General features: G+C 35.4%; 3 protein-coding genes across 3 annotated transcripts; all 3 read right to left on the bottom strand.

The window, feature by feature from the left end:
• Window positions 1–7,843: 7,843 nt before the first annotated feature.
• LOC126953111 (olfactory receptor 2B6-like) lies at window positions 7,844–8,788 on the bottom strand. The gene has a single exon (XM_050788481.1). The coding sequence runs from the start codon at window positions 8,786–8,788 to the stop codon at window positions 7,844–7,846; it is 945 nt and encodes a 314-aa protein (XP_050644438.1).
• A 24,787-nt stretch (window positions 8,789–33,575) lies between these two features.
• LOC126953345 (olfactory receptor 2G3-like) lies at window positions 33,576–34,511 on the bottom strand. The gene has a single exon (XM_050788830.1). It carries the CDS (start codon window positions 34,509–34,511, stop codon window positions 33,576–33,578), a length of 936 nt encoding a protein of 311 aa, XP_050644787.1.
• Window positions 34,512–43,267: 8,756 nt separating this feature from the next.
• LOC126953109 (olfactory receptor 10C1-like) lies at window positions 43,268–44,219 on the bottom strand. The gene has a single exon (XM_050788479.1). The coding sequence runs from the start codon at window positions 44,216–44,218 to the stop codon at window positions 43,268–43,270; it is 951 nt and encodes a 316-aa protein (XP_050644436.1). The 5' UTR covers window position 44,219.
• Window positions 44,220–72,089: the final 27,870 nt, after the last annotated feature.

Below are 72,089 nucleotides of genomic sequence, written 5' to 3'. Positions count from 1 at the left end.
TTATTTAACTGTTCTTAGTTAAGGAATGAGAAATTGTATACCTTATTTACAGTTATAATTTTGATGACTCGCATAGTCACTGGCACTAAGCAGATGCTACATAAATTCTGGATAAATTTCATAAAATTCGGAGAAGTTTTACTCACCAGAGTGGATTTCTTAGTAGAAACAAATCTCAGTTGATCCTGAGACTAAGCATCTTTGTTCTAGAATCAAGCTGTTATTTCAGTCCGTGAAATTTCCATGTAGGGAAAGGACTGAAATGCTTTTATATAGGACCAAACAGGATGTAACTGCCCAGGGACATTTAAATTTCCTATTAACTAAGTGGTATTTGAAATAAAGCCAGTGCTGTCCAGGCACTAGGGACAAACATCCTGTGCAGGGAAGTTGGTGTTTCAGATAAATACTATGAGTTCAAAGCAGGGGATTTCATGGACCTCTCCCTCAAGGAATTGCCTCAGTGGAAAGTAGTTAATTACTATCTTGGTTTAGCTAACTCTTGTAGTCGATGCATTTCAGGTTAAAAAATGAATATTATACATAATGTTTTCTGTAATGTAAGTTCACAGGTTTTTCTAGTAAAAACTATTTTTTCATTAATTAACAATTTCAGTTTAACTGGTCACCAATAAAATCATGCATGATTGCACTGGCCTTATTTAAAAAAAAAAAAAAGGAATACTTAGTAATTGTTTATTTACATAAACCCATACATAATAGTAGAATCAAATAATCTCAGAATAAAACCAATACTTAGAGAGCTAAACTTTCTTCAAACATGGTGTCTTTTCTAAAATAACTTGAAACTTATAATCCAGTCCTCATTTTAACAATCCCCTAGATGAATATGAATAATTTTTACTCAAAAGTGAATGAATTCCATTCTTAAATATGTGTGATTATGGAAAAGGCATTTTTAAATCGTGATAAGGACACAACATAAAATCTACCTTCTTAGCATTGAAAGAAATTTTTTAAAAACTTTTAGTATGAAAAATTTAATATATTATATATTTTACTTGGCAAACATTTAAAAATAGCTCTAAGTTTCCCTGTATACATATGTGTGTATATATATAATTTATATTATGTATATTATATACATATGAATTATATATATAAATATAAGAAACTGAATTGTAAATGTTGCAGACCAATAAACTTTATTTTGATCTCCAGTGGCAAATATAGTACCACATTAAGCACCACAATATGACAATACAGTGTCTCAATAAGGATCACACGTTCTCATAAGGTTGTTTATGAACAATAAGAAAGACAATTAATGAATGATCAAAAAAATACTCTGAGGTTCTTTTCATTTTGAGGAAAGAATTTTCTATTTTAACATAGACTTTGATTGTGATCTGATCAATATTTTCGTAAAAGCTTTGGATACAGATAGTAGGTGGATTCAATATTATACATGGTGGTTAGTAGACAAATAGTACAAAAATTTCAACATACAACAATAATGGATGATTTAGAGAAAATTGTGTGATAGTTCAAATAGGATAAACTTTAATAAAATACTTTCCATATATAAAGTCACATTAAAGTTTGAGAGATGTGTGTTTTTCTTTGCTTTTTTTTTTTTAAAGATTGGTTAAAACTAATTAATACATGCTAAGAGCATCCAATGACAATCAAAGTAAACAGTTAAAAAAAAAAACCCTAAGTAATATATCAATTGATGAGTAATATTTTCACTTTACTCTCTTCAGTAGACCGAAACTGAATGAGTCGTTTCAGAATTAAATACGTTAAGAAAATTGTAGACAAATGGATGTGTTAGTAAACAAAAGCGATTGTCATTCATTCCAATTACTAGAAAGCTCAGGGTGACCTATATTTTCAATATTAAAAATGTTTGTCTTTTAAAAATAAATTTAAATGTATCTATGTTCCTAGACTCAATCTAGTATTAATGGTTATTAGTTATATTCAGATGGTTGTTTTCTCAACATAAACAATAATTTTCAAAACCTGCTCCTGATGAAACAGTAAACACATTGGTATTAAGAAATATTTATTTATTTATTTATTTATTTTTAAAGCAAGGGTTTGAATCCCTTACAAAAGTTCTGTGTAGACCTTTTTGAATTCAGTGAAAAAATCTAATTTCGATATTGTCATAAAATTCTTTCTTTTTTTTTTCCATCTACACTTTCAATTTCCAACTCCTGTGTCTACACCTTTAATATTCTGACTCCTAATTCAAGCCATGAAGATGTGTTTCCACAACTCCTCCAGGATAAAAGAAAGCCCGTATTAATTTATGTTAGTAATAATAACATTGGACAGTCTGAAGCTGCTTATGTGGCTTATATAAAAGGTGTTTTCCACTAGAAGTTTACCTCAGGCAGGGCGAGGTGGCTCATGCCTGCAATCCCAACACTTTGAGAGGCCAAGGCAGGTAGATCACTACAGCTCATGAGTTCAAGACCAGCCTGGGCAACATGGTGAGACCCTGTCTCCACAAAAAATACAAAAATTAATTTATCTATTATTTTATTAATTTCTATTATTAAATATTTTCTTTATTATTTCCTGGCTTCTACTGACATGGATTTATTTTTTTTTTTCCTTAGCTTTTCAAAATCTTCTATCCAGACCACAAAAAATTTTCTCCATATCAACAATAAGACTGTTTTGCTATCTTATTTATGTGGTTACCGGAGTAGTGCATTTACATTTTTTTCTATAACTTTTCTTTGCATTCACAACTTGGCTAACTGGTGCAAAAGCCCGAGATTCTGGCCTGTCTTGGTTTTGACAGGCCTTCTTCACTAAGCTTAATCATTCCTAGCTTTTGATTTAAATAAGAGACATGTGACTCTTCCTTTCACTTGAATACTTAAAGGCCATTGTAGGATTATCAATTGGTCTCATTTCAATATTGTTGTGTCTTACAAAATAGAAAGGCCTGAAGAGAGGGAGAGATGAGTGGGTGGAGCAATCAAAATGTACATCATTTATCAATTAAGGTCACTGACTTATATGGGCAGTTTGTGGTTCCCTAAAACAATTACAATAGTAACATCAAAGATCACTGATCACACATCATCGTAACAGATACATAATAATGAAAAAGTTTGAAATATTGCGAGAATTACCAAAATGTCACATAGAGATATGAAGGGGGCACATGGCATTGGAAAAATGGTATTGATAGATTTGCTCATTGCAAGGTTGTCACAAACCTTCAGGTGCAATAAAGTGAAGCATAATAAAATGAGGTAGGCCTGTATTTGGTCGAACATCATTCTGGGTGTGTTTGCAGAGGTGGCTCCTCTCTGCAGGCAGGTCCCCATTGACTTCCCAACTCTAAGCAGAGAGGATAACTACTCTCTGCAGCTGGTCATCCCATCATCTCTCAGTTGTCCTCTACCATGCTATTGCTGATCCTGGGACTTTCATTGACCTCAGAGGGGAGGAAGTGCATGTGGATTGGTCCATCCGTGGCCATGGGTGGGCAGAAAAAGGCACCACAAGACCCCACTCCAGTCCACCGGTGTGGCAGCCTGACCCCCAGCCTTCAGACTCTTCCTGGCCTGAGGATGGGGCCTTACAGGGACCCGCTCCCTTCCACCGAGGAGCCCGTCTGCCTCCTGACGCCTTCCATGGTGCACAGGCTGCTTGTGCCAAGGGGCACCTGCAGGCCAACGCTTCCCCCTCATCCACTCTTGTCTGGCCCAACATCCAGAGGGGGCTGAGGTGGCAGGGCTCGATCATGCGTATACCTGGCAGGGTTATGACGGTGCCTGGGCTCAGCTCCACCTACTCCTAGGTTGGATCAGGTGCACAGAGTGGAGAGAGACCAGGCAGTAGGAGCAGGCACTTCCGAGCCTGCAATAGCAAAGGGGGCCTTCCGGGCTCTCAAGAGCACACAGAGGCCCAGGTCTACCGTCCGGATTTGGACAGCTGCAACTGTGCCCGGGGGTGTGGGGCTCCTGCCTGCTCCCAGCCCTCAAGAGCACACGGAGGCCCAATTCTACAACCCTGACGTCGGTGGCTGCAGCCGCGCCCAGGATGGGCAGGGCTCCTGCCTGCCCCCAGCGCACAGGAGACCCGGATATTCTGCACCGACTTTGGCGGCTGCAGCTGTGCCTAATAGGTAGGGACTTTCAGGGGCGCCCTGGATAGAGTAGAACGCAGGCCCTGGCTGTAGGGAGTGGCAGGCTCCGAGGTAACCCAAACGCCTGGCGGACCCCAGGGGACTGGCCCTGGGAGGCCTGCGCAGAGCCTCCTCCCGAGGCCCAGGAACTCCAGCATGCCAACTGCAGTCACGGAGCTTCCCAATGTTGAATGCACTATGGATTACATCCAGTGCTTTTAGGTACTACGTATATTTAAACGTTGTGGTTTTCGTCTCTAGAAGTTGGATTTTTTAAAGTATCTTCCACATCTATAAATTTCTGAACATATGGTAAACAGTATAATTGTTTTAATGCCATAACTTGAATCATTCTAACATATGTGTCAGTTCTGAGTCAGGTTTGATTTGTTGATTTTTTCCCTTACATCATATTTTCCTGCTTTTTTTCATGCTTAGTAAATTTTCATTGGAAAATTTTCTTTTACCGGGTATATTTGTAATCCTAGAAATATCCTTGAATTTCTTCTGGAGTAGTGCTACTAAATTACTTGGATACAGTTTGAAACTTTAGTTACTTCTTTCGAAGATTTGTTAGGTGCAACCAGAACAGTGTTTAGTTTAGAGCTAATTATTGAAACTCTTGAAGCAAGACACTTTTGATTGCTAAACTCAATGCCTCAGGAATTCTTAGGTTTTCATTCTGGCACATAAATAGCTTGAGAACCCACAAAATTCCCAGCCTTTGCATAAGCATTGGGCACTATTTACCTTAATCCATTAAGTAGTTCTTTCCTCATTCTTGGATAGCTTCCTCACACACATATGCAGATCAGCACTCAGCTAAACTCAAGCAGGGCCCTCTCTCTGTGTATTAGTCCATTTTCATACTGCTATAAGGAAATACCCAAGACTGGGTAATTTATAAAGGAAAGAGGTTTAACTGACTCACAGTTCCACATGGCTGGGGAGGCCTCAAGAAACTTACAATCATGGTGGAAGGTCAAGAGGAAGCAATGACCTTCTTCACGTGGTGGCAGGAAAGAGAAGTGCAAGCAGGGAAAATACCAGACGCTTATAAAACCATCAGATCTCATGAAAACTCACTCACTGTCACGAGACCAGAATAGGAGAAACCGCCCCCATGATCCAATCACCTCCCTCCCTCAACATATGGGGATTACAATTGAGATGAGATTTGGATGGGGACACCGAGCCAAATCATATCATTCTGCAAGTCGTGAAAGATTTTTCTATGTTTAGCATTATCTTTTCTGACGCTTTTTATGACAAATTCTGCCTTAGTCTGGTCGCTCAGTTCTGTCTCTTTTATTTCTGTTTTGTTCAAAAGTTGTACTCCTTGATATAAAGGTGAATATCTAATTTTATTTCAGCAACTTGTACATAGTTGCCATCAGAAAATATTTACCAAATAAAGGAATAAACATTTTCATCATAAGATAAACTTAATCATAGCAACAGCTCATTTAAATGATGCTGTTTTTGTTGTTTTATAACATATACCAAATGTTTTTATTTAATAATTTACTAATATTATTTTTAAGTTGTATTGGGTAGTTAATCCAAATCAACAATATGTAACTGTGATGAGAGTCAGAAAATTTCTATTGTTTCTAAAAGTATTGGGAATTATCCACTGCTCCAGAATAAATATGATAGTAGACTTGGTTCTGATATAAATATTTTTACCTTATTGAATATGTTTTCCTACTGTTCCTACAGCACAGGGCATGTTTCTATTTAATGGCTTGCTGGATATTTGCATAATTGATGTAATATTTGATAACTTTTAATATTTAATAACTTTAATGTTTTGGTAATACTTTCAGGAATACTTAAACTATTTCCTTATTAAATATGTTCAACATTGCCTTGTTTTGATTTGCTTGCCTGATAGTACAGGTACTATAATTTATTTAATGATATATTTAAATATATAGCCTTCCAAAATCTCAGGCAGCATACATGCAGAAACATTATACCTTTATAAAGTCAAAAATTTTAAATTATTTAAAGATAAAATTTTTCTCTGGCATAGCTGTAATAATGAAAGTGAATCAAAATGTATTTCGAGAGCTTTGGGGACATATCTTGAGCAGCCACCCACATCAGCAAAACATTTCTCCAAGAACCCGTATTTCTATTTAAAAATACATGCGATTTTCTCAACATAATATATCCATGTTTATTCCAATGCAGAATAGTAGTTTCAATGTTCAATTATTTTGAGTTCTATTTATACTTCTAAGTTAAACAAACAAAAACAAGAATATGTTAACATTTTTATTAAGTGACCCCAAAAACCCCACAACATTTAACCTCTGAGAAACATACTCCTTTAATAGAATAAATAAATAAATACAATAAGCATTTTTTTCATAATACATATTAGGATGTATTTTATTTCATGCCAATAGCAGACTCCATGTAAAAATGAGTCATGGGTTGGGAAAAATACTGTGATCCAAAAAATTCATAATGTCTAGGATCCTATTCCAGATTATACTAGAATTAAGGAAATGAACTCACTTTCTCTTATATAGCCACGGGCCTTCGAAAGTGTTCCCAAAAACCTTTTCTCTGTGTTCCAGCTTCTCATCTGTCTTAACACTGGGAACCACAGAAAGTGGACATGCTCACAGTACAGGAAATAGAGCTTTGCACTGTTCTTTTAATGACGTGGATTTTTTGGTGAACTCACTCTATTTTGTCGTGGTATCTTTGGCTCATAGGTTTGTGAGGCAGTTTATAGCAATAGGCTATAAAAGTTTTTTTTTTTTCTAAATAAAGATAATAGATCAACCAAAGTTTTGAATTCCACATGGTATTCTCAAACCCCCACACTGAAATAGGACTAACTTGCCCAGTCAGGTGATGAAGAAAGTTTCCTTGTCAAAACATGTAAATTCCCACTGAGTTTGTGTCCCTAAATTAGAACTTTTTTCCATCTCAGGTTTTCCCCTGCTGATCACTGTCCAAAGCATCTCACTGTTCATCTTTCCCCCCAGAGTAAGTTCTATGTGTATTGACCTAGGCCTCGTTGTTGTGTACCACGAGAGCATAAGACTGACTAAGGCAAAACATTTATGGCAAAAAAGAATTTTAAAAGAATTCATGGCAAAAAAATTATATTTAAAATCATCACCTCTAAATTTGTTCATTAATTTCACGTTCCATAATTTCATCTTAATGTTTTTGAACTAATTGTCTCTTGATTCTACTTGCCACTGAGACCTTAAAAAAGCATTTGAGGGTGATATAATTGGACATGGAATGTTAGAAGATGGCTAGATGGTGGCAATACATGTTGATCAAAATTAACTCACGATAGTACTGACATGTTTTTCTAGGAGTTGGGATCATTTCTAATTTAATTGGGATTCATTTATAAACAATTTATGCTAAATATATTTCCTAAACTTTCTAAATATCTTTTTCTCTGGATATTATACCATTTTCCCCTACTCTAACTAGATTAACTGGTCATTAGGAAAAGGGAGAAAAAAAGACTGACTTGATGGAATTCAATATTGTAAAGCAGGTATTCTCATAAGTGAAAAAATGCTACATAGATTTTACCAAGAGTTAACTGTTTTTTTCTTAGTCTTGTTCCACTTGTGAACTTTGTGTCACTTGATACTATTCCCTCATCAATTCCATGTCTGACATCTTTTTGAAAGTCAAACATATCTATCCTTGCTTCTTAGGACTTCTTTTCAGAGATCATCTTGTCTTAATCCAAAACTCTTTAGTCAGTGATCTTCTCAGGGCAGCTTTCACATCCTTGTTTCTCAATGTGTAGATGAATGGGTTGAGGGTGGGTGTGACAATGCCATAGAAGAGAGCCATGACCTTTCCCCGGTCACGAGAATAGCTAGAGGGAGGCTGTACATACATACTGATGGCTGTGAAGTAGAAGAGGGAGACCACCAGCAAATGTGAGGCACAGGTATTGAAAGCCTTCCAGCGACTTTCAGCAGAGCGGATTCTCATTACTGCCTGAGCAATGAACACATAAGTGCCCAGGATGAGGGTGAGTGGCACCAGGAGAAGCGAAGCGCCTAGTACATTGAGCTCAGTTTCATTCACACCAGTATCAATACAGGCTAGTTTCAAAAGGGCTGGAACTTCACAGAAGAAATGGTCCAACACCCTCTGTCCACATCTTGGGGCCACCACTGTGAGAGTGGACTGGACAACGGAGTTAGCAAAACCACTGATCCAAGTGCCAGCAGCCATGTGGATACAGCGTCTCTGGTTCATGATGACTGGGTAGCGAAGGGGCTTGCAAATGGCAGCGTAACGGTCAAAGGCCATGATGGCTAGAAGTATGGATTCAGTAGAACCCAGGGCCAAAAATATATAGAGTTGGGCAACACAACCCCCATAGCTAATGATCTTTTCTGCTCCCCGGAGGTTGACCAGCATCTCTGGGACAGTGCTGGTGGTATAGCAGAGGTCCAGAAAGGATAGATTGGAGACAAAAAAGTACATGGGACTGTCAAGCTGGGGATCCAGGCAGGAAACTAGGATAATGGAGATGTTTCCAAATAGGGAAAAGATGTAGGCCACCAGAAAGATTACAAAGAAGGGTGTCTCTAGCCAGGGACGGTCAGAAAATCCCAATAGGATAAAATCATGTAGCGAGCTTTGATTGTTGATCCACATGTCAGCACTGGTAGGTGAAATTCCAGGTGAGACCTTTAAATACCCACAGTTAGGGATATACATCAACAGTAAGAGGAAACCACTGAAAATTAGAGATCAGAGACGCTGAGATTAAATTTTCATTTTTGCTCTAATCTGCATCTGTATCTTCATGACAGTAAAATGTCATTTGCCTCTATATCCTGATTATGATAAATTGTGGAGACAACATCATCAATGTAATATTGAAAGATTACTAAGAAAAGAATAAATACCACACCAGCAACATAGTTGGGAATTTTGCTTCTTTAATATATGTCTTCTGGTTAGCTACTCACTTCATTTGAGTTTTCGTATTTTCTCTTCTAAACAGTTTTATTAGTACCACCATCAACTCTACATTCATGGATATTTAATGGTGGCAACAGAGTGTAGATTAAAACAGAAGGAAAAGGCAGAACTTCCCACAAACAGGTCAAACGAAGGCCAGCATGAAGGCTACAGGAGGATCTGCAGCCAGGGAGAGCAAAGGCATCTTGGCATGTTCATCCGCTTTGTACAGATCATGGTCAGAAAACACCGTAAGAACTGCAGCACTTCATAAGGTTTGCATGATAAAAGGATGGAGTGTCAGGACTCGTTTTACCCCTTTCAAGTTTTAATGCTAGTCTTACTCAGAAAATTTAAAAATAGGGAGAAAACAGCCAGAAAAATCAAACAAAATTACACACACACAAAAACAATCAGTCCTTAGAAATTTGTTTGCTGTGAAAATGCAACTTTAAAAGTATCTGGATAAATCTGATGAAACTTTAATCTCTGGAAGAAATCACCAGAAAGAGTTTTAAATATTTAAATCCTTGAAATTTGAGGATGTATATGAATTTCTAGTCCCTCAGGATCATTCTCAGCACATATGAACTTAATCATTTTCCCTCTCCCTTCTTTATTCACATATTTTCTAATTACTGATACTATTTTTTCCACTTAAATTGCCTCTATTCTGCTCTTTGCCCATCCAAATTATGCAATTCCTTTATCATATAATTTCTAAAGAATAACTCCAATTGCAAATTTTTCCATTCCCTACAATCCCAAATTTCTTGTTTTTGTTTGACTCTTATCTTTTAGTAAATTTGTCATATTTTTCTCTAGTTGTTTTATAAAAGACATTTATAAAAGACTGGGATTTCCTCCAAATCCCAGTCATTCCATTCATCAGCTGTGTGACTTTGGAGATGTCATTTAATCTTCATGTGCTTCAATTTTCTCATCTTTCAAATGAGCATAATTATACCCATCTCAGAACTGCTGTACAAATTAAGGAATAGAGTGTACATTGCAAACATAGCTCAGTTCTTGTCTTATACTAATAATTCAATGACTATTAATGATTATTATATACTTACCTAATTATGAATCCCCAGATATATTACAATTGTTTTATTTTTGTGCATTTATACACAGTTCATAATTATATTTGTAATAATAAATATTTATTAGAGGATAGTAAACAAAATGTGACTGCTCTGAAATCAGCTCAGGTCCTCTATTTACTTTTCTGATCCTCTCATTTGCCCTACGTCATATTCTTCTTGTGATCCTGACTTAGTAGGGTTCATGTACTTAGTTGGCCAGCTCTATTTTTCAAATTGTGTCATCTGAGTTATAGACTTAGACCATGTGAATGACCATGTGAGTGACAGTGAGAAATGATGGGGATAAAAACTTGTTTCACAGCTAAACGTAAGAATCACTAAATTCAAAACTGATTTTAGTATCCATTCATTAACACTTCTAATTTCTTCATTTGCTTACAGAATAACAATTCTTTTGGTATGCAGAGGTCATCCTTCTCTTTGAATTATAATTGCATACATGTCACGTAAGATGTCAGCTGGAGTCAGCTGGACTAATTTCTTCTTTACCATTGTCTCTCAAATCTATCCATTAAATCTGTATCTATCTGAAAACATTAAGGCAGACATATAGAAAATAGTTCAGTGTCCTCTGATCTCTAAGTTTCAAACTATTATTCTTACTTACAATTGTTCTCTCATCTTCAAAACAACCTAGCTGGTTTGGAGAACAGCCTTTCCATTGTTAAAATGTGGCCATGTACATTTCAGTTCAAAATTCTTCAGTGGCTCTCCATATTCTGACACATTATATTAAAATGCACCCTTGGACTCAGGCCTCATATAACAAGCACTTGAACCAATGCAGACATATTCACTGATGCACCCAAACTTGTGACCGTCCCCCTTGACTCCTTGTATTTAGGCTGATGCGAAATGCCATTGTTGTTTTGTATCCTGTAAGGATCATCTCAAATGCAAAAATGTCCTTAAGTATTTCCTGCTTTCCTTTCTTACTGGTCATCCAGAATGTTTTATTTGTAATTTCTTGATGATATACTCATTTATATATATGACACATATATATATATCATGTATATATGATTTGATAATTTTTTCATGATATACTCATACATATATACTCATATATAGATATATATCCATATATGAGAGAGATAGAGATTTTTTTTCTGTCTTTTTTGTACTTGACATGTTTTCCTGACTATATCGATTACATACTTTTTTGAAAGAGTCAGCATGTGACTTTTAGAAGTAAAAGCATATGTTAAATATAATAGATATTTACTATGTGTTAATCAGTTTGAATTTAGTTGAAACTAGCAATCATGAAGCTTTTTCCTTTGGTGCTCTGATATGTTATTCCTAGATTACATTAGCATTTTTATCGTTATTTTTCACCTATGACCTCAATCAGTTTCACTCATATTTCAGCACAACCAAACCCATATACATCATTTACTAATTCAGAGCCCAAGAGGTCAAAGCAGAGTCAAAATATGCCCTATTGGCAGTTTTAGGGTTTTATTGCTAATTCTCAAATTGATGTAACTGATTAACCAATAAATAAATACATTTATTTTACTTACTAAAAACTAATGGACTTTAAATATGTCACTTCATACCCTTGTGACCTGTTTTGTTCAACCAGATCAAGAGAATTAAAATACTTGCATATAAACTCCATAGTACTTCAATGACAATTAGATGTATATTTCCTTTGTAAATTAAAAAAAACCTATACAAGACCATATATAATACAAAAGCAGTAGCTGCAATATTAGTAGGACTACTCACATGGTAAAATTACATAGAAGTGATTTTAGAGGCCGGGCGCGGTGGCTCAAGCCTGTAATCCCAGCACTTTGGGAGGCCGAGACGGGTGGATCACGAGGTCAGGAGATCGAGACCATCCTGGCTAACACGGTGAAACCCCGTCTCTACTAAAAAAAATACAAAAAACTAGCCGGGCGAGGTGGCGGGCGCCTGTAGTCCCAGCTACTCGGGAGGCTGAGGCAGGAGAATGGCGTAAACCCGGGAGGCGGAGCTTGCAGTGAGCTGAGATCCGGCCACTGCATTCCAGCCTGGGCGACAGAGAGAGACTCCGTCTCCAAAAAAAAAAAATAAATAAAAAAAGAAGTGATTTTAGAAACTTCTGGGACTTCTCCTTTTTTAAGCCTTGTCATTTTGTATCTCTATAATGCCACTCTTCCTTCAAACTGGTGCTATCCAATTCCTTTCTTCTCCCATTTCTCACCTGGGACAGTGAGTCTTTAGGAATAGAGCCTTAAAAATATGATTACATTTTGTATTGTATCCCCAAAGAAATGGAACACATATCACTGTCAGTTGATTAGAAGATTATTATATAAATAAATTTTGATTCAATACTGAGAAATAATTTTATCTTTACATATATATTTCTGAATCCAATTTTGCCTTATCTATTATGGTCAAAGGAAGACTTCTTCTGTGTTGTAGGATTTCTTATAGAAGAATGCTTCTTAATCAGTATTCAAGTAATTCCTTGTCCAATTAAATTCCTAAAAAGACAGTTTTAGAATGCTACCTTCATTCTGTCTGGATTGTTTTCTTATTAGAGTCTCTTTCAGAATCTCATTTAGTTAGAACTCAGAAAATGTTCTAAATCTGAAGAAAGCTGTGTTTCTTTTCCTACATTTAAAAATTAGTAATAACATTTTCACAATCTTTATATTTTCCTACTGCTTCTCTTCCAGTAGGCACAGCTATTTGTTTCTATTAAGTGCTATTAAGTTTCTGGGATAAGTTTGGAAAGTTATGAATAAAATTAATTATATACTTTATCCGATGAAAACAGTAAAGTTATTAAAGAAGTATATGTAGCCTGTTCCCCTGGTGTTCCATATACTTCATTTGTGCCTAAATATTGAAAATATGTAGCAAATAGAGGTAAAGTGAGTAATAAGGAAATAATAGCAGTAGATAAACTCATAGAGTTAAGAGAGAAGAAAAATGGAAAGGAAAGAAAATAAGACAGAAAAAGAAGTACATAAAGATAGTAAATTTTTGTCTAATACATAATAATAGTCACATAAGTAACTGTCAAATATACAAATACAAAAAGAAATGGAAGAAAAATAGAAAATAAAAATGAAAGATCTAAGACTAAATTCAGTAATTCAGCTTAAATGTCTAGAAAGGACAGCAGGGAGTACTTGCCTTTCTGACTGTATAAGAATAAAACGGAAATAGGAGAGTTTAATTTGCCTAAATCAGAAGTTAAAAACATGCTGATGATCCCCATGAGGGTGAAAACCTGGAGATGGGAGACAGAAGAATCTATAGATCTCTGGCAAATGGGGTGCACAAAAGAACGAAGAGTGATCAGAGAAGTATCTGACCACATGGTTTAAGAACACATGAAGCCCATTATTTTAAATGTTTACATCCTAATACACTCTTCATTGACTTTCTAAGCATGGCTCTAATATAATACGTTAATAAACAAAACTGAAATAATATTTAGATTTTCATTCTACCTGACTTATTTTATATACTTCTTAAGAACTTTTGCTACAGGTTTAATTCCATGCTCTCTATCTATCAGATTCCCTTGTTCCAAATTGTCATAGATTTAAACAACGTTTTGTTGCTGTTGTTGTTTGTTTGTTTTTGGGTTTGATTTTGTTTTTGAGACAGAGTCTTGTTCTGCCACCCAGGCTGGAGTGCAGTGATGTGATCTCAGCTCACTGCAACCTCCACCTCCCAGGTTCAAGCGATTCTCCTGTCTCAGCCTCCAGAGCAACTAGAATTACAGATGTGCACCACCATGCCCAGCTAATGAATTTAAACAACCTTTGATTTATCTGAGTGGTAGGCCTTTTAGAGCTAAATTTTCTCAAAAATCAGTACCTTAATATCTACAATCTTTGTAATGGAAATAGCAGTTTCAATCCAGAAAAGTGGTTTAAAAAAGTACACCTAAAAATATTTAAATGAAAATATAAAGTTTCAAAGGTAAATAACGTGATTGGTAACACATATTTTTCCATCAGTCTCCTCATAATAAAATAGTATTTAACAAAGATTGGCAAACACCGGATAGTTCGTATCAAATTTTCTATCCATAAACTTAAATTTTTAAGTATATAATTGCTTTCATACCAGTATGTTCATTTTCTTCTTATAATATGCCTCTAAAGTAAGAATGTTTTTTTTACAATAGAAGAGAGGAAACTCAGGCACCAAGAGGTTATAGGACTTGCTCAAGCTTATAGATCTAGTAAATTCAGAAGAAAATATTTGAATAATACAATATTTTGAATCCTACATCAGTATACTTTTCATAAGCTTATTGTTATCTCAAACAAAAATGTATGTGGCTTGTAGAATAAACCCTTTACATTTTTTTAAATTTTTATAGTTCTACTCCTGAGTGCTCCCTTTAGCCTACTCCATGAAGCGATGACAACTTTGATTAATGTTCCCTCTCCAAATCCCTTCAGCATTTACCTGATGCTGGGTTGTAATCCATCAGTTTGTCTGGAGATGGGGAGTCCTGGAAGACTGACCTGGGGCCCAAACATGGTCCTCAGACCAGTTTGTTGTCTGAATTTCTTCTCAGCCCTCTTTAACATCAACCCAGTTCTCTCTGACCTACTGAAGGGTCAACCTCAATAAACCAACTTCAACTTATGGCCATCCATAGATGAAAGCTCTTCAGGGAGCTTTCATGCCATTACTACCTCACTCTCATACTTCTGTTTAAGCCTCCGAGATTCAAAATAATTAGCCTCTACTGCTGCCAACATGTCCAGGGGAAAATAACCAGAGGGACTAGAAAATGAGGACACCACAGAAGAAACCAAGAAAATGTTTCTAACGAAATACAAACTTTGGGCATGTGAATTTGGAGAGTCATCTAAGAAGAAAGAAAATTAGTTCAAGCAAGACTAAATCTCATGGTTGCCAAGATGATTTTTTTTTCATTATACTTTAAGTTCTGGGATACATGTGCAGAACGTGCAGGTTTGTTACATAGGTACACACATGCCGTGGTGGTTTGGTGCACCCATCAACCCATCATCTACATTAGGTGTTTCTTCTAACGTGCCGCACCCCCTAACAGGCCCCAATGTATGATGTTCCCCTCACTGTGTCCCTGTGTTCTCATTGTTCAACTCCCACTTATGAGTGAGAACAAGGAGTGTTCGGTTTGCTGTTCCTGCGTTAGTTTACTGAGAATGATGGTTTCCAGCTTCATCCATGTCCCTGCAAAGGACATGAACTCATTCTTTTTTATGGCAGCAGAGTATCCCATGGTGTATATGGGCCACATTTTCTTTATGCAGTCTATTATTGATGGATATTTGGGTTCCAAGTCTGCTATTGTAAATCGTGCTGCAATAAACATACGTGTGCATGTGCACGTAGAATGATTTATAATCCTTTGGGTATATGTCCAGTAATGGGATTTCTAGATCAAATGGTATTTCTGGTTCTAGATCCTTCAGGAATCACCACACTGTCTTCCACAATGGTTGAACTAATTTACATTCCCACCAACAGTGTGTAAAAGCACTCCTATTCCTCCACATCCTCTCCAGCCACTCTTGTTTCCTGACTTTTTAATGATCACCATTCTAACTGGCATGAGGTGGTATCTCATTGTGGTTTTGATTTGCATTTCTCTAATGACCAATGATGATGAACTTCATTTCATATGTTTGTTGACCACATAAATGCCTTCTTTTGAGAAGTGTCTGTTCATATCCTTCACCCACTTTTTAATGGGGTTATTTCTTGTAAACTTTTTAAGTTCTTTGTATATGCTGGATATTAGCCCTTTGTCAGATGGATAGATTGCAAAAATTTTCTTCCATTCTGTACGTTAACTGTTCACTCTGATGATAGTTTCTTTTGTTGTGCAGAAGTTCTTTAGTTTAATTAGATCCCATTTGTCCATTTTGGCTTTTGTTGATGTTGCTTTTGGTGTTTTAGTCATGACGTGTTTGCCCATACCTATGTCATGAATGGTATTGTCTATGTTATCTCTAGAGTTTTTGTGATATTGGGTCTTATGTTTAAGTCTTTAATCCATCTTGAGTTAATTTTTTATAAGGTGTAAGGAAGGGGTCCAGTTTCCGTTTTCTGCATATGGCTAGCCAGTTTTCTCAACAGCATTTATTAAATAGGAAATCTTTCCCCATTGCTTGTTTTTGTCAGGTTTGTCAAAGATCAGATGGCTGTAGATGTTTGGCATTATTTCTATGGCCTCTGTTCTGTTCTATTGGTCTATATATCTGTTTTGGTATCAGTACTATGCTGTTTTGGTATCAGTACCATGTTGTTTTTGTTACTGTAGCCTTATAGTATAGTTCGAAGTCAGGTAGCATGATGCCTCCAGCTTTGTTATTTTTGCTTATGATTGTCTTGGCTATGTGGGCTCTTTTTTGGTTTCATATGAAATTTAAAGTAGTTTTTTTCTAATTCTGTGAAAACGGTCAATGCTAACTTGATGGGAATAGCATTGAATCTACAAATTACTTTGGGCAGTATGTCCATTTTCACGATACTGATTATTCCTATCCATGAGCATGGGGTGTTTTTTCATTTGTTTGTGTCCTCTCTTATTTCCTTGAGCTGTGGTTTGTAGTTCTCCTTGAAGAGGTCCTTCACATTCCTTGTAAGTTGTATTCCTAGGTATTTTATTCTCTTTGTAGCAATTATGAATGGGAGTTCACTCATGATTTGGTTTTGTGTTTGTCTATTATCGGTGTATAGGAATGCTTGTGATTTTTGCAAATTGATTTTATATCCTAAGACTTTGCAGAAGTTGCTTATCAGCTTAAGGAGATTTGGGTCTGAGACAACGGGGTTTTCTAAATATACAGTCATGTCATCTGCAAACAGAGACAATTTGACTTCCTGCCTTCCTATTTGAATACCCTTTATTTTTTTCTCTTGCCTGATTGCCCTGACCAGAACTTTCAATACTATGTTGAATAGTAGTGGTGAGAGAGCGCATTCTTGTCTTGTGCTGATTTTCAAAGGAAATGCTTCCAGCTTTTGCCCATTCAGTATGATATTAGCCGTGGGTTTATCACAAATAGCTCTTATTATTTTCAGATATGTTCCATCAATACCTAGTTTATTGAGAGTTTTTAGCATGAAGAGTTGTTTAATTTTATTGAAGGCTTTTAAAATAAACAACCTGACATCACAATTAAAAGAACTAGAGAAGAAAGATCAAACAAATTCAAAAGCTAGCAGAAGACAAGAAATAACTAAGATCAGAGCACAAATGAAGGAGATAGAGACACAAGAAACCCTTCAAAAAATCAATGAATCCAGGAGCTGGTATTTTGAAAAGGTTAACAAAATAGATAGACAACTAACCAGACTAATAAAGAAGAAAAGAGAGAAGAGTCAAATAGACACAACAAAAAATGATAAGGGGGATGTCACCACTGATCTCACAGAAATGCAAACTACCATCAGAGGATACTATAAACACCTCTACACAAATAGACTAGAAAATCTAGAAGAAATTGATAAATTCCTGGGCACATACACCCTCCCAAGACTAAACCAGGAAGAAGTCTAATCCCTGAATAGACCAGTAACAAGTTCTGAAATTCAGGCAGTAATTAATAACCTACCAACCAAAAATAAGCCCAGGATCAGACAGATTCACAGTCGAATTCTACCAGAGGTACAAAAAGGAGCTGGTACTATTCTTTCTGAAACTATTCCAAACAATAGAAAAAGAGGGAATCCTCCCTAACTCATTTTGTGAGGCCAGCATCATCATGATATCAAAACCTGGCAGAGACACAACAAAAAAAGAAAATTTCAGGCCAATATCCCTGATGAACATCGATGTGAAAATCCTCAATAAAATACTGGCAAACTGAATCCAGCAGCCCATCAAAAAGCTTCTCCACCGTAATCAAATCGACTTCATCCCTGGGATGCAAGGCTTGTTCAACACACACAAATCAATAAATGTAATTCATCACTTAAACAGAACCAATGTCAAGATGATTTTTTTAAATATGGATTATGAAATAGGTGAATTTTTCCTTCACGTATACTTATTATTCTGATAAAGATATGACAACTTCATGCACTCGTGAAAATAATCTAAGTTTAAAATATGATTTTTATTTTTTTTCTATTTTTTCCTGTAGTGTTTCCTCATTCTCACTTAATGTATTGTATATGATACTTTACAAACATAAGACGTATTGATTCATTGGATAACATTGTCACTATGTAAATTAGGAAAATACATTTTCATTATTCATATTTAGCTGATGACAATTCCAAAACTCAGAACATCAAAGTTTCCCAAGATTACAGACAGGTAGACTAGGAACACAAACCAATGCTTTCAATTTGATCTAGTTTTTCCTCCTCCAAGTTATTGGGCATAACTAATCCAGGCCCCTCAGAGTGAAGGTTGAAATTGTAATTCAACATATATTCTGACCCACTATCTCCATTATATTAGCCTTTTTTTTCTGTTACAATCTTTTTGGAATAGTAGGAAAAATAGTAGACATGAAAATGCTAAGACTGTTTATAAATACTTAAGCAGTCTTCTTGGACAGATAAGCTTAAATACCAGACTTTGTATTTCTTTACTTTAAAAAGTATACTTGTCAGAACTACTAAGTCAACTTGATCTCAAATAATATGAAGCAAAGTTTTTGAGAGCATTTCATATCAGGCTTCAGAAATGAATTCAAATGTGTGTAGAGATTTACTTTATCATAAAGGAGTAATTTCATATCGTTAGGTAAAGGCAGAACGTTTCAATGGAGTGTATGTGTGCCAGTTGATTTAAAATCAGGAAAAAAATAAATAAATTCCTACTTTTAAATTAATTTCAAAACAAAAATTTAAATGTAGAAATATTAGGCAAAATACCTAAGATCACTAAAAGGCCTTCAATTATTGATATATTTGATACATAAAAGTATTCACACCACACAAATTTGCACATATTCATTCAGTAGTGGGTGTATAAAGACCTTTGTTGCAGTATTGTTTGCATTAGTAAAGAGCTACACATCTCATAAATGACTACCAGTCCTGAAGTTGTTAAACACATCTTCATAATGTAATATTACGCATTTATTAAAAATAGCGAGGCAAGTCTGTAGTTAGAGAATTGATATATTTAAGGAGAAAAAAGTTACAGGATCATATTTATAAGATGACACAAGATGTTATCTATCTACTAACCTATCAATATGCATATATAAATAAATGTATCTATTAAAATGCATGCACACATACAGAACTACCCCACATACACTAATATGTGTACAGAATACCTTCAGAAAAGTGAAAAATGGCAAATGGTGAGATGGAGTAAGGAGTGGAAGAGGGATTTGTTTGCCCCATAAATATCTTTATTGAGTATATTTCTTGTCTTATATTTTTTACATTTTTTGAATTTGTAAAATAATGAGCACAAAACAACAGCATTATGATGACCTTCCTGGGAAGTTTCCTGACGCGTGCATGTAGAGTTTAATTCTATTATGAAAAAAATGTGCTTGGAATCTGAAATGAAATAAACCAACGTTTTACCTAATCAAATTATCTTCATTACTCCTCTATTTTTAAAACTTCATGGTTTTAAATACAAATTTGTTTCTCAAAGTAACATATGTATGTAATTTAAAGTCAAATAGTTCTACGTGGATTTAAAAAAACAACAACTTGTGTTCCACTCCCTCTCCACATAAGCACTTTCAGCTTTTGCATTTTTATCTGGCAGTTTCTTAAATATTTCTAACTTAATCTGACATTTTCAAAAATTCAGTACTTTTGAGTTTCAGATACTGCTTTGTGCACTTGGAACACATCAGTAGATAAAAGAAATATCCCTGCCTCTTGTGGGTTAAAATTCTAAGGCATGTCAGCGGAGAAACCAAACTCTATAAAATTTTTCAAACACGTTAATTCTGAACCATTATAAGTAGTTGTGTGACACAGGGAAACACAAACCCAAGAAGCCTTGAGTAACTCGTGTCAAGGTTACAACCCTGCTTTATATATTTCTGGGAAGCAGAATTTACAGGCTAAGTCATAAATTAGTACATTTAGATGGAGGGGGCAGGTATCCATCTTTTAGGCACATTTTTTAATTGTTCTGATTTTAGCCTCATTCTGCATTTGCCTTATTAGAAACACAATGTTTATCCTTCTTAAGCCTCCAATGATACTGCAGGGTTCTGCAGTACAAATTCCCTTTATTCTTACTGCTGCTCCCACCCCAAATTCCTCTAAAAGCAGTTAGGTCTCATATTTTTGTTCATAAGTCACTTACTACCTTTCATCTATTTTCTATCTTACAAAAGCTTATTGACCTTTTCTCTGCTTTCAGCTCCTCTCTACTTCTATTTATTCTTTTAGATTTATAGTATTTTTATTTAGTATAATTTGTAGGGTGTTTATAACGGAATGGAAATAAACACTTCCGTTCCATGTACCACGCTTAATCAGAACTCTTTATTATTTGTCATACTATTTAGGTTACTGATTATGATAATGAGAAAAATTTGTGCTGAGTTTGAAAAACTGCACCTTAACATTTTATTCATTAAAAATTTGTACAGTTGTCTGGGCACGGTGGCTCATGCCTGTGATCCTAGCACTTTGAGAGGCCGAAACGGGAGGATCATCAGAGGTTAAGAGCTTGAGACCAGCCAGGCCAACATGGCCAAAACCCGTCTCTACTAAGCGTGAAAAAACAATCACCCAGGCGTGGGGGCACATGCCTGTAATCCCAGCTACTTGGGAGGCAGAGGCAGGAGAATCACTTGAACCCGGGGGGTGGAGGTTGCAGTGAGCTGAGATTGAGCTGCAGCACTCCAGCCTGGGAGACAGAACGAGACTCTGTCTCAGTTATATATATATATACAGTTATAGCTGTAAAAATGTAAGGTATCATATTGTTTTTACTCATGATGGATATCATTGGAAGCCAATGACCTGATTTCTATCTTCCAGAGATAATGACCTCTTATCCTTAGCACGTTCAGGATGTTTTCATCTGGAATGTAGTTTTCTTTACTCCACATATGTTTGCAGTTTTATTTCTTCTTTCAAAATAATACTCAGTGGTCAGTAGCAGATCTATTCTTTACTGTGAATTTCTCAAACACATAGACATTCAATATGCTTGCCTTCTTGTTTTATTTTGCATCTAGTAAAACCTTAAATTGCTTTTTAATTCTTTTATAAGTCATGAAATACCTTTTAGAGGAATATTGTATATTATTTGTGGACAGTACTAGCATCTTCTAATCACTCACAATGATAAACCTATAGTGGTACATAAACTATTACTGATTGAATCTCATCTATAAGTTGACACATCAGTTCTTAGTGCATATTTCTGTTTAAAGGGCAACTCTTAAAGGGTAGAGATCACAGTTCATTTTATGTCATATAAACTTATTATTGACTGAGTTTTTATGTAATTTATAAATGGTGTTTGTTTGTTTTTGAGACTGAGTCTCGCTGTGTAGCGCCATCTGGAGTGCAGTGGCATGATCTCGGCTCCCTGCAACCTCCACCTCCTGGGTTCCAGCGATTCTCCTGCCTCAGTCTCCCGAGTAGCTGGGATTATAGGCGCGCGCCACTGTTTTGTATTTTTAGTAGAGACGAGGTTCCACCATGTTAGCCAGGCTGGTCTTGAACTCCCGACCTCAGGTAATCTGCCCTCCATGGCTTCCCAAAGTGCTAGGATTACAGGCATGAGCCACCATGCCCAGCCAAGTATGTTGTAAAAATAAAAAAGGGTAACGAGATAATAGAGGGAAAGAGATGACTTATGGTTATAAATATTAAACATAAGAAAAAAACATTAAAATGAATAATTTATACAGGTGAGTAACAGCTCATGCTAGCACAGCTTTCAAGAGAACTTTGCCAATCAGGACTATCATAGATGAATCCAGCTTATAGGCTGGAAGGCAAACTAGATGACTAAACATGAAGTGTGCTGCATAATGCTTGCATAAGGATATCTTTGTTGAGAAATTGAGTTTTATGTCAAAGTGAGGAATACATCTACCCTTGTACTCTGGGAATGGGGAACAACAGAAATCAAAGCAAGAATCAAACACTATAATTGAGTGACAATCATTAGATCACAGTTGAGTCAAAATCATTACATAATAGTAGATTGATTATTATTGTCTTGTCTATGAAAAAGTGCATGTTTTCATAAAACAGTTAAACATATTTGGTCATATGTCAAAAGCAGAACTTGCTTGATTATTGCAAGTAAAGTTAGTGGAGTATTAACAATGACTAGTGACTATCCACACAATGTATGACTGGAAAACATCTGTATGTTTGCCATCAAGGCTACTCAATCTGATATGATTATTACTGAGAAAATCAACAGTTTATTAATCATAACTGATATTTACTGAGTCCTTGCTGTCTACCTTCTAATTATCTACTAAAGTACAATGAATTTTTGAGGTTGTCCTCATTTTAGAAATGTTCTCATTATAGAAACTGAGGCTGAGAGATATTAAATCATTTACCAGACTTATTCAGCTGATATATAAATGGTGGAGATAGGCTATACATTCTGGTGTCTCCAAGTTCAAATAATATTTTTTTACTACATCACTAGAGTATCTGTACTTCTGGAAATGACACCTTCAACTCTGCTGTCACCATTAAAGGTAAGCGTGTCACACTTCCATAACTTAGTAGAGAAAATAAATCATGTTTTTTTCCATATTATAAAGACAAAACAGGGTTTGACTTATTTTTCTTATATTTTCAGATCTTTGTTTTCCATTTGTATATAAACACAAGTCGGTAAATGATTATAGACTAGGTGAGAATTTTAATTGGATACAATTGAAAGCAATAAGCGTATATTAGATCAAAATATGAAGAATACTATGACTAAAGAAGTAGAAGATCAAAAGTATATTAGTTAATTTTTATTGATCATGTATTACTTGGTGCTTTATTTATATTTTAATAGTTTAATTAACAGAATAGTCAAGATCATTATTTTTTTACTCCTAAGTAAAATTAGCTCCAAAAATCCAATAAAATTTACAGAAACTCAAAAAGGGAGTTGTAGAGTTAAAATCCAAATTCTCTAGTCTAATCTCTCCACTATTCCCCACGAAGTAAATGCAAGCTTTTTATTGTGATAAATGAGAAACACATTTTAGAGCTAGTTGTTTTCAGGAATTGTTAGAATATTCATGGGAAGGGATGTAATATAGAAGCGCCAGGAAAAAATGACTGTAAAACACATCATACAAATGAGAAGAAAAGAAGAAATAAAAAAAGGAAAAGGAAGGAAGGGAAGGAAAAAAGCAAGAAAGGAAGGAAGGCTAAAGAAAAGCACAGGAAGGGAGGGAGAGCGAGAAACAGAAATGATGTGACTCATGGAGATTTAAAAGGTATGGGGGAATATTGCCTTACATGGGCTCAAAAGAAGTCTGGAAAGAGATTGGAGATGATAGACAGTTCTGAGGCCAAGTGAAATACAGTAATGCAGACGAAGAAGATTACATCTGTTCTTTTAGAGACAGTTAAAGTTCTGGAGTGAAGAATTATACATGATGATCTTTAAAGTTCCTTTGTGAAAAAATTTGAGTGCTTTGTACTCTGCTTCGTTTTTTATTTGCCTAAGTCTCTGTGAAATAATCTTCTCAGTGCTCCTTTCACGTCTTTATTCCACAGTGCGTAGACGAGGGGATTGAGGGTTGGGGTCACAACTGTATGAAGAGGGAGATAAACTTCCGTTGCCCCTCCTGGATATTAGAAACAATATTACTGGACACTCCCTGCAACATTGGGAGTAATATCATCCTCTTCCCCATGGATATCAGAAAAAATATCCCAGGGTGGCTGTACACTCTCTGCGGTATTGAGAGTAATATCATCCTCTCCTCCCTGGATATTAGAAACAATATCACAAAAGGAGTGTACACACTCTGCAATACTGGGGATAATATCCTCTCCCTGCTGTGAAATTGTTGCTAATATCCAGAGGGGGAGAGGATGATATTACTCCCAATATCAGAGCAGGTGCACAACTTTTCTGTAATACTGTTTTTAATATTCAGGGTTGGGAGAGGATGATCTTATTCCTAAAACTGCACGGGATATACACCCCTCCTGTGATTTGGTTTCCAATATCAAGGCAGGGAGAGGATGATATTGCTTCCACTATCACAGGGGCTGTACAGCCCCCTGTGAAATGGTTCCTAATATCCAGGAGAAGAGACGATGATATTACTCCCAATGTCACAGTTGGTGTAAACCGGACAGTAAGGACTCAGTAATGTGTAAATGCCCCTGTGATATTGTTCTTAATATCCAGTTTGGGAGAGGATGATATTACTCCCAATATCTCAAGGGGTATACACCCCCTTTGTGATATTGTTTCTAATATCTGGAGGGAAGAGGATGGCATTACTCTCAATATCGCAGAAGGTGTACACCCACAGTGTGATAGTATTCCTAATATTCAGGGAAGAAAAGGATGTTATTACACCCAACATCGCAGGGAGTGTACAACCCCCCTATGATATTGCTCCTAATATCCAGAAGGGGAGAGGATGATATTACTCTCAATATCGCAGGAAGTGTACACCCCCACTGTGATATTTTTCCAAATATCCAGAGGAGAGAGGATGATATTACTCTTATATCGCAGCAGGTGTACAACTTTTCTGTGATATTGTTTGTAATATCCAGGGAGGTAGAGGATGATATTACTCCCAATATCGCAGAGGGTGTACACCCCCGTACACTCCCCCTATAATATTGTTCCTAATATCCGGGGGAAGATGATATTCCCAATATCGCAGGTTTAGACAACGCCTGTGATATTTTTCCTAATTTCCAGTGAAGGAGAAGTTGATATTACTTTAAATATCACAGGGGGTGTTCATACCTCTGTGATACTGTTTCTAATATCCAGGAGGGGAGAGGATAATATCATTCTCAACAACGCATGGGCTTCACACCTCCTCCCCATGACATTGCTTCTATTACACAGGGAGAAAGAAAATGGTATTAAACTCAATATCGCAGGGGGTGAACACTCCCCCTGAAACATTCTTCCTAATACACGTGAGAAGAGAGGATAATATTGCTACCAATATCGCAGGGAGTGTACACCCTACTGTGATATTATTTTTAATATCCAGGTGGAAAGAGGATGATATTACTGGTAATGTCGCACAGGTGTACACACCCCCTGTCATATTATTTTCAATATACAAGAGGGGAGAGGATAACATTACATCCAATATCGTGGGAAGTTTACACCCCCTCCATGATATTGTTCCTAATACAAAGGGAGGAAGAGGATGATATTCCCTTCAATATCGCAGAAGGTGTACACGCCCCCTGTGATATTTTTCCCAATATCCGGGGGAGAGAGGATGATATTATTCCCAATATCGCAGGAGGTGTACACTCCCTCTGTGATATTGTTCCTAATACACGACAGGGGAGGGGCAGAGAATGATATGACTGCCAATATCGCAGGGGGTGTACACCCTCTCGGTGATATTGTTACTAATATTTAGGGGATGAGAGGATGATATTACTCCCAAAATCCTAGGGATTGTACACCCCACCTTGGGTATTGTTCCTAACATCCGGGGGAGGACAGGATGATATTACTGTCAGTATTGCAGGGAAAGTACACCCTGCTGTGATATTATTCCTACTATTTGGGTGGGGAGGAAGTGATATAACTCCCAATATCTCAGAGGGTGTACAATTTTCCCAGTGATATTGTTCCTAATATCTGGGGTGCGGAGAGGGTGATATGACTTATATTACTTCCAATATCGCAGGGGGTGTAGGCGATATCGTTTCCAATATCCAGGCGGGGAGAAAATGATGTTCCTCCCAATATCGCAGGGGTGTACACTCCCCCATGATGTTGTTCCTAATATCAAGGGAGAAAGAGGAAGATATTACTTTGAATATCATAGATCATAGTGTTTTTACACCCCCCCCCACTGTGATGTAACTCCTAATACCCAAGAAGGGAAGAGGATGATATTACTCCCAATATAGCAGGAGGTGTACAGCCCACCTGTGATATTGTTTCTAATATCCAGAAGGAAAGAGGGTGATATTACTTCCAATGTCGCAGGGAGTACACACTCCCACTGTGATATTGTTCCTAACATCCAGAAGGGAAGAGGATGTTATTACTCCTAATATCACAGGGGTATACACCCACTCTGTGATATTGTTCCTAATATCCAGGGGAAGGGGAAAGATAATATTACTCCCAATATTGCAGGGGTGTACACCCTCGCTGTGATATTGTGTTAAATATCTGGGGGGAGGGGGTAGAAGATGATATTACTCTCAATATGGCAGGGAGTGTACATGTACACCCCTCCTGTAATATTGTTTCTAATATCCAGGGAGAGAGAGGATGATATTACTTCCAATGTTACAAAGGGTGTACAACCTTTTTGTGATATTGTTCCTAATATCCAGAAGTGGGAGAGAATGCTATTACTCCAAATATCACAGGGGTTGTGATAAAATTGACAAATGGGATCTAATTAAACTTAAGAACTTCTGCACAGCAAAAGAAACTCAACAGAGTGAACAGACAACCTACAGAATGGGAGAAAATATTTGCAAATTATGCATCTGACAAAGGTCTAATAGCCAGTATCTATAAGGAAATTCAACAAATTTACAAAACAAAAAATATACAAAATATACAAAAAATATACAAAAAAACAAAAAAAACATACAACCCAATAAAAAAGTGGGAAAAGGACATGAACAGACACTTCTCAAAAGAAGACATACATGCGACTAACAAGCATATGAAAAAAAGCTCAACATCACTGATCATTAGGAAATGCAAGTCAAAAAGTAACAGATGCTGGCAAGGTTGTGGAGAAAAGGGAACACATATACACTCAGGTCTACCCTACCCTCACATGCATAGAAAATGTTCTCAATACTGTCCCTTCATGTGTCTTAACCAACGCCCTCCATCTCATCCACACGGACACTGCCCTTATTCATATCTGCTATCTTGCTTCCAATAAGGATTACAAACATGTGGCTTGGGCTGAAATGGGTTTACGGGCATGTTAAGTTTGGAAAGAAGAGTTTAGTGTAATGACTGTGAGTGCCCTCAGCTGTGTAATACACGCTCTGCCTTACCACCGACCTTCACCCCTGGCCCACCTAGAGCATATGGTTCACCTCCTAGCCTTCAGGCACTTAAAGTGTTGGTACCTATGACCAAATTTTTAAACTTTCCAAACTGTTCTTTTCATGTCTTATTTTTTTTCTTCATGATAACTTTGAATGTTCTACAATAATTAACTTTTCTCTATTACTATGATATTCTAATAGTAAATGACTCCTAGTTACAAATAAATTATAAAATCCCATAAAATCTGTTTCTCTACCATCTTGATTCAGTTTATCTCTTATTTTCCTCAGCATGCCCTCAATCACCCTACATTAAATTTATATTTAAATGCCCAGCAATTTCTGGATATTTTTTTCTTTCTATCAACCTTAAGTACTTTACGTCATATACACTGCTTAAAGTCAAACTTATTACTGACAATGGTTTCTTGTGCTTTCTTTTTTATTTTTTTGAACAATTTTACCAGCAATTTATGAATTGTACTAATTTCTTGCAAAAATGTATGTTTTACCTTATTCTCTCAGTTGTATGCTGTTTTTTATTTACTTTCTATTATGATTGTAATTTCCTTTCTTCTATTTTTGGGGAGTTTAGTTTGTCATTCTTATTACATATTCTTAAGAGTCTACTTTTTATATTGATTTTCTACCTTTCTTCCATAACATGTAGGTAAGGTTATATATTTCCCACTCTGCATCTTATAAGCTATGATGCATAGTATTTTATTATTATATTTTTATTATCATTTTAATGCATCTGGTTTATCGTGTGATTTCTTTTTTGATTCATGAATGCATATTTATTAATTTACAAACACATTTGGTTGTTCTAGTTATCTAGTAAATCTGATACCATCTAAAGAACATGTAAATTGAATTTTTTTGATAATAAAAAGTACTTCATGTAACACTATATGTTCTCCCAAGGAACAACTTATATTGGGGAAAGTACTTTAAATCCACTTGAGTGAAAACAGTAGGTGTAATGTAGTGATTGATGGGATAAAGACAAGAAAAGAAATAATAAAATTATAATAACAATAAAATAAAGGAGGAGAGTGCCCTTGTAGAAATCAATGACAGTTTTGCATGCATTATGAAACATGGGAGGCTACGACTTTAAATTCCATGCAAATTTAATTCTACTGTCCAAATATGTCAGAGAAGTTTTTTATTCTTTGGCAGTTATGGTTTAATTTATGAGTATCCAGGTTTTAGTAGTGATTGTCTATGGATGCAGTAGGTACAAGGAATGAAGTTTATTCTTTGATAAATTTTGTCTGTAGCTAAAATGAAAAACAGAGAAGAGTAGCTAAATGCAACTAAAGACTAAAAATATGTATGAGTTTAAGTATATAAGATATTTGAGTATTTTTATATCATCAGAGGAGAGACACAAATAGGAAAAGCTGAGACAAAAGAGAAAGGAGAAAAGAACAAATCTGAAGAATTTAGGTTCTTATGGAGGCAAGAAAAGATGGGAAGTAGAACACAGCTGTAAAGACACAGAGAAAAAGTGAAAATAAAGTAGACTGAAATGAAAGTGACCTAGCTCTTAAGGCTGTAGTTTCCATTTTAGTGAAATAAATGACCTTATACCTGTTTCCCATGATAGAATGAAAGTTCATTCTGGATTTCTTCCTATCAGCAAATCCTGTGTATTCTTTCTTAATAGTCTTAAATCACTTCCCACTTTCTTTACTTATCTCAATCACCATTCTATAAATGAGCATTTTTCAGACTTGTGTTACAGGACACATTCTCAGGTGTTCCTATATTCTAAAGCAAGAGAAATACTGGTTAGGAATATCACCATCTCTCATTCATATTATTATCATTGTGCTCTTTCTCCTAGGTGCCTTCTCGTCTTTACCATGCAATATTATTATTATATCACCATAAAAGTTTGTTGTATAGGATTCAGTTTCTGTTTCAGCTGAGTTCATGAAAGTCAACAGGAAACAGTAGTTGGCAAGAATTTCCAAATTCTAAACGAAGGTACTCACAAACTTAGGTAGGACTTTCAAAGATTCCATGGTTTAAAACAATAAATATTTGTTTCTCGCTGACAGCGTATGTCTGTTAAGTTTAGCAAGGAACTCTGACACGTCTTCCCTCTCAAGATCACAGCCTGACAGAGTTGCCAGCATCCTTAACATTACTCGTAGCTGTAAGAGAGAGACAACTTGGAGGATTTTGTTTTGGCAATTAAATGTTCTGGTCTGGAATTAACATGGGTTACTTTTGGTCACAACTAACCGATCAGAACTAGCCATTGGGTTCACCAGGTTTTTCAAAGAGTGTATCTGTCTGTCAGCTGCAGAGGACAGCCCTTAATATGTGCCAAGGCAGCTGAAAAAATCCACGGAAAACATCATGAGCACCCACTATGGTGGCCTTTAGTTGATTATTCCTACGCGGACTGGGAAGATTAGAGGTGTGACCTATAAGATGAAGGGTAGATTTGGTGAGGATCGTGTTGCACATTCTTGCTCCCCACCTCAAGTCTGGTAGGAGGAATTCAGTGGAATGACTTAGAGAATTTTGTAGGTATTGGTGGCTGTCTGGTGAACAAAGTGGGCAGATTTAATAATACATGTCTGAAAATACATAAATGTGAGAGACTGATTGAAGCAGTGTTGAGCTATAATACATAGTAAAGTAAACCCTGCTGCTTAACTTCCCCTTTCCCCATCTGCAGAGTTTTATCCTGGCAGGTTCAGAAACCACATTTATAAAGCTAAAGGCAGAGAGAAACATGTACGAGATGGAGAACTAGAGACACGGATAACCCTCATACGTCCCCATAGGAGCTCAGACTAGAACAGGTCTAAATTTGAGGGGTCTTAGTTGCAAATTAGTTATGAACTGAAGGCAGACATTTTAATTACTGATATGAGAATATTTTATTACTAAAGTTTGGCTTTTTTATCATTTGAAAGGGACCAGAAAAGTCACAAGACATTTTAAAGATGTAATCCAGGAACATGAAAAGAATCGCTACCATGGCATGGGCAGTATAGATAATAGGAAAATAATTTTTTTCTGTTTTAATAATACCTAATGAGTTCGTCTCATTGTGAACATATTAACAGGTAAATATGTATTGAGCTTTACTAGGTGCTGGGCACTCTGCAAAGCTTGTTATATGTATTGTCTCACTCCTCATCATCTTATGTATAAAATTTGCACTATTATTTCAGTCACTATAAATTTGGAAACTTTATCTTCTAGAGGTTAAATAACTTTCTGTGGGAGTGAAAACCTATTCTGGTGGGATTCTAGTGTCCAGAACCTTATATAATACATGATAGCCTCCTAGAACCCCACAGGACTGTCCAAGCTCCTTAGCATACAAGATCCTCCAGGATTTGGTACATCTTATTCTTCCAAGTGTATCTCCTATCATTTCTGATTATATTTTCTCTCCTCTAACTATAATAGAATACTTAAATCCCTCAGGAGGTATCTATTTCCCACATAGTTATTAATGTCATGAAAAATAATATGACACCGCAGAAGAGAAAGAGATTATGCTTGGGTGAATAGGACATATTTATGGACTACATGAATTTTAAGTTTGACTTTAAGCAGTGTCTATGACATAAAGCACATAAGATTGATAAAAAGAAAAAAATATCCAGAAACTGCTGGGCATTTAAATATAAACTTAATGTACGGTGATTGAGGGCATGCTGAGGAAAATAAGACATAAATTGAATCAAGATGGTAGAGAAACAGATTTTATGGAATTTTATAATTTATTTGTAACTAGGAGTTGTTTACTATTAGAATAGCATAGTCATAGAGAAAAGTTAATTATTGTAGAACATTCAAAGTTATCATGGAGAAAAAAATAAGACATGAAGAGAACAGTTTGGAAAGTTAAAAAATTTGGTCATAGGTACCAACAATTTAAGTGCCTCAAGGCTAGGAGTGACCCATATGTTCTCCGTGGGCCAGGGGTGAAGGTCTGTGGTAAGGCAGAGAGTGTATTACACAGCTGAGGGCACTCACAGTCATTACATTAAACTCTGCTTTCCAAACTTAACATGCCCATAAACCCATTTCAGCCTATGCCACATGTTTGCAGTCACTGGAAGCAAGATAGCAGATGTGAATAAGAGCAGTGTCGTGTGAATGAGATGGAGGACATTGGTTAAGACACATGAGGGGACAGTATTGAGAACACTTTTCTATGCATGTGAGGGCAGGGTAGACCTAAAGGTAACACAGGACCCATATTTAGAGTTTATGCTGAGTTAGATTCCTGAAAAGTGATTAAAGATAGACAGGAGATTATTAAATGGGTTAAGTCCATTAAGTTATTAGGTTTAGAATTACATAAGTGGTGTAGGTAGCTAACAGTTATTGGGTGGTTTCTATTAACATGACACAGGTTTTGGGCTAAACTCTACCTGGGTTATCAGATTTATGGATCACAACAGCCAAGTAATTTAGGAACTACTGTTACCACTCCTGTCCAGGTGAGGAACCTGTAACTTGACATAGCACAATGAGGTTCTTAAGTATTGCCCTAGTTAATTAGATTGATAGAATGGGGCTTGGAACACCAGCACTCTGACTCAGAGTCTCAAGCATGTTTTTTAGAGCACAAATTCCAAAGTGCAAATGGGCACATAAGAAGCGCAAATTGTGTTTACCCATGTAACAAACCTGAACTTAAAATAAAAGTTGGGAAAAAAAGAGCAACAAGAGCGAAACTCTGTCTCAAAATAAATAAATAAATATAAATGTCCCAACTTTATTAATTTATCATAGATTTCAGTGTTTTTGTCAGATAACTGAGTAAACAATAAAAACAGAAACTAGTAATAAAAACAACATAAACATTCAATCAACTGCTCGATACTTTAGTTAGAGTTTATTTACTATTAGAATAGCATAGTCATAGAGAAAAGTTAATTATTGTAGAATATTCAAAGTTATCATGGAGAAAAAAGTAAGACATGAAAGGAACAGTTTGAAAAGTTTAAAAATTTGGTCTTAAAATGTACTCCTGAACTTAAAATAAAAGTTGGGAAAAAAAGAAGTGCAAATTGGTGTTAATACAAAGAGGTGTGACGAGAGAATTTGGTTGGTCTTGATATTTCCAGTCAAGTAAAAAAAAAGTGATATCAAGTGCCATATAATATGAAACACAAAACAAATACAAAGAAACCAAGCATATGTTTAATATAATAGAGGAAGAACGTGAAGACTCGAGGTTTCTAAACACCAAACAGTTTTTGAAAAGTATTTTAATAATTCTAAAGATTTATTTAGCACTTACCAGTGCCATGATTAATTTTTCAGCATGTCACATGGATTAATTTATTTAACCCTCACTGCAAACCTACAAAGTGATTAAACTGAAAAATATACAGGTTGGGTAAAGAGCAGAGGGTTATACCCAGCTACTTAGTGGAACAAAATTTCAAACCAAGGCTGCCTTGGCCAAGAGTTCGTGTGTTTAAAGACGCTGAGTGAAGCAAGAGAGTGTCAAATAGGATAAAGTGCAAGGTTTGTTCAAGCAGGCCCTGAATCTCTCTGAAATTACATTAAAAATATTGGATATTTCATTAAATTATTCAATAATTATTTATAATACAATTATTTCTATTTGTATTAAAAAGAAATATTTCATTTTTTCTTAATAGTATTTTAAGTGAATTCAAAGATATGTTCCTTTACTACAAAGAAAATCACATACACATATATTTTCAAGTTTTGTTTTACTGTATTTCTTGAAAGAAAATGTATACTTAATGTTTTAAATAATATTACACTGTGAGTCTTTTACAAAGAAAATACTACAATTCTCTCCTTACAGTAATCAATACTTTAAAATTTTCTGTTTAAATATTATTTTAATTCCCTAATCCTATATGTAGGCACAATATAGTGGGTAGGTCATTACGAAATGTCCCAATGTTGGTATATGCTTCAGCCTTCAAAGATATTAAGAGAGAGTATTAAAATGTTTGTAAAACACACACACACACACACACACACACACACACACACACACACACACACGGTTCCATGAGCTAGGTAATTTGAATTTATATGCTTGCTTCTTTTTTCGAGACTATGTTAGCCATATTGTATGTAAAGAGAGCCAGAGAGACAAGCGACATTTGTAATATGTGCATACTTGGAAGTCATTTCATGTCATATTTATTATCTAAAATTCCAGCACAGAAAGTTACTGTTTCCTGATTTTTCCATTAGAAAGTTTGTTCCCTCCTCAGCAGTCTCCTCAGGGCTCCTCTTACATCCTTGTTCCTCAGAGTATATATGAGAGGATTGAGGGTAGGAGTCACAACGGTATAAAAAAGTGTGAGGAACTTGCCCTGGCTGCGGCCATAGGATCTCTTTGGTTGAATGTATATGGCCGAACTGGGCCCAAAGAAGAGGGACACCACTAACAGATGGGAACCACAGGTCCCTAGGGCCTTGCGCCAAGCCTTGACTGACTTAGTATTTATCACTGCTTGCACAATGAATCCATAGGAGACTAATATCAATGCCATAGGAAGAAGGAGGAGAACCAATGTGGCCACAAAAAGCTGGACTTCATTTGCATGAATGTCCACACACGCCAACTTGATCATGGCAGGCACCTCACACAGGAAGTGGTGGAGGTGGCGATTCCCACATCGAGGCAGCCGGAGGGTGATGGTGCCTTGGATGAGAGTGTTTCCTACTCCACTTAGCCAGGCTATTCCTGCTAAGGCCTTGCAAAGTGATGGGGCCATGACAGTAGTGTAATTGAGAGGTCTGCAGACAGCTACGTAGCGGTCGAATGCCATGACAGTAAGGAGTACACACTCAGTGGAACCCAAGGAGAGGGACACATAGAGTTGTATGGCACAGCCAGTGGGTGTGATGGTCTTGGCTGGTCCCTTCAGGTTCCACAATAGCTGGGGAACAATGCTGGTAGTGAAGCAAAGGTCAAGAAAGGAGAGATTTGTGAGAAAAAAATACATAGGCGTGTGGAGTTTGGAGTCCAGGCAGGAGATCACAATAATGGCTGTGTTGCCCACAAGGGTTAGAAGATATGATATCAAAACTACCACAAAAAGGATGACCTGCAACTGGGGCTGATCTGAGAATCCAAGCAAAATAAAATCTCCCCCAGATGTTTGATTGTTTCTTTCCATTAGTCGTCCAAGGTAAAGAGAAAAATAGGTATAGGGAATTCAATTTAGAGAAATATTGTTACTACTCACATACAATATTTGAAGTAAAATCTTAACTGAGGTTTTTAACTGGAGGGGTTTCTCTGAAAAGGAAAAAATAATAATTATTAAAAAGACATTCTTAAAAACAAAAACATTCTTTAGGTCATTATTTTTGGACTCAATAAACATTGGCCCATCCTCCTTATTTTTATTTATTTATTTATTTATTTATTTATTTATTGAGAGAGAGTCTTGCTCTGATGCCCAGTCTGGAGTGCAATGGCACCATCTCATTTCACCGCAACCTCCGCCTCCTGGGTTCAAGTGATTCTCCTGTCTCAGCCTCCTGAGTAGCTTGGATTACAGGCACACACCACCATGCCCGGCTAATTTTGTATTTTTAGTAGAGACAAGGTTTCACCATGTTGGCCAGGCTGATCTTGAACCCCTGACCTCAGATGATACACCTGCCTCAGCCTCCCAAAGTGTTGGGATTACAGGTGTGAGCCTTTTTTTATATGATCAGCTCTTTTCCCCATTTGTTGAAAATTATTACTAACTATAATCTACTCAAAGATGAAAGAAAGCTCCCAGTTCAGGTGACTATACAATTCTGTTAGTAGGAAATTCTGTTTGGAGGAAGAAACTTATCTGAATACTGAGACTATAAATACCCAGTAGTCAATTATTAGTGACAATTGATCATTCTAACAGAAATTGTAATGCAAAATAATACATAACAGTGAGGAAGTGGGTCAGAAAAATAAATTTAACATATTTTGTGTCCTTTCTGTCTTATAGACAAGGTTGGTTATGATAATATTTTGTATAACTAATTTTCTGATCAGAATGATACAGTGTCAGACACAGATGAATTTCAATATGGAAGGAAGCTATTGTCTTTATTTAACAACTTACATGACTACCACAAAATCCTTTATCTATTATAGTTGAAAAATAAAACATTTGTAACATATGCACATCAAAAGGCAAACTCACAAATTCAGAAGTGCACACATTTGTTCAGACTGATAGCCACAAAATGTTTTTGTTTAAAAATAAAGTTAAAAACTCATCTACTCTGACTCATTTAAAGACAAGGTGTTATTTCACATGATTATGAAGAGACAAAATATGTCTTTATCAGCTCATTTCACCATTGTTCTACATTAAAAAAAAAAACTGTCTGGATTATAATATACTCCATCATGCTTCACTTACTATTTTATTAATGGTATTATCCTCTATGCACCAAAATTGTCTGCCCTTCACATAGAATCTTACTGAATCTTTTATCTTTAGTAATAATGAAGGCTAAATTTATTATTTTGTTTAGATAATTTTATATTTCAGAAAGTAAAATGGTGATTTAAATGGGGTAAATAAAGTTTTAAATTTTTAAATTCTGAAACTAAATGTTTAAATTTATATGGATACTAAAGAATTCTACTTAAAAAAATGGAAAATCATGTTGCATAGATTCCCATATTCTGCTTATTCCCAATGCTTCTTAACATAGAATGCTAATTTATCCTAGATTGATGTGTTCTAGTGCTAGTCACTAAAAATCATATTTCAGTTATTTAATACATTAAATTCTTATGACTGTACTATTTATATGTCAGAATTATCAATGAAATCAAAATCATCTATTCCTCTAATATATTTTTATTATATTTGAATTTTATTTGAATGTTTGTATTATAAGGAATGGTTCTACAAGGGCCTTTCAACTTATTACTAACTTTCTATCTTGATCATATGAAATCGTACTCTCTCCAATTCACTGAGAACCAGCTTACAAATTGGAGGTGAGATGTGTAGCCATTTGCCTTCTCTATGGTTTAAATCTAAGACTTGTGACTTGAAGAAAGTCTCTTAACACGATCTGAGAAGGAGAGTTGTTTTTTATATATATTATATATACACACACTCACATATATACATACATATATATGAAGAGAAACTATATATTTTATACATTTTTTATGTAATTTTTCTATTTACTTTATTATTATAAAATTTATATATAAATTATAAAATACTTATGTGTATATATACATTTTAATCAGAAAATAGTATTCTGAAAAACTATCTTTCCAAATCTGAAAGACGAAGAAAGGCTATTAAGTGCTATTTGGGAAAGGAAGAATTATCTAGAGGAAAATCCATTTCCTCTTGGCAAGAAGATCAAGAACTTTGTTTTCCCAGTGCATTTTTCTAATTATTTTTGTGGTATGAACAATGACTACATTTGATATTAATACATAAAAGTCAGACCTTAGAAATGACTCCTAAAAGGAAATCTGTAGGAGACACAAAGTGAATCATTAAAAGAAGTAGCTAAGTCAGTCAAAGCTGACTAATGTGATTGGAGGCAACTCAAGAGGGAGAAAGGAATGGTGACATGAGGTATTAAGACAGGTTACTTACATTCTCTCATCATTCTCCTTCTCCCTTTCACCTCTGTCAGTGTGCAGACAATATCTCTGGTGACATGACTTAGGCATATTAGAGTTTCTCCCCTGAAGTGAATATCACTGCCCAATACCTACAAGTCTGGTGAAAGTAAATATTTCTTGGGCAATAGTCCCTGGAGAAAATCAGATTAGAAAAAAATTAGAAGTATGTAGGATATAAGTTCTCTCAACACCTTGGAGATCTGTATCTCCAAATTGCTAATTAGCCTGGAGTGTTTAGTGTCCAGGCAGGGCTTTCTCAAGGGAGAAACATGAAGTGAGGCATTTCTCAAGTGGACATTTGCTGTATCTGCAGTGAGACAATATCATGACAAATTATTTTACCCATGCTCAGGCCCCTCAAGTGTATACATCCTTATGTTCATCACTATGGTTGGAGAAAAAGGAAAGAAGCAATGTCTTTACTATTAGAAGCTAGCTACACACCAGGTAAATGAGACTTGTTTCTCTTTAATAACTGGTTATTTTCCTTAACAAATATAAACATTTTTCAACATCAGTTACCATTATGTATAATGTCCGTGCCTGAATAATGCTCCATTACAAGGATGTCCCAAATTACTTGAGTAAATGCCATATTATTGGTTACTAAATTTGTTATAATTTTACTTTATATTAAGAACTGCTGTGATAAAATATTTTTATAATTCAATATATGATTTATAATTAAATATGCACACATACTATGATGTATTTACTTAGAAATAATATATGAGTCAAAAATATGGCATTGTCATATCTAAAAGAATTTTAAAACATCCACCTATGTCTCTTAACACTTGTGCAAGAGAGCCTCCCCACCTCCCCCCTGCCAATTCCAATTCAATGATTATTTTTGTCTTATAATCTGTTAGGTAAAAAATCGCATATCATCATGACTTTTAATTTGATTTATAAAAAATTCCAAATCCCAAGTTTACGCAAGAATTTACATTTTCTCCCCATTCTTCAAGTAAGATTCACAGTTTGCAGTGAAATATTTATATATTTAATCCTTTAAATATTTAATATATTAGTTAAATCATTGAGTCAGTAATCTAATATCATCATTATTTTAGTGGGTCATCATTTGATCCATTAAGTAATTTATTATTTTGTCATTGATTTTAAATACCAGATTTATGACATTTTAAATTATTTCAGACAATTGCATTTTTATTGCAAAGTTTATGACTCTTCCAGTGATACATTTCCCAGAAATATATCCACTGATTGTACTGATTCATGAAAATTTTATAGTGCATTTATTACTGTTGTTCTGTTTTAATTTCACATGACTTTTAAAATGTATGTATGCCCATGTCTCAGAATTCTTATCCAGTTACAGTTCCAAAATTATACTAGGTAGTAAATATTTTTAAAAAGAGTAAATAATTGTGATAAATGCTGGCAATCTTTACTTTTCCCTGATATTAATGAGATTTCTCTAGTATTTCTCTAATTAACATGATAGTAGATTTAATTTTGAGTAAACATTTTTGTCTCATTAAATAATTTTCCTACTGTTCCCTACAATGTCACATGTCACCAAGCATTTTTAAAAATTGGTAAGATATTTTGAATTTTAATCAGTGTTATTTACTCATTATTTGGAACAGTAATCTATTGAAACACTCTTGAAGAATTTCTCAAATAAATTCCACTTGGCTATGGCATATCATTCTTTTAATTTATTCTTGAATTTCATATAAAATGCTTCCACTTGTGGTAATGGGATTTCTATTTTTGTAAACATCCTGTAACCAGTTGGAAAATACAATAGAAGAAAAGATATATCCACAGTAGTGCAAATAAACTAGAAAGCCTAGAAGAAATGGATAATTTCCTGGACACTTACACGCTCCCAAGAGTAAACCAGGAAGAAGTTGAATCCCTGAATAGACCAATAGCAGGCTCTGAAATTGAGGCAATAATTAATAGCTTACCAACCAAAAAAAGTCCAGGACCAGACGGATTCACAGCCGAATTCTACCAGAGGCACAAGGAGGAGCTGATACCATTCCTTCTGAAACTATTCCAATCAATAGAAAAAGAGGGAATCCTCCCTAACTCATTTTATGAGGCCAACATCATCCTGATACCAAAGCCTGGCAGAGACACAACAAAAAAAGAGAATTTTAGACCAATATCCCTGATGAACATCGATGCAAAAATCCTTAATAAAATACTGGCAAACCGAATCCAGCAGCACATCAAAAAGCTTATCCACCATGATCAAGTTGGCTTCATCCCTGGGATGCAAGGCTGGTTCAACATTCGCAAATCAATAAACGTAATCCAGCATATAAACAGAACCAAAGACAAAAACCACATGATTATCTCAATAGATAAAGAAAAGGCCTTTGACAAAATTCAACAGCCCTTCATGCTAAAAACTCAATAAATTCGGTACTGATGGAACGTATCTCAAAATAATAAGAGCTATTTATGACAAACCCACAGCCAATATCATACTGAATGGGCAAAAACTGGAAGTATTCCCTTTGAAAACTGGCACAAGACAGGGATGCCCTCTCTCACCACTCCTATTCAACATAGTGTTGGAAGTTCTGGCTAGGACAATCAGGCAAGAGAAAGAAATCAAGGGTATTCACTTAGGAAAAGAAGAAGTCAAATTGTCCCTGTTTACAGATGACATGATTGTATATTTAGAAAACCCTATTGTCTCAGCCCAAAATCTCCTTAAGCTGATAAGCAACTTCAGCAAAGTCTCAGGATACAAAATCAATGTGCAAAAATCACAAGCATTCTTATACACCAGTAACAGACAAACAGAGAGCCAAATCATGAATGAACTTCCATTCACAATTGCTTCAAAGAGAATAAAATACCTAGGAATCCAACTTACAAGGGATGTAAAGGACCTCTTCAAGGAGAACTACAAACCACTGCTCAGTGAAATAAAAGAGGACACAAACAAATGGAAGAACATACCATGCTCATGGATAGGAAGAATCAATATCGTGAAAATGGCCATACTGCCCAAGGTAATTTATAGATTCAATGCCATCCCCATCAAGCTACCAATGAGTTTCTTCACAGAATTGGAAAAAACTGCTTTAAAGTTCATATGGAACCAAAAGAGAGCCTGCATCTCCAAGACAATCCTAAGTCAAAAGAACAAAGCTGGAGGCATCACACTACCTGACTTCAAACTATACTACAAGGCTACAGTAACCAAAACAGCATGGTACTGGTACCAAAACAGAGATATAGACCAATGGAACAGAACAGAGTCCTCAGAAATAATACCACACATCTACAGCCATCTGATCTTTGACAAATCTGACAAAAACAAGAAATGGGGAAAGGATTCCCTATTTAATAAATGGTGCTGGGAAAATTGGCTAGCCGTAAGTAGAAAGCTGAAACTGGATCCTTTCCTTATTCCTTATATGAAAATTAATTCAAGACGGATTAGAGACTTAAATGTTAGACCTAATACCATAAAAATCCTAGAGGAAAACCTAGGTAGTACCATTCAGGACATAGGCATGGGCAAAGACTTCATGTCTAAAACACCAAAAGCAACGGCAGCAGAAGCCAAAATTGACAAATGGGATCTAATTAAACTAAAGAGCTTCTGCACAGCAAAAGAAATTACCATCAGAGTGAACAGGCAACCTACAGAATCGGAGAAAATTTTTGCAATCTACTCATCTGACAAAGGGCTAATATCCAGAACCTACAAAGAACTCAAACAAATTTATAAGAAAAAAACAAATAACCCCATCAAAAAGTGGGCAAAGGATATGAACAGACATTTCTCAAAAGAAGACATTCATACAGCCAACAGACACCTGAAAAAATGCTCATCATCACTGGCCATCAGAGAAATGCAAATCAAAACCACGATGAGATACCATCTCACACCAGTTAGAATGGCAATCATTAAAAAGTCAGGAAACAACAGGTGCTGGAGAGGATGTGGAGAAATAGGAACACTTTTACACTGTTGGTGGGACTGTAAACTAGTTCAACCATTATGGAAAACAGTATGGCGATTCCTCAAGGATCTAGAGCTAGATGTACCATATGACCCAGCCATCCCATTACTGGGTATATACCCAAAGGATTATAAATCATGCTGCTATAAGGACACATGCACATGTATGTTTATTGCGGCACTATTCACAATAGCAAAGACTTGGAATCAACCCAAATGTCCATCAGTGACAGACTGGATTAAGAAAATGTGGCACATATACACCCTGGAATACTATGCAGCCATAAAAAAGGATGAGTTTGTGTCCTTTGTAGGGACATGGATGCAGCTGGAAACCATCATTCTTAGCAAACTATCACAAGAACAGAAAACCAAACACCACATGTTCTCACTCATAGGTGGGAACTGAACAATGAGATCACTTGGACTCAGGAAGGGGAACATCACACACTGGGGCCTATCATGGGGAGGGCAGGGGGGAGGGATTGCATTGGGAGTTATACCTGATGTAAATGACGAGTTGATGGGTGCTGACGAGTTGATGGGTGCAGCACACCAACATGCCACAAGTATACATATGTAACAAACCTGCACGTTATGCACATGTACCCTAGAACTTAAAGTATTATAATAATAATAAAGAAAGAAAGAAAGAAAAAAATTAACTCAAATATTTACATTGATTATTGCTGGGTTGCAAGAATATAACTCAATTAGATTTTAATTTTTAGATTTTTGTGTATTTTATAAATTGTCCTGAAAAGCATGTATTACATTTGTTTTAAGAAAAACCTCAACAATTTGTAAGAAAAGGGAAGGAAAATATAAATAAATAAATAAATAAAAAAGAAAAAGGCTTTTAAAAAGAAGTCAACAATTTAATATTTTATATCTTTATTCACATGACATACATATTTATTGAAGATATTTCAGAAACAGAGAGAAGAAAAAAATTCACTGGTAATATAACTGCCTAAAGAAACTACTGTTGACATGTCATTTGGATCCACTCAAATTTATATATAAAGTTCTTGCAAAAACAAGAGGTCATACTATACAATTATTAAAACATGCTCCATTACTTAATAAATCACATTTACATTTCTTTCTAAACTTATAAACATACTTACAAATTATCTAATAACTAAATATAATTTCCGTTTTTAATTGTAGTCTGTGTTAACTAGTCAGTTATTCTTGCCTGTTCAGATTATTTACATTGTCAATTACTATCCACACAGTATAAATAAAAACCACAGTTTCACGTTTACATTAATAAGTCAGGTTTTCATAAAATTGGGATATCCAGCAAAACATACACCTTGGTCATTAGTGAGCGTTACCATTATTCCCCAATAGTAGAAATACCACATTCTGAGAGAAGATTACATCTCTCTATTTGGCAGATAACCTTAAGCAAGATCATGGAAGTATCACAATTCTCCACTGTTTCTTCTATTACAACTATTTTATGAGTAGTTATTAATTCCTCATAGATCAAATGTTAACAGAGCCCCTTTCTGAGAACTAGACGTTTAAATCCAAGGCAATGCCTCTGTAGGTGCCTAGAGCTACTGAATTGTGCTATAACCATGTTCAGTCCTCTGAAGAGCAAGTTTTTGGATGATCTCCAAATCTATTGCATCAGGATCCATCTGCACATATATACATTTTTAAATTACATTTTTAAAAGTTTATATTAATTTTAGTTCCATTTTCTTTCTCCATCTTTGCATTTTAATACTATTTCTCTTTTTAAAAACATTTTACCATGAGAACTCTCAGTAAAAATTGCCCATATTTTTCTTTCAATATTCTGTAACAAATGCTTCTGAAACTTAAGAGGGTGCTTTTTTTTAATGTTTACATATTTTATAGTTACATGCAAATCACAAAAATAATTATTTGACTCTATGTACCAATAATTAAAGTTGAATTTTAAGACATTTTTAGGGAAAGAAATAATAAACTTTCTAGAATTATTAGGTAATTAAGAATCATAGGGGACAGGCACCTTTAAGAACACACCCCCTTGTGACCAAAGCAAAAGTCAGATAGGCCCATCAGGGGCTAGAAAATGCCTAAGCGTGTAGTGTGAGAAAATTTACCTGGCTTCTGAGGTGTAAACTGGTAATTTTATACTCTAACTACAGAGATGACTCAAAAATTACCATCACTGTAACTAAAGAAGTTCCTTACAAGACATGTGGGAGAGTACACAGCTTTTTGTCTGTTTGTTAAATTTTAGGCTGTTTGTACATCTTTTCCAAGAAGCAAATTTTCAAAGTCCTCTGGTACCTAACTATGGGTCAAAATTTTTTCCTTGCCACGGTTCTCTGGAGAGCTGCCTTAACTTCCTTGTTCCGTAAGCTGTAGATGAATGGGTTCAGCATGGATGTCACCACTGTGTAGAAGAGAGCTAGGAGTTTATCTGTTCCTGGTGAATGGCTAGCCTTGGGCCTCAAGTAGGTGACAGATCCTGAGCCGTAGAAGAGTGTTACTACAAGCAGGTGGGAAGAACAGGTGGAGAGAGCTTTACGGCGGCCTTCAGGTGAGGGCATGACCAGCACTGCAGCTAGAATTCTGCCATAGGAAGCAATGATCAGTAAAAATGGGCTGGAAATGCAAAGGATTGCCACGACAAAGACTGCAGCTTCATTATAAGATGTGTCCCCACAGGCGAGTGCCAGGATAGGTGGGAGGTCACAGAAGAAGTGGTCTATTTCACAGGGGCCACAGAAGTCCAAGGAGAAAATATAGTTTGTCTGGCCCAGGCCCACCATGCATCCTACTCCCCAAGAAACTATTGCCAAGTGGGCACACACTCCACGATTCATTCGTGTTGCATAGTGCAGTGGGGAGCATATGGCCATGTAGCGGTCAAACGCCATGGCTGCCAAAAGGCAGCATTCACTGATAGCAAATAATGTAAAGAAAAACATCTGTGTGGCACAACCCTCCCGAGAGATTCCTCGGGCCTCGCTCACCAGGCTCCGCAGCATCTTGGGTATGACTGAGCAAGTGTAGCCGATCTCCAGGAGAGACAAGTTGGCCAGGAAAAAGTACATGGGGGTGTGGAGGACTGGGTTGGTCCAGATAGCAAGGGCTATGAGAGCATTGCCTGTCAGTGATGCTAAGAACATGAGTAGGATGAGGGTAAATAGAAGGAAACACTGTTCAGTGACCTCAGAGAATTTGGCAAACGCAAAGTGTTTGACAGACATGCTGTTGTCCTGCCACATGGAACAATTAAGACTCATGACCTGGGAAAGAGAAACACCAAAGTCACTAAAAAGATTCCTTTGGATGAGGGAAATAAGTCATTATTACTTTTTAGGAGTTTTAGTAAATCAGAGAAATGAATTTCTTACCTGCATTATAAAATTCAAAAATTACACTCATCCCCATACCTTTTCAAACCAAATCTTATTCTGTGTTCACTATCTCAGTTGATTTGTCCAAAATATAATCACCAAGCATAAAATTTAAAAATGTTAATTTTAGCTCAATTCTCCCTTCATCCCTTCCTTTAATCAGTTGTCAAATACTACCAAATAAAGGGCCTCTTGTACCTATCCATTTATCTTGACACTGACTTGCTTTCTTCATTCATTCATTCAACAAGTATTGAGCCAGAATATTTTGCAGTTACTGTTGTCGATCTTGGGATTCAGCAATAAACAAAAAGCATTTCTCCCCAAATGGAAATTATACTTTAGTACAGTAAAACAAATTAATTATTCAATCAATAAATAATTGCTATGATACAGAGAATTAAAACGAGGGCATGTCCTGATGGCCAACCAATTGAGAGTAGGTGGTCAGAGAGGATTCTTGAGAATGAGGAGCGTGAGCTAAGATGTGAAAGACAAGAAGGGACAACCATGTGAACGTTGCATCACAGCCATTCAAATCCTGTCTATATTGTACTGCTTAGATAATTTTTGTCATAGCAACTAATGTTTTTACTTTTAATATTTCTCGTCTGCCACTCTTTCTCTATCAGACTGCTCTTTGCTAAATAAAAATTACCATCGCCTGCAAGTGAAAATTCAAAGTGCTTAATAAGGTTCGTGAAAATCTATGGGCTGGGCCACTGACAATTGATAGAAACTTTTATTTCATCCCTTACCCAAATGGGCCTCATGTTACAGTTATATCAAATTACTTGCATGTTGAGTATATGCCTTGCTTACACATACTTTCTTTTGTTTGTGCTCATTTTCCCATGGGGGCTGGACATTTGCTTCACTAATTGTCCACCTAGTAAACCGCCTATCAATATTCAAGTTCCAGCATAGTTTTGTCTTCTTTCTGGAAACTCTTTCCGACTCCCCTTCGCCTTCATCCCCATAGTAGTCAGTTACATGACCCCCCTTCCAACCCCGCTGTGTTTTCACCACCCTATAACAGCTGTGATAGCACTTTTACCACTCTGGTGACAATTACTTGCTAATTTCTTCCTGACAATAGCCCCAGACACAGGTACTGCATCTGGGATTTCATTTATTTATTTTTGCTTGCCATTATACCTAGCACCCTTAACAATTAAGATCTCATGTAATGAAAAAAAATTTTTAATGCTAAGTTTTACTATGGCTGCTTATATATTCTGCCCATAGGTACATATTCTATTTTCTGAAATTAAATCTGGTCTCCCTCAAGAATCTCAAATGTTACAGTTATTTTTCTCTCAACCTAATAATTATCTACTCTTGACAAAATATTCCTTGCAGTTGGTGTACTGCAGTTTGGATTCCTCATGAGATTACTGTGATGATTAAGTTAATTCCCACAATCACTTAGGAAAGTAATTAGGTGCTCAGTAAGTACCAGGTATAGCAGTGCATATACACATATGTACTGTCGCAATACATTTATCTTCCTCTATTTTACCTATTGGGAAATTTTACAACACACTTCCTAATTGTCCCTTCTATTCAACATCTTCATCTCTATTTTATATCTTTGTCTATTCATCTACCATCATGGAGAGAAGAAATGCAAGAAATACAAACACACATACATACATACATAAACATGCCACCTGAATGCTATGTCTTAGGGAAAAATAGTTGTATATTATAGATCATTTAAATCTATTAAATTGAGTACTATTCACCTAAGCAACTTTTAACTAAAAAGTTAAAGATGAAGAACAAGTGGATTAATCAAAATACTGTTAAATATGAAGCAGCAACTCTGCATGATTGCATGGACCCTCAAGACATATGGCTATTGGAAGAATTGCCTGCACATTGAGTAGTCTATTATAAAGCATTCACACACATAGTAAAGCCTGTATAAACATTGTCCTTGCATTGCAGTTAATTTTAATATTTATATTTCTCATGAAGCAACACAATTCACTTCAGGCTGAGCCAAAGAAAACTGAGACAATAGCCTACCTATCTTTCTGTGCATGTGTGTGAACACAAAAGATTTCCTTAAATTGATTAATTATTCAATAATATTTAATGCAGTTTCATAGAAAGCTCTGTATGTAGAAAGTTTGTCATCTCACTTGTCAGTTAAATGTGCAGCTATATATCTTACCCATTGTATTTCCTTATTTCCAAAGTGACTATTTCCATAGTTTTTTCAGTGGCACTGATGGAAGGACAAAAAGGAAAATCCAGTCAGGAAAGAAGAATGTCTGATTGTTTCTTAACTGGTGATAAGATGAAGATTTCCTTTCATAAAAACCCTTGTCCCATTTAGAGGGTGTACAACAAATGCAAATGTCTGTGTTGGGGATGAGGGTTAGTTAGTGGGTGTTGGGGAACAGGAGGCACCTAGTAGTGGGTTGGACACAGTGAAGACTGACCACAAAGGCTGATGCACTCTGCAAATCGCTTGATACTTTTAAGACTCACAGGATGAATGAAAGCATGCATCCAATGATAAGTACAGTTTAAAATCTAACAAAGTTCAGTAATAACAACTAAAAAGTATACAATATCAGACATAGTGAATGTCTGTGAGTACTTCCAAGGTAACTGACAATGCATGGTATTCTATCTAGGAATAAATACCAAATCGTATAAAAATAAATGTATGGGACTCACTGAAAGTGAGAATACAAACAAATGTAGCAAAATTCTCCTCTCCCTTCCTATCACTCAAAATAGCACTGAACTAGGTAAAATCTGACTTTTAATTACACTTTCTACTGTTTTTTAGGACTCCTCACCTATTGACCCTAGTCTAGGCACGCTGAGGTCTATGTAGTAGAGGTCAGCTTTGTAAACATACCAAAAATGTTTTATTTTCATCACTACCTTTGGAAGAAGAACTGTCAGGGGCCTGCAGAAACGTTGGTAGGTAGTAGAACAATTTGGCGTGGATATTGCTTCTGTCTCTCATCTGATACGTTTTCTTGACCTAAAATTTCTGATTTATCGTTTCTTTGTAAAGATAGAATGATGAAGCACTTTCTGGTTTTCTTGATGAATTGTTTTGATTTAAAAATGCAAACAGGCCAGGCACAGTGGCTGATCCCTGTAATCTCAGTACTTTGGGAGACTGAGGCAGGTGGATCACTTGAGGTCCAGAGTTCGAGACCAGTCTGGCCAACATAGTGAAACCCTGTCTCTACCAAAAAACACAAAAGTTAGCCGGGCACGGTGGCGATTGCCTATAGTCCCAGCTACTCAGGAGGCTGAGGTGGCAGAATTGTTTGAACTCAGGAGGCAGAGGTTGCAGTGAGCCAAGAACTCACCCCCACTCTCCAGCCTGGGCAACAGAGTGAGACCCTCTCTCTAAATAAATAAATAAATGAATAAAAAGTAAGAAATAGCTATTAAAATGCAAAACTTCTGCCCTTTAAAGCCTCATATTAATGAACCCATAGGACATTGCATGGAATATTCTGTTACCATCAACCTATAAAATAATCTATATTAAGAGTCAGTAATCAAGTCATTCAAATTGGCACTGTGACATAATCTGAAAAGATGTGGTTTCACACCCATTGATAAATTATGTTTTATAGATTCTTATTTAATGTTACAAAACCTTAAGTTGGCACTAAACACTGGAAAGTTTCTGAAGGTTTCAATAAGAAGATGAACTTTCAGTGGTTGGATTTATGAAAAAGACAGAGGAAGGACGTAAGTTAATTTTGATAGGTCAATGACTTATCCTCATGCCACCTTACACAGACTCCAGATCTAAGATGAACACACTCTCCATAGTTATACTTTGGAAATAATCCAGCACAAGTCATTCATTTGAGGTTGGCTCTGCATATTTAGAAGTGTTCCTTACCTGGCTCAGTCCCTTAGTTCATCTGTTTTCATGGTGAAGTGTTTCTCTGTTTCTTATCAGCAGAAAGAAAACATGTGATACACTATTAAATATTGTATCTAAAACATTTAATGCACTTTCTGGCATACAAAATACAATAAATGTTAACCTTAATTATGATACAATCCTTTTAAACACTTTAGAAGTGCATATAATTTATGTAAATTAGTTATTAAAAATTATGGATAGGACCACCCATTGTTTTCTACTATTTCCCCATAGTCACTTCATCAAGGACTTAATGTTTAACTGGGTGATATCTTAACCCCTTAGAAACTGCTTAATCTTTTGACAGAATTACCATGTACAAGATAATCGTATGTCCATTCCCCAAAAATAAGAGCTATGTCAATGTCCTATGAAATAATTAATTTAGAACAACTTATGGCAATTTTGTGACAGGAGTACTAAGAAGCTGAGTTGTACTTCAGAGAAAGAAAAAATAACTAATTTAAATAATGACCTGAACTGACAATTTCTTTAGGTATTGGCTGTACATTTTTACACCTTAATTCACTGTCTTCCACAGCCCTCTTTTCTTAAGGCATCAGCTATGTTGCATACCTTTAATCATAACATTTGAGAGAAAAAAATAGATGATTTTTGCTTCTGATGAACCACTTCCTGATTTTCTCTGCACCAGCTCCTTATAACTTCCCAAATTCAGACGATGTAAATCTGCCCCATCTTCACTCCTGAGAATGTGCTGAGAAGACTTTGTTGCAGTCAGAGACAGTATCTGATCTCAGGAAGACTGGGTGCCTCGTGAGAGTGCACCACATCCCTTCTAGCAATGCCCTCAGCTACACGCACACACACACACACACTCACTCACAGGAAGAGAGAGAGAGAGGCTGTGCTAGTTACATAAGGATTACATAATTCTTCCTAAAAAGCAATGGGACATGAATACGTCATACTTCAGTTCTCTCTGTGTTTTGAATCCCTATCCTGCCACACTCCTCCCTAGGGACTTACATTGTCTTCTCACTGGAGAATATCAGGAAGCAGTTTGACTGAATCTCTCAACCACTTCCTGATTTTCATGGACAGATCTGTCTCACTTGGGAAGCAAAAGTAGTAAATATAAAAGGCAGATTAATTAACAGTTAAGTAAAACTAACCTGTATTAATTGCTATCACAGGCTGTGCACACAGTACAATATGAATTAATGTGAAATGTGCTATTGCAACCAATTCTTTGATCACTCTAAACTGTTAAAATATTCAGATTTTAACTTTTATATGAATTAAGCATAATAATCATCAAAAATAGTTAAAAAAACTACACAAGCAACTATCATGTCACATTATGTTGATGAAGTTAATATTTATACTGATTATTAGAAAAGATTCAAACTAATAAGTTATCATAATCTTCTAGTCACAAATGAGTTTCACAAAGCATCCGCTTTTTCCTATCAAAAGTAAACATAACAAAATAGAGAAGCAAAAGTATATATTAGGAAAGATAACGAATTCGGTAAGGTACCTAGTTTTAAAGAAAAGTAAGTATGGTAGTGAATATATATCGTTTAAATGATATAAAGGAAAAGGAATAAGGAAGAGGAAAGTGTCATTTGGGTAGGAAATTACCCTTAGTATAACCCCCTTATAAAATAGGCACAATGTCCTCTTTGGAATTTTTTTATTGCCCTATTATATTAATATAATATAATCTTATATTATCTGGCTTAGTCTTTTTAGTACCTTTGAACTAGAATCTGGTTGCTTGAAAATGATTAAAATGTAGTTCTTACAGTTATCATTCTCTGTATTACATATAAAGCCAAGGGATTTTTATTAGGTTTATGGGGATAAGCAAGACAGCTATCTTCTCTAGCGTTCTCCACTTATTTAGTAACAGAATAATGAATTTACCTAGTGTGGCAAATGCATTCAGAAATAATCTATTTCTCAGCTTCTGTCGCAGCTTGTTGCATCCTACAAATCATTCTGGCTGATAAAATGTAAATTGAAGTAGGTTGGGAGAGCTCCTTAAAGGGAAAGGGCATACCTTATTTTCACTCTTCATCCATTCAGCTATCCACTGAAACTCATCCACTGGAACTCAATGTGATGCCTGAAGCACCAGTTCCATCCATCCACTGGAACTCAATGTGATGCCTGAAGTGCTAGCCTGCACAAGAAGGACAAGTACCAAAGCTAAGGGATGTTGGAACGGAAAGATAGAAGGAGGCTGAATTCCAGACAAACTGAACTTTTTTGGGTGAGAGATATAAACTTCTATTTTTTTAGAAAGGTACTGATATTTTAGGATTTTCGTTATGTGCTCCAGAGGCTAACCCTTACAGATTCAGGAATAACCTCTCAAGCAGATGATTCCATTAAGTTGAGAAAAGCTACTGCAATTGTGCATACTCTCTATTCTTGACTAAGAAAGTTAGTTCTCCCTTTCAGTCAGCACCAAAGAGCACAGGTATTTGCTGGGACATGATAAAACACATCCATTAATTTGCATAAAATTAAATAATTTACTCAAGCACTGAAGGAATACTAAAGGCCAGTAGCAAGTTGAATTAATAATGGAAATTTTTGTTGATGAAGAAAAGATTGAAAGCAGAAGTATGAGAGAGGAAAATAAAGATAAGTTTTCATAGCTACTAGATATGTTTGTGCAGTTGGTGCATTGTACAAAGTTGTGTAATTAAGAGATGCCTGGCTAAAAGAAGTGCTATCGTTGCCTTTTTTCTTCTAAAATACTCTGGTGCCTTTATCGATCAGTACAATCAGGTGTTGTATGTTTTATTGACCCCTTGTCTAGTGGGTAGTTTGTAAATATTTTCTCCCATTCTGTAGGTTGTCTCTGTTGATTGTAGAGCCAATTAACAATAGAGTTCATTAACATTTATTCAACACGATAATATATTAAAATATTTATAATAATAGGATAATTTTTAAATTAAATGAAAAGCATTATATTTGTTATTTTAGAAAAGAGCAAATATATTACTAACTAACCAGTATGTATTTATTTTGTGGCATTGCTAGTTTGGACTTAATTTTTTTTGTTTATTTTAATTTTTTTATAACCTTTGTTTTATTGCAGCCTTTTGAAGAAAATGGGCCTAATTGGAGCATGGTAATATCTACTGGGTAAGCATTTGTGGACAAGTATACAGGTACAGCTTCTGCTGTTCAAAAGCATAAAATACTATTAATTCACTAGAGCTGGTTTTAAGTCCTTTAGAAATTTTGATATTCTATTAAATTTATTTTGCTGCCAAAGCTAATGTGAAAACTTGTAAAGCTCTATAACTTCATGGTCTCTTGGAACATGCCACTGAGAAGGAAGAAATACCTGGCACACATGCTAACACTCTATCCTATGTTCACAGCAGACATAGTTAGTCAATCCCAGCACTGGTGTTGAAGTGGGACATTCCTTCAGAATCCTCCCCATTTGGCAAAGGAGATGAAGACTCTTTGTCATTCCTTTCCTGGAATGCAAAGGATACAACCATTTTTATAAGCTGTGCAGTCAGTCTCTGCTACTTCCCAACATAAGTTTCAAGTTCTCCTGGGAATTACCTCATGATTTCTAATTTTATTTGTTTCATTTTATTTCATTTATTTTTTCAATCTTTGTGGGTACATAGTAGGTGTGTATATTTATGGGGTACATGAGATGTTTTCATACAGTCATGCGATGTGAAATAATCACATCATGGAGAATGGGATATCTATTCCCTCAAGCATTTATCCTTTGAGTTACAAACAATCCAATTACACTCTTCAAGTTATTTAAAAATATACAATTAAGTTATTATTGACCATAGCCACCCTGTTGTGCTATAAAATAGTAGGTCTTATTCATTCTTTCTATTCTTTTGTACTCATTAACCACTCCTAGTTCCTCCACCATCCCCTGGCACTTCCGAACCTCTGGTAACTATCCTTCTATTCTCTATGTTCATGAGTTCTATTGTTTGGATTTTTAGATCCCACAAATAAGTGAGAACATGTTTGTCTTTCTGTGCCTGGCTTATTTCACTTAACATTGTGATCTCCAGTTCCATCTATGTTGTTGCAAATAACTGGATTTCATTCTTTTTAGGTTTGTATAGAACTCCATTGTGTACATGTACCACATTTTCTTTATCCATTCATCTGTTGATGGACATTTCATTTGTTTCCAAATCTTAGCTATTGCAAACAGTGCTGCAACAAACGTGGGAGTGCAGATATCTCTTTACTATACCGATTTCCTTTCTTTGGGGTATGTACCCAGCAGTGGTATTGCTGGATCATATGGTAGCTCAATTTTTAGTTTTTTTCGGAAACCTCCAAACCATTTTCCATAGTGCTTGTACTAATTTACATTCCTACCAACAGTGTACAAAAGGTTCCCTTTCTCCACATCCTCACCAGCATTTGTTATTGCCTGTCTTTCAGATATAAGCTATTTTAACTGGAGTGAGATGATATCTCATTGTAGTTTTGATTTGCATTTCTGTAAATTATCAATGATATTGGGCACCTTTCCATTTATTTGTTTGTCATTTGATCTTTTTCCCATTTTTTATTAGATTATTAGATTTTTTCCAGTAGAGTTGTTTGAGCTCCTTATATACGCTCATTATTAATCATTTGTCAGATGGAGAGTTTGCAAATATTTTCTCCCATTCTGTGGGTTGTCTCTTCACTTTGTTGATTGTATCCCTTGCTGTGCAGAAGCCTTTTAACTTTATGTGATCCCAGTGGTCCATTTTTGCTTTGGTTTCCTGTGCTTGTCGGGGCATTGCTCTAGAAATTTTTGCCCATACCTATGTCCTAGAGATTTTACCCAAAGTTTTCTTATAGTAGTTTCACAATTTGTAGTCTTAGATTTAAGTCTTTAATCCATTTTGTTTTGATTTTTTTTATATGGTGAGAGACAGGGGTATAGTTTCATTCTTCTGCCTATATATATATATCTAGTTTTCCCAGCAGCATTTATTGAAGAGACTGTCTTTTTCTCAGTGTATGTTCTTGGAACTTTTGTTGAAAATGAGTTCACGGTAGGTGTATGGATTTGTTTCTAGTTTCTCTATTCTATTCCCTTGGTCTATGTATCTGTTTTACGCCAGTTCCCTGCTGTTTTGGTTACTATAGCTCTGTAGTATAATTTGAAGTCAGTTTCAGGTAATGTGATTCCTTCAGTTTTGATCTTTTTCCTTAGGATAGCTTTGGCTATTCTGGGCCTTTTGTGGTTCCACATACATTTTAGAATTATATTTTCTATTTCTGTGAAGAATGTCCTTGGTATTTTGATAGAGATTGCATTAAATCTGTAGACTGCTTTGGGTAGTATGGACATTTTAACAACATTAACTCTTCCAATAGTCACAACTACTCTTCTATCATAGTTGTGACTATGATATTTATATTATTTGAAACCTAATTTTCCAACTCCTATATATCCTTCTGAAATACTAGACACACATAAATGTATTTATATATTTACATATGTTATATATGTGTGTATATATATACACACAAAACAAGGATATTTGTATTTTCATAGTGTTAAAATGTGTGCAGTTCATAATAGAAGAGGAAGAGTCAATTGTATATATATTGCATATATGTATAATGTATTTTATATATATTCTTTAAAGATGGTAGACACTTTATCACATCTGTAAGCTCTTCATTTTCCGTGCTCTGTGGGAAGAAGTGAACTATGTATCCACTGCCCAAATATCTGTAAAGGGCAAACATATGTCACTATTAATAAAATGACCATTGCATTACAATCTTTGAGGGTGGGTGCTTTTTGACGTTTTCCTACTGTAAATTCACACAAATGAATGTCCCATCTGTTTTTTTCTTTTCTATTCGGAATGATGAACATCATACTCTCCATGAGATGATAATAAATGATAAAAATATAATGAGATATATTGCTAGGAGAAATGTTCTTTCAGATTTTTTTTTAAAGACAAGGTCTTTCTCTCTCACCCAGGCTGGGGTGCAGTGGCATGATCATGGTTAACTGCAGCCTCAACCACTTGGGCTTAAGGGATCCTCCTGCCTCAGCCTCCCAAGTAACTGGGACTACAGGCATGCACCACAATGCCTGCTAATTTTTTATTTTTTGTAGACATGAGGGTCCCACTATGTTGCCCAAACTGGTCTCAAACTCCTGGCTTTAAGCAATCCTCCTGCCTTGGCCTCCCAAAGTAATTGGAATTACAGGCCTGAGCCACCATGTCAGGCCAAGAGTTTTTTATAATGTCAAAACCAGACACTTTAAATGAGTTATAGGCCTTTCATCCACCAACCATTACATAATGATGTAGAGTCTCTGAAATAGGGTATTGGGGATACATATCCTATATACAGGAAGAAGGTCAGAAACTACTGGATTTCTTGTCTTTCAGTTTGAAAAGAATTGCTATTTTCCATTTGGCCTGCTGGGAATAGCTATCATAATGCTGATTAAGATTATTGAGCACGAACAATAAAATGCATACTGATTGGGCAGCAATATGTTTTTAAATCAAAGTCCATTACTGAGAGACATATGCGTCCTCCATATGTTAGCCATTAAGAAAAACTTCTGTAGAATGAGGTGTAGATATAAAGGAATACACTAAAAGGGATGGTTAGGATTATCTAAGAGAATAAGTAGGCACAGTCATTGCACAGAACTTTCTATATTTGCACTCCTTTTTCTGCCAAACAGTGTAGATGACTACAGCATGCATTTGGCTCACTGAGAATATACCATCCTAACACTGACTAAAATAAAATTAGATAAAATAAAATTAGATAAGACAACTATGCTTACAATATCCAAAAGAAAGAATATGCAAGGAGAAAATGAAGTTTCTCTTGATTATTTATGGGTGCATTCTAATTTTGTGGCGTGATTTAGTCATTTCAAAGAGTCATTTTCTTTCTTTCTAAACAAGTCTTATGATTATTTTCTTAATCATTAGTTTTAACATGCTAGGTGATAAAAAAATTCATTTTGGTTAATTTTAAAATTCATTAGGAAAAACAACATATATTAATAAAAATGTAACATTTTGTTAAAATCTATGGGTATTCATTATTTTTAGAGCTCTGTTTCATTATTTCTGGGGAAGGATAATAAATAATTTTCTTGCTATGAAATACATAGATAACAATAGTCACAATCAGCCACTGTTATTTGGGGATGGGAGGAATAATGGAACATTGCAGTTGGCAGTTGACAGTTGACAATTGGCATTCTGGGAGTGTGGAATTTGAATTGTAAGAGGACTGCATTCTCCTAAGCCATGTTCTGACCTTGCTCTTGTTCTCTTCCTAGTAGCTTCTTCACTGCTCCCTTAACATCCTTATTTCTCAAGATATAGATGAGGGGATTGAGCATTGGAGTTATGAGTCCATAGAAAAGTGCAAGAAGCTTGCCCTTCAATTTGGCTGTGTTGCTCTTAGGTGCCATATATGCATAACCACTAATGGCAGAGCCATAGAACATAATAACCACCAGCAGATGAGACCCACATGTATTGAAGGCCTTCTTGCGACCCTCAAAAGATTGGATGCTTACTACTGCTTTGACAATGTTGATGTAAGAGAACAGAATTAATCCAACTGGGATGACCTTTATGACCACCACAGCTGCATACATCTCCACTTCATTGATCCATGTATCAACACATGATAACTGAAGCATGGCAGGTACCTCACAGAAGAAATTCTCCACTTGGTATTGACCACAGCGAGATAACAAGAAAGTCAGCACTGTTTGCACCAAGGAGTTGCTGAAACCTGTTACCCAAGCCACTGCTGCCAATTGCTGGCATAGCCGAGAATGCATGATAACCATGTAATGGAGTGGCTGGCAAATTGCTATATAACGATCAAAGGCCATTACTGAGAGAAGTACACATTCAGTGGATCCTAGACCAAGGAAGATGAAGAGTTGAGCTACACATCCTATGAAGCTAATGTCTCTCTGGTGGCTCCGTATATTTATCAGCATCTGGGGAACAGTGGAAGTTGTATAGCAGAGGTCCAAAAAGGAGAGATTGGCCAGAAAGAAATACATGGGTGTATGGAGTATGGGATCAAGGCAGGATAAGATAATGATGGCTGAATTCCCAACGAGGGTCATTATGTAGAAGATGGAGATGGCCACAAAAAGAGCCATTTCTAGTCTGGGCCATTCAGAGAAGCCCACCAGAATAAAGCCATTGTTGTAATAAAAGGTGTTATTGAATCTTCTCATTGCTGTGATACTATATGCTGGTAATACCAAAGCCAGAATTTTAGAAGCCTGATTATCTTCTGCTTAGAACTAAATATTGGCTCATAAATCTGCATGCAATAGAGAAACTGCGTAAAAGAAAACAAATTCATTAGTGTGTTTGCTCTTATTACCTCAGTAAGAAAAATGAATTTTTAACAATTATATAATCTATATTTTAGTAATCATATTTTAATCCACAATTTTAACTTAGTAAACTCAGAGTTTACTAAGTTTTACTTAGGAGTTTGCTAAGAGTTTACTAAGTAAAGAGGTTTTCAAGAATACAGATAGTAAAGACTTATTACAAAATGTTTGTTATAAAAAGGTATTGGATCTAGGAAGATTAAGGAAAACGGAGACTTCATTGGAGCTCCATTAAATCTCTAATTTACTCAATATGTTTCTTAACCATTCAATTTAATTTATCTTCTTGCTGCTTTTTAGTGCATTTCTATTATAGAATATGGAAATTGCCAGATGAAAGATACTATCGGTTGGGGAAGGTAAATTCTCCTTTCTGCTTATTGTAATTAAGTTAATATGAATAAAACTCCAAGGACTGAAGGCAATACACTCATTAAATTAATTTAGTATTATATTTAGTCAAGAGATTAGTAAGAGTTAACATGACTAGGACTAACAACACACAAAATATTCATTTATTTTGCTTATGTCAAAAACATTTACGTTTATATTAAATAATGTATACTTATGAAATGGGAAATGTTCCTTGTCCCCCTCACAGAGTGTGGCTCGCTTCTTCAATGCCCTGCTGCTCAAACTTCTAGGGGAGCTTACAGATGGCAGGCTGTGGGGCTCCAACCCGAGGGCAGTGTCTCGGAGCGAATGTTTAAGCTGAAACCCCAGTGGACCTGTGTTACAGGGTGCTCTTTCAGTTTGCCATCTATAGGCAGCTTGCGTTAGTCACCTCAATTAGACGCTCTATCTTGAGGCAAGGACAGAGGGCTTTCTGTATCCCAGGTTCTTGCCTTGGTGTACCGGAAGAATCGGATCACACGTGGGCTTGGAGAAGGAGAGTAAAATTTTATTGAGAGGAAGTAGCTCTCAACAAATGGAGCCGGAAGGGAGATGGTCTTCCCCTGGAGTTGGGCTGCTCAGCGGCCTGATCTCCTTTGGCTGCCCTGGCCAAACTCCGCCTCATCCCGCTGATCTGCTGGCGTCGGTCGGTACGCCAGCGTCTCCGCTCGGCGTCCTCTCGACTCCCAGTTGCTTACCCGCTATCCTCGCCATCCAGCAGCTTGTGCCTTCTTCCGCTGATGTGCTCCTCTGACGTGTGGCTCCCTGTGTGTGTGGCCGCTAGGGTCTCAGGTTTTTATAGACCCAGGATGGGGCATGGTGGGCCAGGGTGGTCTTGGAAAATGCAACATTTGAGGACGAAAGCAGGAGCGTCTGTCCTCTCCTAGGTCCATGGGGGTGGAGCCCTGCCTTTCTCTACCCAGTACTTCCCTGCCATATCATTTATGTCAACATGAACTACAAAAATGTTTGTGGTTTCTACGGATGCTCTCACTATTTCTTATTTAGCCACATATCCATGAAGAAAAAGTATCAAAACAGGCTTTCCTATAATCTTCGGTATCACATAATCTTCTGTTTTCTGGGAAAATATGCGTACACAATGGATGTTACATAGCAAAGTGGAAAAAACTGTGAAGCGTACCTAAGAAAATCTGTGGTGTTTGTCTTAGATGTGGTAATTATCAAATATATGATCATGCACACATACACATACATATCAATATACACACATTATCTGCATGCTTCATTTGCATTACGTGTAAAACATATATAATTTAAGTGAGAACGTTTTATTGAAGCTTTGAACTATGTACAATGTATCACATAAATATAAGTATTACTATTAAAGTAGTAATAATTATCATTCATAAAATGATTCTCAGTGAAGGGCTTTTATAAGCAATTTGCATATAGCATTTCATTTTAAAATAATTTTATTTATTTTCAATATAAAGTTGTAATTATTTTTATGCACCTTTTATTGCAAAATTTTTGAACAGTTTTAAGTGAATTCATTCAGGTTTTTACTATTTTTAAACTGATAGATAAAATTGTATGCATTTATGAAAAACATGATATTTTGAAGTATGTATACATTGTGGAATGACTAAATCTAGCTAATAAACATATGCATTACCTTACATGGTTACCATTCTTGTGTTGAGAACACTTAGCATCCACTCTGTCAGCATTTTTCAAAAATACGTTATATTGCTATTAACTATAGTCACCATGTTATACAATAGATCTCTTTAACTTATTCCTCCTGTTTAACTGAAATTTTGTATTCATTGACCAACATCCCTCAGGTTCCCCTTGCCACCCACCAGCCCCTGGTAACTACCATTCTATGAGATCAACTTTTTAGCTTCTACCTATGAGTGAGATTATGCAGAACTTGTCTTTTAATGCCTGATTTACTTCATTTAATTCTCACAAATTAACTAATCATATCCATTTTACGGACAAGGACACTGAGTTTTAGAAAGTTTAAATAGCAGCTGGGCGCGGTGGCTCACGCCTGTAATCCCAGCACTTTGGGAGGCCGAGACGGGTGAATCACAGGGTCAGGAGATCGAGACCATCCTGGCTAACACGGTGAAACCCCGTCTCTACTAAAAACACAAAAATTAGCTGGGCGCAGTGGCGGGCGCCTGTAGTCCCAGCCACACAAGAGGCTGAGGCAGGAGAAGGGCGTGAACCCGGGAGGCGGAGCTTGCAGTGAGTGGAGATCGCACCATTGCACTCCAGCCTGGGCGACAGAGCGAGACTCCGTCTCAAAAAAAAAAAAAAAAAATAGTTTGCCTCCAATCACAGAGGTAGTAAATGGCAGAACAGGCCTCAGACTCCTGGTATACCTCAGAATAAACTCTATGCTTTTAACTATTATTGCATGTAGCCACCAGGATTAATGAACAAGCCTGTGGCATGTGAATAGTTAAGCATTCACTCAGTAAAATGTTTTCTTTATGACTTTAGATATTATCTGGTAAACATAAAAATCTGTCATCTCCAGTTACCTGCAAGCCAGAAATTAAGGCCACTCCTCTGTCTCAACTTAGAGATGACAAAGCACATGAGGCAGAGCGGGACTGTGCCCTGGGGGAAAAGAAAGTAACCTGGTTTACAAGCCAGCACAATTACATAATAAAATTAAATAGAAAGTAAAATTGCTGGAAGAATGAAACATTTCAACATAATTTATGAATAATTACTATCCTGAGATCCAATTATTTAAAAATTCTACGAAGTTCATAAAATGAAGTTACTAAAGTCACAACACCAAAAAGATTACTATACAAATAATTCAAAATAAAAAATGTTAAACACCACCAAGAGTTTAAAAATAAAAGAATACTATTTTAGAATGATAATATTTTACCTAGAAATTTCTTCTAAAGAAAATATTCTAGATATGTAATCTGATGCATATAAATATTTACATGCTAGGATATGCATAATTAGTATATTCACATTATTGAAAAATTACATAAAATAATCAATATTTTAGAATAGAGAATTGAATATGTTTTGCTTATCAATAAAACTAATTTTAAATATGTAGTGCCTTTTCATGATTCTCACAATATCTTCGTACATGAAATAGGCATAATATAAAACATGAAGTTTTAAAAATATTGTTGAAATTTATGTAAATATAAGCTTATAAAAGCATGAGCAAATACAACAAAAATGATAATTGGGATTATCTCTGGGTTTGACATTATTACTAATTTTCATTATATAACTGTAGTCTACTTTTCTAAACTTTATTTAGTAATTAGACATTATTTTTTATAATTAGCTAATATAGTAGTTCCCCCTTATCCTCAGGGGATACTTTCCAAGTCTCCTAGTGGAGACCTGAAACCACATATAGTACCAAACCCTGTTTTTCCCTATACTGTACATGCATACTTTGATAACGTTTAATTTATAAATTAGGCACAGTAAGATATTAACAACAATAACTAACAATAAAATAAAACAATTATAAAAGTAAACTATAATAAAAATTATGTGAATGTGCTCTCCCTCTCTTTCCCTCCCTCCCTCAAAATACCTTATTGCACTCTACTCACCTATTTTCAGACCATGGTTGATGGTGGGTAACTGAAACCACATGAAGTGAAAGTATGGATAAGGAGGAATTACTGTATATAATATATGTTATTGAACATGGCACCTCCTCCAAGCATTAGATTTCTTACTACTGAGTTCTTGTTATAGTGTTTCCATTCCCATACATTATATTTGCTCTTGTGCTTGAAATCTTCCCTTTCCAGACACGATTAAATCATTCCAACAGGCAGTTACTGAGACTGGCGCCTGCATATATTCCATTTATTTCATATCAGTTTTATGCCCTTGGGCAACTGACTCAAGTAACTGTCACATGGAGGTTGTTATAGGGATTCAATAAGTTGATGTAAAACAGCACATAATTGGACAAAAAAAAATTTCGATGCTAAATGGTTGCTTTGTTGTAGTAATTATCTTTCTCTGATGGCTAATACTATTTTAGTTTAGCCATCTATATATTTACAGTTAATCATATTCATAGTACAAATATGTAGAATCATTTGACAGATGGCAAGAAAAAAGTGAAAGTTTAATTCCTTTGGGTTTATGTATTATCTTGTTAAAATTTGTACTGTTCTCTTACATATATCATTGACAATTCATATTGAGATGTGTTTGATATAAATATGAGAATTTTCTTATGGAAAGAATAGATCATTCTACAGTATATGAAAACTTTGATTCATAGGTGGTCATTTGGACAGTGTAGAAGAACTTCAGACCAGAGAAAGCATCAAAGGGAGCAAGGCAATGAAAACAGAAATGAAATAACAAAAACCAGATTTCACCATGTTGTTAATGGCCAGATGTAACTTCTACCACTTTAAAGGATATCATTCACTACTGATTTCAGAGGAATAGAAATAAAGAAAGAGAGAAGCATCCTAATCTTAATTTTGTTATCTGAAAAAAAAAAAAACTATAGGAATAGCTCTTATTATACAAGGGCAGATTTCAAAGATTTGTCATCACATAGTCTAAGCAGAAGGAGTATTCATAAAATATTTTTATATCCTACTTCATCTAAACATATCTCACAACAATAATTCAAGATGTTTTTCTCATGTTTTCTTTAGTAGTATAAAACATCTTTTTTCTTCTTTTCAATACAAGATGACATCATTGTGAGCAAAATGCATGATCAAATTGCTTTTGGAAAGTATATCTCTTTGTACTGTGTATGCTACCTAACTGGTAAAACAGCAAACTCATTTGCACAGTGCATGACGGCAAACTTTCTATACTCTTGTGTGGTGCTGCCAAAATGAATTTATAGTACTTTTAAAACCATTGGTAATCATTTTCAAATTATATATGTGCAGAAATGTGACTCCACAGTAAGTAGGGACTCATCCATTTTATTATTTATGTCACTTCCCAAATCAATAAGCCAATTTTTAAAACCAAATCTACATTTGTGTTAGGGAAAAAAATTGGCTCAGCTTTAGAAGAACTACCCAGAATAATTTTCCTTGTCTGCCAGTTATCTATCCCATAATCAACAATCCTAGAAATTAGGAAAGAAAAATTACCTAAATTCAATATCTTAAATTTAAACATGAGTATTCTTTTTTATTTTACATTGAACAAATTTTATTTTTGATTAATTCATTTTTAAATCACATACCATGATAACATCTTTCTCTCCTAGTCACCTATAGTCTCACCCTCCGTAAGACAAACTCCTTTTTTGTCAAAATGACAATCCTCTAAGCAAAAGTTTCTGTCTCTAAGATATAGAAAAGCATAAAAAGTTAGAGTAATTTTACCTCTTTTAGAACAAGAGTTCCTTGTCCCCTGAAAGAAGTGTTTTCAAGGTTCTGTTGTGACCCTTACCTCTTAGTTTTGCTAAGTTTTTCTACTTCTAAGGTAATGATTCATGCTCTCTAGTTCCTCCTAGGTCTCATCTTCTTTCTGTCTAAATCTCATCACAATATTGACTACTCATCTTTTGTGCTATATTTAAAAGAATGCAGGGATCCTAGAATATTTTTCTCCTTTACTCCTCAGAGAATAGATCCACCTTAGAATAGAATATGCTAGAAATTTTTACCTTGGGGAGCCAATCTCCCAGTTGCAATTAAGCAGAACTCAGAAATAGGAACTTTGGCCACAGGGAAAAATATAAAAAATAGCATCTTAAATTGCTTACAACATGAATGGATTCTAGACAATTATTCCATTCAGCTTTCCTTCCTATAGAATAAATCCTGAATTTCAGATCTGTTTCTTCTCTAGGTTATTTTCTGCCTCTATTATTTATAATTAGATACTGAAACCAATTTATGGCTTCATGGAAAATTCCAAACCCATTCAGAATGCTCTTAATCTCTATTTATTGAAATGTCTTTCTGATAAATCAGTATTTCTTTCAGGGCTTAGTGAGAATTGTGGGCAAAATGTACACTCTCTGGATTGAGTTTTGAATCCATAGTCCTTTTTGATAGAAATATACCCAACTCATGAATCTTAAAATGAATAGGTTTACTTTGTGCTAAGGATCTTTTATTAGAGCTTAATATGAATTACATCATTTAGGTTTTTTCCCAGTGCTTCATCAATGTAGTACACTGTTAAATTTTGGGAAATTTTATCAAACCTCATAGTTGAGAAATGATGTCAGTGTCACTGTATTTTTTATTTAGGTTATCATAAATGAGGTTTATATTCTTTTTTGTATGTTTCAATGCCATTTGCCTATTTATGAAATATCTGCCCATATTTGAAGACACCATTGCTCCCTTTACTCTTGGCTTATAAATCTTTTCTTTGGATATCTGAAAACTCTTTTAGGGAGTTGGCCCTTTACCGTAATTTGCCAATTATAAATATGATTTTTGTGGCTATCATTTATGGTTCAATTTTGCTTAATATGTGTTTTCCACTGAAGTATAACATATACACCAAAATGTAAAAACTATAGAGTTCAATGAATTTTTTAAGTGGATGGAACCCTGTAAACAACACACAAAGAGAGAATATATCACCCAGATCATAAACTACTCCTTGTGCCTCCTCCCAATCACCATACCCTCAAACACTACTGAAAACATAAATTATATTTACCTGTTTTTGAAATTTTCATAATTGAATTTATCATATATATATATGTATAAGTTTGTATCTGGTTTCTTTTGCTAAATGTTATGCCTTTGAGATTCATCTATGTTTTTGCATGTGCCATTTTTCTCATATACTTCTACATTTATGAATATATCACAATTTGTTATTCTTACATTTGGATAATTTCAGTGGGAGGCTATTACAACTAGTGTTTATGTGTACGTTCTTGTAACATGCCTTTCAGTGAAGAAATGTATGAATTTTTTGGGCCTATAACTACAAGTTAAAATTTCTAGTTTAAAAGTATAGGGTATATTCCGTTTTAGTAGAAACTGCCAACATGTTTCCAAAGGGGTTGAAATGATTTATACTCCGACCAGCATGTATGAGCATTCATTTCCACTGCAGCCTGTTCACTTGGCAATGCCAACTTAAAAATATATATATACTTTCTGTTTGATATATAAGAGGTATCTCAATATATTTTCTTGATGACTTTGAGGATAGACAACTTTTCAAGTCTATCTTGAAAAAATGAATGCTCAAGTGTTTTGTCCACTTTTTCTATGAGCTTTTTGTTTTGTCTTATTAACTTCTGAGAGATTTTTATATATTCTGGACATGAGTATTTATAAAATATATGCACCCCAAGTATCTTTTATGCTTTGGCTTATTGCTTTACTCTTTTTAATAATGTCATTACCTTTAATGGACATTTTTTAAAATATACAAATATATAGAGAATAGTGCAATATACCTGATATATCCATCCAACAATAATGAATATGTGGCCCATTTTGCCTAATTTACATTCCCTATTACTCCCCAATTGTTATTTTGAAATAAGTCTCAACTATCCATTATTTCATCCATATATTTCAGTATTCATCTCTAAAATATAGTGATTCTTTATAAAAAGCATCATTTTGCAATACAAAAAAGATAATTCTTTATATCATCAAGTACCCAACTGTGTTTTTATTAATTGTATTTTTTTTAAAAAGGAGTTCTGAAAGTCCAATTTGTCAAAATTTTCCTTTTTGATTGGTGCTTTCTTTGTCTGATTATTGAAATCCCTCTCTACCTTAAGGCTATGAAGATATATTTCTCTATTTTGTACTAGAACTATTATTATTTGACCTTCACACTTGGATGTATAACCTGCTAGTAATTGATGTTTATGTATTATGTGGGATAGGGGTCAATATTCATGTTTTCTACTCACTATCCAATTCACCCAACATCATTTATTGAAAATATCCTTTCCTTACTTAACTTCTGTGTACCCTTATCATAAATCACATACATTTTTCCCATATACTTATGGGTCTGACTCTCAAGTCTCTACTCAGTTTTTCTCTCCTGGCACCAATACCATATGGTCTTAATATATCTTCAAATAAGTCTGATATCTTGTAGTACAAGTCCTCCAGCTTAGATTTGATTCATCAAGTTTGCTTTAACCAATGTTTGTTCTTTGCATTTCTGTATGAATTTTTAAATCAGCTTAACAATTTTTTTAAAACCTGTTAAATTTTTTTATTTGGCTTTTTCCCCCATTGGAAAATCACTTGCTCACTTTTTTTAATGTCAGACTTCCTAAATTCTAGAACTATGAGAAGTAAATTTCTTTTGTTTATTAGCTACCCAGTTTATGGTATTTTGTTATAGCAACTCAAATGGACTAAGGTACCTACTAAGATGTTAGCTGGAGTATATTGGCAGAAAAAAAATTCTAGGTGTGGAGACAGAAACATAACTTGAAACAATATAATAGGAATTCATAGCTTTTTACCCAGATTCCATTATTAAGCCAGTTTGCAGATCCAGATCTTCTCATCTGAGAGGTAGAATAATCCCTTTAAAAATAGATCTGACAATGAAGCAACATAATATTCAAGCTTTTTCCCTCAAGTCTCATCTAGAGAGACATTCCAGGCACTCAACTAGCTAATCATCACTGAAGAAGGGGGTTATTAGATACTGTTGCTAGTCCCTGGTGATCTGGTTGCTTTGATGAATTCCTAGTGTCTGAAAATGAAAGACATGGGTTGAGTTTTAGCTAGTTCACTTTCATTCTGAACCATTAATTATTTTATTGTCTATTTCCTTGAAGAGAAAAAACTCTAAAAGTAATTTTGCTCTACGAACTACATGAAATTTATCTGAAACTTTTTAACTGCTTCAAATAGCATTGGGAGAAGTTAAAATCTAAAGTGACAGAATATTTTGGGATAGGAAGAAAGTGAGATCATCCATGCCAGTAATTCTATTCACTTCATAATGAGATCCCTTGGGCCTTGCCCTTCCCTCTGGTAAATAACTGCTTACGTGAAAATCTGTCGTGCTCCTCCTTTGACTTTAAACCTCAAATACGAGTCTGTTATTCAGAATCCTTGAGAATTTTCCCCAGTTATCCAGGATAGATAGCAAGGGCAAACACAACAACTCATCAATTTCTCAGAAAGTAGGAATGAACTGCCTGAAACAGGGATAACAACAGATAGAAGCACAATCTAACCTCAATGTGTGCTTCCATTTTTCCTTTCTCACACCTTTAGAATATAAAAGCCATAAGGCAAATGAGGCTTCAGAAAAATAGATGTCAAGTTGTATCTTCGTTTTAATTTGGGAGCTGAGGAGAAATGTAGTAAAAATATAGGAAATCAAAGACCTTGAAAGTAATTTATAGTAAATAATTGTCTGCTTTCAAGAATAACCAAACATTTGAGAAAAGAAAACTTCTAATCTTTTTATTTGAACTGATACTTTGTTGTTAGAAGAAAAAATTTATGAGCAAACCATTAGTGAGAAACTGAGTTTAGCAGTAAATAGGTAGTAGTAGAACTTACACAAACTAAGCCACAGAGTGCATCAGTCTAGTAGAGACTCTAATAGGTTTTTTTTTATTTGACTAAGATAGGGATCCAAAATCAAAATGCATATTTTTCAAAAATCATTTTTTATTTTACTTTTTTAAAGCACATCTATTTTTAACTCACCAAATTGTTTGACATATTATAAGAAAATCATTTGGTATTAATTTTAATTTTGTGATTATAATATTGTGCAGTCAGAAACTGCAGCAACTGGAAAGCTTTAAGTTGTAGAATTAAAGTACCTCAGACAATGGTAGACACTGTATATGATAAAATACACATCCTTTAATCACATTAATGCCTTGGGAATTATATAAAAAGATATTTCCTTTACTATGTTGTTTGTCAAACCTAAGTAAGAGAATACAAATAAATTGTTTAATTATTTTCAAATTTTAAGTTATTTTGAATAATTCAAATTTTGTTACATATATAGAGAATATGTCTATTATGGTATTAAATGAAAATTAAATATGTAACTCTTCTATCATAAGGCACATCACCCTGCAAAAACCAATAATGTCGCTATAAGGCAAATTTTGCTGCATTATATCATACAAATGAAACGCAATATATTCAACGCTCTGCCACTTTTAATTACGAATATATCTTGACCCTGTTTCTATATGAGTATATGCAAACTTGTGCAATTATGTTAAATGTATATAATATTCCGTTAACAAACTCCTTCTTGATGATCATGTGTGCTGTTTCCAACTTTTTACATTAAAATAATGTTTTGCAAATATTTTAGGATACATGCAGAATAAATTCCTAGAAGTGAAATTAATGAAAGTTAGTTCAAAATATTATTATGTACATTTTTATTGTGAAAGATAACAGCAAATTATCTTCCAAAAAGAATTTATACTTCTCCATACAGATTATGAAACTGACCATTTTCTAAACATTTGCAACATTGCTGGTTCTTAACAATCACTTAAATATAAGCCATTTCAGGAAGAAAAGATGCCTCAACTTTTCGATTTCAACATACTAATTAGAATAGGATTGAAATTATTTTCACGTGTTTATTTCTTTTTTTCCAAAATGTCTTTTAGGATATTTGCCCATTTTTGTAGAAACTTTTTTAATTTGGGGGAAATAAAAAGTCAAAAAGCTATTTTTATTAAGAAAAGGAATATTTTTCTACTATGTGTATTAATGGTTTCATTTGGGTCCTATCGAACCACATGGTTTATCCATCACTGAATTTTCTATTAAAATTTATGATATGTCCTTTTTCTCAAATTTTGTTTTGATAATATCTGAAAAATAATAACATGTTCACATTCTGATTTATAAATACTTTTAATCAGTTGTGATTTTTAAAGAAATGTTCATAAATTATAATGGCACTTCCATAATGGTGGTGTGGCTCACTGCCCTGTAAAACAACCATGACTGATAGAATTTTTTCAATTCCAAGTCTCTGAAAATTGTCTTAAGAGAAAACAACAAATGAAATAATAGTTATTCAAGATAATCTATTAAATCTCAGTAAGAAGAGCAAGAGTCTAAGGCACTTGAGCCACAGCCTGCTTTCCTACCCAGTTCAGTGTGATGGAAGCTCCACTCTGGACAGGTGTGGCCAAGAAGAAAAGGATCCCTTTCCCCTCAGCTCCCAGTCATGGAATATAGTATCTCACTGGGAGGGGCAGAATGCCAGCATTTCTTATCACTTTCACTTCTGAGTTATCAAGGCTACATTCCCAGAGATCTAAATAAAAGACTGGGGCTACCTTCCTGCACTCCACATATAAGGTGGATACCCTACGCCAAGCATGTTAAGCCAAGAATACTGGAACTGTTATCGCCCTTGCCCTAGCTCACTTGTAAACAGAGGTCCAACACTGGGGGAGGCAAGCAAAGAAAAGTAAAAGCTACCACTCTTGGCTAGAGCACTGGCCTTGGAAAAGTGGCATAGAAGATTTTGTCTAGGGACAGGGAAAGAACAGAGCATTCAATAGCTGCAGAAAAGGCTTTTGATAAAGTTCAACTTTTCTTGATTCTAAAAACACTCAATAAACTACGTATTGATGGAACATATCTAAAAATAGTAAGAGGTATTTATGACAAACTCATAGCTAATATCATACTGAATGGGCAAAAGCTGGAAACATTCCCTTTGAAAACCGGCACGAAACAAGGATGTCCTCTCTCACAACTCCTATTCAACATAGTATTGGAAGTTCTGGCCAGGGCAATCAGGCAAGAGAAAGAAATAAAGTATATTCAATTAGGAAGAGAGGAAGTCAAATTGTATCTGTTTGCAGATGACATGATTGTATATGATTGTATATTTAGAAAACCCCGTCACCTCAGCCCAAAATCTCCTTAAGCTGATAAGCAACTTCAGCAAGGTCTCAGGATACATAATCAACATGCAAAAATCACAGGCATTTTCTATACTCCAAAAATAGACAAACACAAAGCCAAATCATGAATGAACTCCCATTCACAATTGCTACAAAGAGAATAAAATACCTAGGAATACAACTTACAAGGGATGTGAGGGACCTCTCCTCAAGCGCAACTACAAACCACTTCTCAAGGAAATAACAGAGGACACAAACAAATGGACAAACATTCCATGATTATGGATAGAAAGAATCAATATAGTGAAAAGGGCCATACTGCCCAAAGTAATTTATAGATTCAATGCTCTCCCCATCAAGCTACCATTGACTTTCTTCACAGAATTAGAAAAACCTACTTTAAATTTCATATGGAATGAAAAAAGAGCCTGTATAGCCAGGACAATCCTAAGCAAAAAGAACAAAGCTGGAGGCATCACACTACCTGACTTCAAACTATACTGCAAGGGTACAGTAGCCAAAACAGCATGGTACTGGTACCAAAACAGATATATAGACCAATGGAACAAAACAGAGGCCTCAAAAATAATGCCACACATCTACTACCATTTGATCTTTGACAAACCTAACAAAAAACAAGCAATGGGGAAAGGATCCCCTGTTTAATAAATGATATTGAAAAAACTGGCTGCCCATATGCAAAAAACTGAAACTGGACCCCTTCCTTACACCTTATACAAAAACTAACTCAAAATGAATTAAAAGCTTAAATGTAAGGCCTAAAAACATAAAAACCCTAGAGGAAAACCTAGGCAATACCATCAGGATGGGCAAGGACTTCATGACTAAAACACCAAAAGCAATGGCAACAAAAGCCAAAATAGACAAATGGGATCTAATTAAAATAAAGAGCTTCTGCACAGCAAAAGAAACTATCAACAGAGTGAAAAGGTAACCTACAGAATGGGAGAAAATTTTTGCAATCTATCCATCTGACAAAGGGCCAACATCCAGAATCTACAAGGAACTTAAACAAATTTACAACAACAACAACAAAAAAAACCCATCAAAAAGTAGGTGAAGGATATGAACAGACACTTCTCAGAAGAAGACATATATGTGGCCAACAAACATGAAAAAAAGCTCATCATCACTGGTCATTAGATAAATGCAAATCAAAACCACAATGAGATACCATCTCATGCCAGTTAGAATGGCGATCATTAAACAGTTAGGAAACTACAGATACTGGAGAGGATATGGAAAAATAGGAACACTTTTACACTGTTTTGGGGGGTGAAAATTAGTTCGACCATTGTAGAAGACAGTGTGGCAATTCCTCAAGGATCTAGAACCAGCAATACCATTTGACCCAGCATTCCCATTACTGGATATATACCCAAAGAATTATAAATCATTCTGCTATAAAGACACAAGTACACGTATGTTTATTGCAGCACTGTTTACAATAGCAAAGACTTGGAACCAACCCAAATGCCCATCAATGATAGACTGGATAAAGAAAATGTGGCACATATACACCATGGAATACTATGCAGCCATAATAAAGGATGAGTTCATGTCCTTTGGAGGGACATGGATGAAGCTGGAAATCATCATTTTCAGCAAACTAACACAGGAACCGAAAACCAAACACTGCATGTCCTCACTCATAACTGGGAGTTGAAAAATGAGAACATATGGACACAGGGAAGGGAACATCACACACTGGGGTCTTTTAGGGGGTGGGGAACCAGGGAAGGGATAGCATTAGGAGAAATACCTAATGTGGATGATGGGTTGATGGGTGCATCAATCACCATGGCATGTGTATACCTATGTAACAAACCTCCAAGTCTACACATGTATCTCAGAACTTAAAATATATATATATAAAGGAATTGTTCCTATCCAGAATAATCAGGCAAGCAAAAGAAAAAAATGGCACGTAAATAGGAAGAAAGAAAGTCAAACTATCTCTGTTTGCAGACCACATGATACTAAATCAAGAAAACCCACTGCCTCAGCCTAAAAGCTCCTTCAGCTGATAAACAACTTCAGCAACGTTTCAGAATACAAATCCATATACAAAAATCACTAGCATTACTATACAGCAACAGCCAAGCCAAGAGCCAACTTAGAACAGCAATCCCTTTCTAATTTGGGAATTACAATTGCCACAAAAAGGATAGAATACTTAGGGATACAGCTAACCAGGTAGGTGAAAGATCTCCACAATGAGAATTACAAAACACTGCTTAAAGAAATCAGAGAAGACACAAACAAATGGAATAACATCCCATGCTTGTGGATAGGAAGAATCAATATTATTAAAATGGCCATACTACCCAAAGCAATTTACATATTCAATGCTATTCCTATCAAAATACCAATGACATTCTTTGCAGAACTAGGAAAATCTATTTTAAATTTCATATGGAACCAAACAAAGCCCGAATAGCCAAGGCAATCCAAAGCAAAAAGAACTAAGCTAGAGGTATCACCCAACTTTAAACTACACTACAGGACTACAGTAACCAAACAGTATTGTACTGGTATGAAAACAGGCACATAGACCAATGGAACAGAATAGAGAGACTAGAAATAAGAATGCACACCTATGACCAGTTGATCTTCAACAAAGCTGACAAAAACAAAGGGGAAAAGACTCCCTATTTCATCAAACACGCTGGGATAACTAGCTAATATCCAGCTTCTATAAGGACCTTAAACAAATTTACGAGAGAAAAACAACCCCATCAAAAAGTGGGTGAAGGACATGAACAGACACTTTTCCAGAGAACACATACATGTGGCCAATAAGCATATGAAAAAAAAAAGCTCAATATCACTGGTCATCAGAGAAATGCAAATTAAATCCAGAATGGCCAATAAGCATATGAAAAAAAAAAAAAAAGCTCAATATCACTGGTCATCAGAGAAATGCAAATCAAATCCAGAATGAGATACCATCTCACACCAGTCAGAATGGCTATTATTAAAATGTCAAAAAATAACAGATGCTGGCAAGGTTGCAGAGAAAAGGGAATACTTATACACTGTTGATGGGAGTATAAATTAGTTAAGCCAGTGTGGAAAACAGTATGGCTATTCCTCAAACAGCTAAAAGCAAAACTACCATTCAATCCAGCAATCCCATTACTGGGTATATACCCAGAAGAATAGAAATCAT

Source organism: Macaca thibetana, chromosome 4 (genome assembly GCF_024542745.1).
Source record: "Macaca thibetana thibetana isolate TM-01 chromosome 4, ASM2454274v1, whole genome shotgun sequence".
Lineage (NCBI taxonomy): Eukaryota > Metazoa > Chordata > Mammalia > Primates > Cercopithecidae > Macaca > Macaca thibetana.
Note: the sequence above shows the minus strand (reverse complement) of the source record. Positions and strands in the feature narration are given on the sequence as shown.

Bases quoted from the DNA above. Each gene is read 5' to 3' on its own strand.
- LOC126953111 (XM_050788481.1), bottom strand. From the start codon at position 8,788: ATGTGGATCAACAATCAAAGCTCGCTACATGATTTTATCCTATTGGGA.
- LOC126953345 (XM_050788830.1), bottom strand. From the start codon at position 34,511: ATGGAAAGAAACAATCAAACATCTGGGGGAGATTTTATTTTGCTTGGA.
- LOC126953109 (XM_050788479.1), bottom strand. From the start codon at position 44,218: ATGAGTCTTAATTGTTCCATGTGGCAGGACAACAGCATGTCTGTCAAA.